Source organism: Paramormyrops kingsleyae, chromosome 6 (genome assembly GCF_048594095.1).
Source record: "Paramormyrops kingsleyae isolate MSU_618 chromosome 6, PKINGS_0.4, whole genome shotgun sequence".
NCBI lineage: Eukaryota > Metazoa > Chordata > Actinopteri > Osteoglossiformes > Mormyridae > Paramormyrops > Paramormyrops kingsleyae.
This window is the reverse complement of record NC_132802.1, coordinates 30918735-30981026: the sequence shown is the minus strand read 5'-3', so window position 1 is coordinate 30981026 and position 62292 is coordinate 30918735. Positions and strand designations below refer to the sequence as shown.

Sequence of the window (62292 nt, the reverse complement as noted above, 5' to 3'; positions counted from 1 at the left end):
TGATGATGCGAAAAACATTAAGATATACAAAACAGAACAGTGGTATTTTCAAGTTGCACAAGCCACTGCAGAAAAGGAATGAAAAGAATGTAAGCTACGCTGGGTGGACTGCAGTGAAAAAGTAGAAGGTCGGTGCAGGGCTTCCAGTTTCCAGTGTATCATACAGTACATGCTGAATCATTTTCTTATATATTTTGCCAGTAACTCTGATCATATTAGAATAAGAACAACAACAACAAGAATAATAATAATAATAACAATAATAATAATAACTTATCCAACAGCACAGTAACACTCATATACAGATACTATACTGTAGTTATACTACAGTATCTGCAAATGCTTGGACATGGTCTTCGTGGCATTTGCTGGGTGCCACAGGCCATCTCAGCTGCATGGCACGCCTGAGTCCAGCCTCTCCTCTGCACATGCAGTTTCCTCATATGTTTGCCTGGCTTATCTTGAGGTCCTGCTCAGATGCTCATACTGCTGGGGATTCAGCTCCATGAGTGTGTGGAGGTGAGCCGCCGCCAGCAGTCTCATATTAAGCTCCACGCTCCATTGAGCCTGGATCTGAATAACTGATCCGAAGTAGTGAAGCAGTTTTTGAGAATGGATGAATGATTTATCGGATTGTTTACATATCTTATCTGATGTATATGAAACACTGACTGCGGATGAAAATGAAGGTTTGGCTGAAATGTTACACACTGATATCAAACACAGGGCATAGAGACAAAACGAGACTTAGTTTTATTACAGTGAAGAAAAAAGGAAGCCTGATGGGCAACTTTAAATCAGGGTAGATTATTGCTCCACTAGTATTTTGTTCTTTATTTTTAATGCAGCAGGAAACGGCATATATGCTCATTTTGATTCTATAACATCACAGTTTTTCCCTTATTTTTTATACTCAAGCACACACAATTCTTTGCATCTTCAATTTGCAAACATAAAAACTACATATAAAACATGTAACATATAAAACTACATATAGGAGGATTTTTACTTTGAATATGAATACATAGCACATATTTAAACGTTTAAACAAACTGAACATGTTTATTGAAAGTTTGTGCATTTTATTTATTGAAATCAGGGGGAAAAAACACTAAAGATATTTTATGGGAGTAACCCAACCCTTCCAGTATTAAGTGGAAAGCTTCTCTTTTTAGGAATAAACATGACAATTCTCTATTCGCTGTGTTTATCACCCATTTAGGTGTAATTCAATTAAAACAAAACTGTCTTAAATTGTCATCCCTATCTTCTTTGGTTATTCTTGTTCATCGTTGCATTTGTTGTTATATAAAGCGCAGGATGTTCACTGTGCATAGTATGTCAGTAGAAGGCAATGAGATCGCAATTTCAGATTATAACATTATGTGTGATCATTTACATTTATTTATTTACCAGAAACTTTATCCTAATGGGCGTACCGTAGAGAAAGGATGGTCCACATATATGGATTCATAGATAAATATCATATATACGGTCTGAAAAGTGGCCGTTGGGGTGAAGCGTGACTGGAAAAACGTAAGACGTTGCCAACATTTCTTTAGAGGCTGTTTTACTTTTGTTATAGAATGTTTGCACTGTCTGACAACACACACTTTAAGTCATTATTAAACATAATGAACACGTTAATATAATTTATGGGAAATTAAGTTATGAATTTTGCTTTTTTAAAATTTAATTACAATAAGGCATTCGTTTCTGACAGGTGCAACAAACATTAAATATAGCGTAACTCATTTGTATCAAATAATTTTCATTTCACACTTGCAGACTGGGAATTCGTTCATTTGAAAACGATGACAGAGACCGAGAAGAGCATTTTTCAAATGTATTTAATAAGGAGGATATGACGGTCCTGCTCGTTTTCGATAAGTGAGTGGGCCGGTAAGAAAGAGGGGGAGTTTGGGGACTGGACGACTCATCACTCGCTGTGATCGGGCAGGATATAAACATTCAACTGCGGCAGCAGCGCCGCGCATCGCCCGCCCCCCCTTCCTGTCATGCAGTAGACTTGTGGGAGCGACATTTTGGCACTTAATCGGATGCCTTTCTTTAAAGAGTGGTAACAGTAAATGGTTTAAGTCTACGCCACAACGGTGCCCGCCGTCTACTTAATGTCAAAGAATTGGGGCAGACATCTCTTCTTGGCAATTGCACGACAGGGAGAGCCTGCACCACACGACAAAGCTTCTGAATATACATTATCAGGTTGGGGGATATACCGGATTATTGATACTCCGGGAAGAAGCTTATAAACAGAAAGCAGGAAAAAACTATTAAAAAATGAAGAAGAATGATAACATTGTTGATTTAAGGTACAGCGCACTGAAGCCTTTGTAAGAAGTCGAATAACTCTTTAAAATGGGCGTCTTGCGGATGGTAGAGATCTGAATGCAGAACTTAGCAAATTCATTCGCTCATTTCATTACTGCTGCTGGTGACCTTGCTTTGAATGTCTCCTAGTACGAATTTCACGAAAGAAAATTACATGCAAATCATTATATGCGTCTGTCCTTAAGGAACTATCCTATTTGACGCTCCTGTTGCATTTCCATGAGAACAAGCGGGGCCTCGAAGTTATTATTGCAGTGCTGCTTAAATGCCATTACGCGATTCGTGAGATAAACTCCATTGATATGCCTTTTGCTATAGGTAGTCCAGTTTGCATGAATAGCGAGAAGACTATGGTTGGGTGCAGATCCCTGTGGCTGCAGGATGTTAAGTGTTAAACGGCACTGGAGTTGCGTTGCTTCGTATTCTCTGCTCGGAGCGCAGCCTGCGCTGGGAAATTAGCGGCGTGCTGAGTCCTGCAGGTGCGCCCGTCAGTGCTCATGGCTGAGATTTTAAATGTGATCAGATTACACGCGTTTTCTTTCGAGATCTGACTATTTAGATGCGCCTAGTGGTATGTTATTAAACCGATCGTGCATTTAAAATGTTATTTTATCGTGCTTTTTAATACAAAGATTCAGTATTTCAAATAGATTATACATTTTAGCAGTTTAAATATAGATGCTGACGATGTGTATACAGTTTCAGGAGCAATGTTTATGTGTTTTCGATTGTTTACTCGATCGTATGACAGGGTTAATGATGAAAATATAGAAATATTTTTTTCCATTTGAAAATATGGCAATTCAAGGAATGTTGCATTCCGTTTGAAGTTAAAGTCTGTTATTCTACCGAAAAGTAAAAGAACAGGAAATTTTACCAGTATGAGACCAGCCCTCGGAAGATCTTTAAACTTTGTGCTTTTGTCGCCACCATTCCGTTAAGGGCGATACAATGAGACTTATTCGTTTTATTCTCTTTGTGTGTCTCTGAGGTGAAGGCAGGCTGATGGTGTGAAATGAGTGGAAGCGAAGTATTGCAGGAGCGTCGGAGGAGATCTATCCTTGGAAGCAAGCGCCGAGGACTAAACGCAGATCTCGGGGAGCGGAAGGCTTCCCCCGCGCGCCTGACAGTCTTGGAGCCCGCAGTGATTTCATCCAGCCACCGCAGCACTTTTACCTGTGGTCAGGATCTCCATCCAGCAACTCCAGGAATCTCTTTATTTCCAGACTCCTTCAAAACTGGAATGTAACTTTTACTTTTGAAGACGAAAAACAAAACAAACCTGCATAAAAATATTACATATTTTTTTCCAAGAAAAAATTATATATACAAAAACTGATGGCTGTTTTTTAAGTGATAAAGGGTTAACGCTTCTGCTATAAGAGTCAGCGCTTATATTCGCACAAATATTCACGAATAACGAATCCATTGGCATTTTTCACGAGAGAAGGGAAGATCGGAAACAGTAACTACTCTTCATTATTTTCCTATATCATCATCAGCGTCAGCTTTTCTCTTGAATCAGTTTTTATATATATACATATTTTTTAATGTAATGGAACCGAACATATGACCAAAAGACTCTACGGATTGATTTTGATTGATCGTATCACAGCCTCCGTATCTATTGATGTACCGTTTATTCTGTGTATAAGCCGATTTTTTTTTTAACCCGGAAGGGGCTCTTACCCCTTTCAGTAAACACTAAGGGAACTGGTGGATCGTCTTTTGGGACTGAAGAGAATGCAGGCTGGGGTGAGAACGTTTTGTGCCGGCAGTGGTGCGTCACTCTGCTGCCTGCTTTTACTGTGGGTGATTTATTCTCACCTCCTTAGAGAAGGCAAGTAGTTACGTCCTTATTCTATTTAAACTGCATGGGGTGGGGGGCGTTGCTGGGAAGACGGGATGTTAATATTGAGTCGAATCTCAAATGCTTGCTTTTGACATGGTATGGACGTAAAAAGTGTAGCCTACCTCCCTTAAGAATAACATCGTGCATTGAGAAAAAATGCATTACATTGTCGAAGGCTGGAACTACATCTGAGCAGATCTAAAAACTCACTGAGTCTAGCCAGGGAATTATCTGATGCCTCTTACACAAACAACGGGGTTCATGTAATGCCATATGGACTGAAAATCAATATCTTACACGCGAATTTACACGTATAACGCCATGTCTGCTGTCTAATGTTTGTGTGTAGTGTAAAACTATGTAGCTGTTCCTTGTAGGCTATATGAAGCGTACGTCACATAAAGTTTTTAAGTAACTTTACTGATTTGGTATCTTGACTCAGAAAAATTGTTTACATGCTTTTCTTAAATACAATCCCAGAGTAAATAAGTTCCTCGGATTTCCAGAAAAGCTAAATTGTTCACGACATGTGCAGTCATTTAATGGTTTGTTAATGCACTTTTGACGGATGAGCCGTTTCTCGGAAGGGAAGCACTGCGGCTTCGGGGTAATTAGTGCTGATTTTGCCGGGGAGAGACGCTTTGCTGCAACGGAGGATTTCGCCTGGCGGCGCTGCCAGCCAGCCGAGTCATCCCCCACGCCTCGCGCCCCTCTGCCTCCCCCACGCCTCGCGCCCCTCCGCCCCCCTTTTCCTTCTCTGGATTACCTCTGACGTTTCCTCCAGCCAGCGTCACATGGTCCCTCAGCTCCAAGTTCAAAGCCGTGCAAAGTGTCTTTCAGCAATTGCGTATGTGCATCCGCTGGCCCTTCTCTTAGGAAGCAGTGGTTGCCTGGTATATTTGCAGGCCCAAGGGGCACCTGCAACAAAATCTGTTTTTGTTTATATGCAAGTACAGCTACTTCGCATTAACCAGTCGCACATTGAAATTGTTCGCACATAAAGACTGTTTTGCCTTGCAGTGTGCTGGTATTTCTTGTCACATAAGTACTCTAAATCAGGAGAAATGGTCTGTCCTTCTCCATACACAAATGACTTCCACCTCTCTAATGACACTTTCATCCACTGCAAAAAAAGAAAAGAAAAAAAAAAAAACAATTCCGATGTGCAGTCCCTGGTGCCTGCTGGATTCACCAGAATATTGAACAATTATCAGTACTGAATGGCTGGTGAAGGCTTACAGAGGGACGGTCACTGTTGGCTTATGCTGTGAATGATATGCAATGCTTTTACGAAAGCAAACCAGAACAGCCCCCCCTGCCAATAATGTATGATTAATAAAATAGCTGCAGTCCAATGATTGTATTTTGTCACATGTAAACCGGCTGTTAATATTGACATTTAATCAATTTGCAAAATATCCTTGCTGACCCCCTACAACTGCTCTGCTGACCCCGAGTGTGTTGTGGCCCTACATTCAAACCCCCCGATTTACAGAAGACCTCACATTAATGCACATTGATCAATTTTTCTTTTAATATTTGTGTTTATATATAGTTATGATTAAATGCTCTTATAAATATTTAATTTACATTTACTGTAATAAAATACCCATCCTTGCATTGCTGTCTTCGCTGCACTGTATATCCAGTGCTGGATCACGGTGAATAGGGGTGTCATGAGGTGGGGGTGCGTGTTTATCCTGATTTACACACATACTCCCAGTATTGAGGAGAATTTAACAACATTATTCCATCAGAGCCTGAGCCACAACAGAGGCCCCCGTTTGATTGGATATAACCGCCAGATATCCTCAGGCCCTGGCCTCTGCAGCCATTGTGGGCTCAGCACTGATAAGGACTTGCCAGAGACGATTTTAATTCATGATATGTAATATACATGCAGGTTACGACTGAACGAGGACAGGATTACAGCCGAAAGGTCGTACAAATTGCTCCGGTGGAAATCTCCCCTTCGAGCTGTGAATGCGGATCACAGCAGATTAGTTGCTGTGATGTTTTTAAAGAGACATTTGGCCAAATTAAAAACATTTAGTTTGTCTTCTGAGTAATCAAATACCTTTTTCATGCTTCGGTAACGTGCAAACAAGTTTAGAAGCTGTTTCTTTTTCCTGTTATCGATCTGTAGGTAATAGTGCGAAGAAGGATCACAGATTTATGGACTAGACTATTTTCTTGTAGAAGAAATTGTTGCAACGCATACATGCCTATTTATAGGTGACATACAGCAGCTGATTTATGTTTTAAGAGTTTTTTTTTCTTCTAAACAAATGTTATTAGTGTTTATCTGGGCAGATCTGTCATACTTAAGCAAGTGTTCATGTAATAGCTCAAAGTGCTCAAACTAGTGATCGTAGTTCACCGAGGCTGACTTTTGGCATTCCCTGTTGTTTTTACATTCTGTTTGCCTGTCTGACTGTGACATTATTGGTTATATCTGAACTTTGTGTTTCCGGGCATGTTTGTTTGTTTGTTTGTTTGTTTGTTTGTGTTTGTTTGCGTCTGTGTCTGCCTGCCTCTCCGGCAGCTTAGTAACATGGGAATGCTCTTAACCCAATGGCTGTGAATTGCACGGTGACAGCTCTCCCACAAAGCCGCGCCATCCGTCACGGCGGCGACAGCAAATCAAAGTGCAGTTGCCTGTTCTCGCATGCCATTGGGCCCCAGCGGAGGTAGACGAATGGCCTGTCAGCACTCTTGACGCCGCCTGTTTATTTAACAATAAATTTGAAAATGCCAGGGTTTCCACTGTATCTGTTACAGTTCTTTGCCCCACCCCCACTCACATAGTCCTTGTCATAGTCAGAGGTCAGTGATTAAAGTATTTATTAATGCTTTCCAAGGAGAAAAGCTATCGTTACCTGAACTATAATACTGTGATAGCTATATTGATTTGATATTAGTGTCACCACATGAAAATATACACACTACATATCATATCACAATATACCTTAAGCATGTATATATTTTGAATTAATCTGTATTAATATTTCTTTTCCATAAATAGATGTTTTTCCTTCCATTATGTTGAGGTATGTGCTGTTTTTTTATGCATTACATAGTGTATACAGTATATATACAGTATATATTTCTCATGTTTGAAATGCGTGTCAGTATTTAGCATTCTAGTAAGCTGTGTTAGCATATTTTTAGTGCTATCTAAATAAATACTGAAAACTGAATTATGTCGGCGGCAGGAAGGACATGTTGGAGGTTAATTCATGCAGTTTAAATTAAAAAGACGTCAGCTGCTGTTTACAGTAGAGCTCACTCTTCTCAGCATTTAGCATATTGGGTTACGAGTCTCGAACGGCGAAGACTCTGAAGAGCTTTGGTAGTGATATCGACTGTAGAAACTGTAAAACAAGATATGAAACTATTTTTTGGTCACAGAGGTGAGGGACACATTTGATAGAAATTGAAAACTGCATTTTCTTCTTTAATAGGGAGCAACATGAGGGAATTTGGGGCCTTGTTTGTGATGGTGATCTTTGCCATAAATTTGGTCTAAAGCGCTACTCCTGTCACAAAATGTAATGAAGCTATAAAGCAGAGGGACTATTTATGGGGAAATTGAAAGAAATCTATTTGGCTGCTTGAAAGCTCATATTTCACATCTTTCTGATGATGAGTTTTATTTCCAGTCTGCTATTTGTTTCAGGACTGTGGCTTCGTATTGCAAGCTAAAGTTCTGTGTTTTTGCGGTTACCACAGCGATACTGAAGCCTTTAATAAGCTGAATCACTGTAAGATCTGTTTTTTCAGATGTTTAAACTTTGCATTATAAGGTAATTTTAGATATGATTATTTCTTTTAAAAGAATTTGTGGATTTTTTCTACCTTTCAAGTGATTTTGCTTGCTCCATGAGAATTTTTTCTGGTGCTCCTGTTATTTTGCTGTGCCGCTTTGCCATGGTAACTCAATCCACCCGCTCAGCAGAAAACTAGGCACCTGCTTGAACGTTGATCCCTGCCGCTTCCTGCCCTGTGCCGCAATAGAATTCACCGGCTACCCGTTATCAGGAGAATCAAGCCGACTCACGGTTTGCTGCTAATCAGTGTTACCTCCACGCCGCTTGGATGCGGGGCCAGTGGAGCAGATGGGCGTTTATGAGTTTCACGGACTCCCAGAGATGCTGAATTTCTGGAGTTTCTTCCACTGGTGTGGAAGCAAACAGGCAGAGCTTTGAACTTTATGGCTCTGGGGCTCACTTAGCCTATGCGGCTCACTCCGGTTGCAGCCTTAACTGCCTTATTTATGAAGAAAGGGGACATGCAGCCTTTTCTGAAAGTCATAAAACTGATTAATTGAAAGTATACCTTTAATGCCTGTTGGCTGTTAATATCGTTGGTATGGCGCAGCCAGGAAACAGTTCCAGAACAGTCAGAAACTCCCAATTGCTGGAGTTGAGGGCTTCAGGGGGAGAATATTGAGTGGTCGCCATCATGAGGGGCTTTTGCGAAACTCAGAGCAGGATGCTAGATGGCGGTCAGAGCATTGGCCAGTATGTCGTTTGATTTTATACTGGAGCGTAGAAACCAAAAGACACTGAGGAAGGCCAGCAGTACTGCAGAAAGGTTGTGTTAATTGCACCCTGCATTCAGCACACGGCTTAGTCTGAGTGGGATTGTCGATGGAAATGGGACAACGGACCTCGTGAGTCTTGTCATATATAGTTACGCCACTGGCATGCCAGTGTTTTTACTGGGACACACGAAATTCACTTGCATAGGGAAAAAAACACACTAATAATAAGCTCAGTGGAAAAAAACGTTGTAAAATAGGTTGTTAATCTCTCTGTTAAGACTCATTAATGCAGTGAGGATTCCCAGACTCTGTCATGGGCCAATTTTCTTTGGTCATTAATTAAATATGTAACCTCAGCAGGATCTGAAATTTGGATTTGGATCCATTTCTATAGCACAGATTTTATTTTGTTGCTATTTTCAATGCTGTTATTAATGTGATATTTTCCGTCTCGCATGCCAAGCATCTTACATTTGTCTTCTACCTCGGTCGGCGCTTTAGAAACTACAAAGCTTTTTTTTCCCCCAAGACAAGCTGCAGTATTATTTAAGTCTGGGTGGGATTTGAAAAAGTAAGTCTTGATTTCATCAACTCATAATTATTACTCTCTAACTCCAGTGTGACACAGCAGCCACTGGAGTCTGACAGCACAAAGGTAACGCATGAATAGGAACCTGAATGATCTTGTTTTGCCATATTTTTCAGATTTTGTCTGGCATGTCATTCATCTGTCTACCAGCTGCTTATCCTGGTCAGGGTCAGAGGGGGCCTGGAGCTTAGGCAGCACAGGGCACAGGGCTGGGGTACACCCTGGACGGGATGCCAGTCCTTCACAGGGCACAGGGCTGGGGTACACCCTGGACGGGATGCCAGTCCTTCGCAGTGCACAGGGCTGGGGTACACCCTGGACGGGATGCCAGTCCTTCGCAGGGCACAGGGCTGGGGTACATCCTGGACGGGATGCCAGTCCTTCGCAGGGCACAGGGCTGGGGTACACCCTGGACGGGATGCCAGTCCTTCGCAGGGCACAGGGCTGGGGTACACCCTGGACGGGATGCCAGTCCTTCGCAGGGCACAGGGCTGGGGTACACCCTGGACGGGATGCCAGTCCTTCGCAGGGCACAGGGCTGGGGTACACCCTGGACGGGATGCCAGTCCTTCGCAGGGCACAGGGCTGGGGTACACCCTGGACGGGATGCCAGTCCTTCGCAGGGCACAGGGCTGGGGTACACCTTGGACGGGATGCCAGTCCTTCGCAGGGCACAGGGCTGGGGTACACCTTGGACGGGATGCCAGTCCTTCGCAGGGCACAGGGCTGGGGTACACCCTGGACGGGATGCCAGTCCTTCGCAGTGCACAGGGCGAAGGACGAAGGACCAGTCAAAAGTTTGGACACATCCATCCGATGCATTTTAGATATATATTTATATGCAACATATATGGAATTATGGACTGACTAAAAAAAGGATTAAATTAAAATTGTTTGTTGGGGGGCAGCTCTGGGGTTGGTACTCAGGAGGTTGCCAGTTCAAATCCCTGTATGCAGCTTGGCATGTCCAAACTTTTGACTGGTAGCATACATTGACACACAAACCGTCATACACTACGTGCAATTCCGAGACCCCAGTTGGCCTAACTGCATGTCTTTGGACTGTAGGAGGGAGCCCACGCAACAGACGGAGAACATGCAAACTCCACCCACATCGAGCTGAGCTGAGATTCTAGCCCCCATCTCTGGAGGTGTGAGGCAATGACACTACCCACTGAGCTGAGGCGAATCATTTTTCAATAAAGATAATCAAAAGCCACTTCAGATTCATTATACATATAGTATAACTGGAATTGAAATAATGTGCATTTAGAGGCTAATCAACTGCTGTGGTGGCTATCTGTACCTGTGACCTGGAGGCTTACAGTATGTTACGTCTCTTAATTAAAATCACATTTTGGATAGTTGGTCGCACGCTTCCTGGAAAGTGGCCTAATTATTTGTACATGCAATCTGTGGACTTTTCTTGAGTACAGGGGGGAAATAAAATGCATTTTATTTACCTACACATTTCAATATACCAGTGTTTCCCAATCCAGTTCCCGGGGACTCACGGACAGCCCACATTTTTGCTCCCTCCCAGCTCCCTGCCAGACAGTCATCGTTTTTGCTCCCTGCCAGACAGTCATCATTTTTACTCCCTTCCAGACAGTCATCATTTTTGCTCCCTGCCAGACAGTCGTCATTTTTGCTCCCTGCCAGACAGTCCACATTTTTGCTCCCTACCTGGGCTCTTGGAGGGAGCAAAAATGTGGACTGTCCCTGGGGACCAGAATGGGAAGCACTGCTACAGTATATACACACATTTTCATTTTATGGGATGTGTAGGTGGGGGTGTTGCCTCAGCTTGGCTACACGCATGCCTGCACTGGAAAAGGTGTGAGTTACAGTTCTGCTTTTCATGCTGATTGGACAAAACGACAGGGATGATACCAGGATAAACACTGTAACTCTGACCTTTGGGAAACCTTTGAAGTGCCGCTTATGGCCGTGCAGTGGTGGCAGCTCCCGGCTGGCGACGACTCAGCCTGACGAGCTCTGTTTTATCTGTTTTGGCCCGTTCTCAGGCCCAGTGCTGTTCGGGCTGCGGGGGTGGGGGGGGGGGGAGGCTGGAGTGTCAGCAGATGTGGAGACAGGCCTGAGCGAGTGTAACCGCGGCGACGAATGTGATGACAGCTGTCAGAGGTCGGAGGCTGGCTTGAGGTTGCAAGGAGGGACCATCACTATGAGCGTGTGTGTTTGTGTGTATGTGGGAATCTCATGCTCATGCATGTACTTACACACACTGCTGCAGAGCTGTATGGACAGGCGTACACACACTGCTGCAGAGCTGTATGGACAGGCGTACACACACTGCTGCAGAGCTGTATGGACAGGCGTACACACACTGCTGCAGAGCTGTATGGACAGGCGTACACACACTGCTGCAGAGCTGTATGGACAGGCGTACACACACTCGGCACATTGCAGAGTCTCCCACAGCCTTCCTGGTAGACAGCCAAGAAAGGGCGTCAGGATCAGAGCTCTGCAGTGCCTGATGAAAGGCAGTAACTTACTGTGTACTTACTGACGCTCGCATTAATATTTTTTTAGGAGTATATAAGCATATTGTAGCCCTGGTGGGAAAGTGACAGTCACTCATTATGCAAACAGGAACATCCCACACGCACAGCGGAACATCATGGGGTCTTTGGAATTCCACCCACAAATGTCACCAACGCAGATGTACCTGGAGAGCCGAAATAACAACATTATTCTGCGCACTCACACAGGTGTGTGTGTGTGTGTGTGTATGTGTGTGCGCACGTGTGCATACCCTTTTTTAGTGGAGGCTAATATCTCTACAGTTGCTGCTCTCTGCATAGTTCCGTGTTAATGTCCCCTGTCCCTGTGGCTGTCGACCCTAAGGTACAATATCTGTCCTCATGCTCACATGCTCCTCGTTCCAAAGGGAGACAAACCCAAGTGCTATCGTTCGGAAAAGCAGTTGAAAACTTGTGTCAGATCGATTAAGCATGTGCCACGTGATGTAATGGTTGTCATAGCTTGGAGCACATTAAAAAAAAGACTTATTCTTCCTACAGCCCGCTGTAAACCAGCAGGATCATTTTTTCGGGGCTTATCGCATAAAAGCCGTTCATCTGTGAGCTGTTAAGACACAGAGAGGCCACTGAAATCTAATGGCATGGCCACCCACAGCCACCCAGGCAGCGGGCAGGTCTTTGCTGCTAGAGGAAGTGGGTGCAATGAAAGAACCCTGAACGGCATCCCCACTGGGGTTAATTCCCTTGTCGAACAACGTGGGTGTAAGTCCTTTTTCAAAGTGTTCACAGAGAGAGGTGACGTTAGCATGCTCTTGTCTCTCCCAAGTAGCTAAATTGGTCTGTTCAGTTTGGGCCAGATCCAGGCCAGCTTGGTGTAAAAGAGCTCCCCCATTCTCTCTCTCTCCTCCTCCCTCTCTCCTCTCTCTCTCTCTCACTACTTCTCTCTCTCTATTTCTCTCCTTCCCTCTCTCTCTCATTCTATCTCTCTCCTTTTTTTCTCCCTCTTTCATCCTTCCCCTCTCTCTCTTTCTTTATCTCACGCCCCCTCCCACTGTTTCTATCTCTCTCCCCCTCTCATTTTCTCTCTCCTTCTCCCCTTCCCTCTCTCTTCTTCTCTCTCCCTACCTCTCTCTTGTCTTTCCCCCTTCCCCTCTCTCTCCTTCACTATCTCTCGCTCTCTCTCACTCTCTTCTTCTCTCTCACTACCTCTCTCACATGCCCGTCCCTGTGGCATCTGGGGTGGCCTTGGTACATCACAGATGGCCAGATAAAGAGGAGGAGGAGGCAAAACAGGAACTGTGTGCTGCTCCACGTCCAGTACAGAGATGTGAGGATGTGTACCCAGTACAGAGATGTGAGGATGTGTACCCAGCAAAGAGATGTGAGGATGTGTGTCCGGCAAAGAGATGTGAGGATGTGTGTCCGGCAAAGAGATGTGAGGATGTGTCCAGAAGTGCTAAAGATGGAATCCCTATTCAGACACATTTAATTAATTAGTGAAGAGCCGTATTTGGACTGGAGCTCCAATTATCAAGTACATCTCCTGCCCCAAATTCCCGTTGGCTGTAAATTTAATGACGCTTTTCTCCCTGCAGTTACTGCAACATCAGAAAATAGTAATTACCGCTAGAGTCAGAATCGACAAGCACTTTTACATACTAGGAATTTACTTTGTGGTGCTGCAAAACAATCAAGGACAATCATGACAATATAATAAATAAATTATGAGCATAAAAATAAAATAGTACTGTATGCCTAGTGCAGGTAATACAACTTTATTTTTATTATTCTATTAATATTCTAGTTCCATGTCTTGCGCCTTCCGGGACAGGCTCTGGACCCGCCATGAAGCTGTATAGGACAAGTGGGTATAGAAAATGGATGGATGGATGTATGGATTAATACCCTATTTATTAGACTTCCTCCCATGAAGACCTTTTTTGCGGAGTGAAGCAGCAGTGGGACAGGGAGGCAGTGTCCAGGAAGGTCGGCATGAGCCTTCGCCAAGTCCCCCGCCTGGATTTTGTCACAGTGGACAAGTGGGGGGGTGAGTGAGTGGTGGTGGGGATGTTGTAGTGAATGCTGGATGAGTGGGTCCACGGCATGGAGCACACTTAGGGGGAAGAAGGGAGGCTGGTCAGCCTGGAATTCTGACCCTATGTCCACTCTTCTGTAACACTAAGCAGTAGCGTCCTGGGATCCAGTAAAAAGGTGTCCTTCTTTTTTTCCAGAAAGTCCACACGGGACTCAGTGAGACGGTCTGGTCCTCCTACAGCTCCTGCTTACCCCCCTGCTGACCGGCTATGCTCCTCCCCCCGCAGGTCAGCTGGCCGTGGGCACCTGTGAGATCGTGATGCTGAATCGCGACAGCAGTCAGCCACGGCGCACCATCGCTCGCCAGACGGCGCGCTGCGCCTGCCGGCGGGGCCAGATAGCGGGGACCACCCGCGCCCGGCCGGCATGCGTCGACGGTGAGAGCGCCTTTCAATTTCCGCCGGACCCATTCTATAAAGGGGTGTGAATTTCACAGGTAAATCTCAACGCTACCTGTCAAGTACCTGCAAACCCCGGAGTCACTTTCAATACCGCCGTAATCAAGTTTGCATGAGAACGGCATGTGACCAGAGAGGATCAGCCCTGCCTTGAATTGCATCAGAGGATATAATGAATTCTGCCCAGACTTAGTGGTGGCTGTCAAATAGGGTCGTGACCCTGGCGTGGTGGAGATCTACTATGTGTTTTAACCCCGTTGGGCAGGCACTGCTATGGAGCACTCAGACGATGCTAATTAACAGGACAGACCTATAATTACAGCAGCGGGAAATGGATTATTATTGGCTTTCCCCTGCTGCTTTCATGGTCCATTAATAGGGGGAGTTCATTAAAGCTGAACCTGTCGCTCAGAGGCACAGGGATGGGGGGGGGGGGGGGGGCAGGCATGGGACAGGGGCCACACTGTTCAAAGATGGAGCGTCATGAGGTGCGTCTACACCTGACATCGGCAGTGACGATTCGCGGGGGGGGGGGGTTGGATCCGTGGCCATGATTACCATGGCTCCCCCGAGGGGGGGCAGGAGGTTAGCAGATGGTCCTCGTACTTAGAAAAGAACGGTGACGGCGACCCTGCCCTGAGGGGGAAGTGGCTGAGCGTCTGTGTGACGCGGGCCCGAGCCGGGCACAGATGCTGGGGGCAGTGCTCTCTGCCTGGGGGGTCTGCACCGCACCTGAGGACCTGGCTGGGGGCCCCCGTGCTGGAAAGACCTCCCACTTTATACTGCCTGGCTGGCCCCCCTTCACTAAAAACAGGATCCTTATTGCCTCCAAAATTAAATATACATTAGCAAAATGCTGTTGATGCATGTGTTGCGTCTCCCAGGCAAAAATGGGCCATGAAATTGTTTAAGTAGGATGAGGGATGCTGCAGTCTTAAAGAGGGTTAACTGTACACACGCTTATTACTGGCTGTAGCACAAGGCCGGTAAACCTCCGGGGACCGGCGGGCCAGATACTACGCTTTAACACCCTTAAAGGGGAGGAACGCCAGCCCCCCCCCCCCAGCAGCTGCATAGGCAGGAATGCCCTGCAGAGAATAGGAGAAGCCCTAATGCTGTAATGACAATAGCCACGGCATAGATAGGAAATGGCTGTGAGAATAACAATTGTGGTGATGAAATAATTAATGATAATTATGTGGTGTCGTGACAGTGATATCATTCGAGAGCAGTGACAATCGTGCTAATTATAAGTACAGTGATTAGGGCCATTGTCTGCGAGATTGTTCTAGGCCAGAAACGGTGGGAGAAAATGACGTCGATTGTTAAACTTGAGATGGGGACGGCCGATACAGCGGCAGCTTAAGAAGCATATTCAGGTCTGACATAACGGGAGACACGCCGTCCCCTGGGGGTACTAGACCAGGTGTTAGGGGGCAGTCTTGGGAGGGGGGGGGGGGGGGGGCGGGGGAATGTCGTCAAAATGGTGACAGCTTTTAGGGAGAGATGTAAGACAAGCGAGGGAGGCTCTCCTTTCCTGAGGAAGTGTCCATCAGCGGACCTGTGGGGATAGAGTTGGAGTGGGGGATGGTGAAGATGGAGAGACACTGGGGTCTGCATCACCCAGCCGAGGTTCCTCTATGTTGTCTGGCCAGCTCCAGTGTTGAGGGGACGTGTCTGAGTGAGGGTGAGACAGGGAGCTGTGGCAGGCACTCGTGGGTGGGTAGGCAGGCGGGCGGGGGGGGGGCGGTCGTCACATCACCCACCTGCAGCAGAAGGTGGGCGGGGCTCTGTGCCACAGCAGGGCAGAGAGTCACACTTCAGGGCTGGAATGCATATTTTTCACCTCCCCATCTTTTATTCCAATATAATATATGTTCACTAACTAGTGCAGCTTTAGGATGATGCAAGACTATTGCGATAAGGGGAAAAAAAACCAAGTATTTTTGACTGAGCCTGCAATTTATACAGTCCAGTCTCTCCTAATAGACCTTTTCCTGACATAGACTGTCTGGGTGACCCAGATGAATGAGAGCATCAAGACTCTCGTCCTCATTATTTTTAATGAGGGTTTTGTGTGCTGGCGCGAATGTATGTCTGTGTGTAAGTTCTGTACATAGCGATTCACGGAGATTTGAGGGTGTAGCTGGAAGGGAGGAACCGTCAGCGTAAGTGCTGAATCAGGGGGACGGGAAGGTGATTTGTCTCAAGCAGCCGGTCTGCTATGATCAGCTTTAACGTATCAGTGCTTTTGCTCACAAGAGAGGCAATGTCACACATGTGATGAGAGGGAGATATTTTGGCGCAACCCCCCCCCCCCCCTACACACTCACACACACACCTCTCATTCTCCTCAATTCCCTGCTGGTCTGCGACATCATCCTTCAGTCCCTCAGCCTCCCCAGGACCCCAGGGAAGTGGGAACAGAGGTTTGCGAATTGCTGGCGAAAGGGGTGGTGCCCTTAGGAGCCCCCGCCGGCTGTGTTTCCCGGCCCCCTGGCTGCGTGCGGCACTGAAGGCAGCTGGCACTCGCCGGCCCGTATAAAACGGACCCTATGCTATCCCACAAGGCTGCTGGAGCGGCAACCAGACACGTCGAATGGTTCTCGCTCAGAACTTTTTGTCAAGATTGCGCAGGGAGAGCCGTTTCTGTACAGGTCTAAGTACTCACTACCCAGTTACATAAGTTGGCTGGAATACATGATTTTCATTGATAGTTTTTAATAATTTTTAACTTCCACAGGGGTCAGGCTATGTCATTGGTAAACATCCTGGTCAGGTAGTATGCTTGATGGCGACTGCTGTATGTCTGAGTGCATGCATACTTTTCTCATACATACATGCAGTATGTACTGCATTAACGGTCCCTCCACTGTTGGTCCCCAAGCCGGCTGCCCTCTGCCCGTCCCTGAATGTCCTCTCTCTCTGTCCGCAGCCCGCATCGTGAAGAGCCGGCAGTGGTGCGATATGGCTCCCTGCTCCGAGGGTGAGGTTTGCGGGCTCCTCTTCAACCGCTCCGGCTGGACCTGCACCAAGGGCGGGGGGCGTATAAAGACCGTCACGGTGAGGGGGCGGGGCTCTTCGCTCAGGTCCGCTTCCACCTTTGCCACTACTCATAACTGACATAGTGGTGTAATATCACAGTGCACATACTCTGGTCTCTGACTTCATGTGTAAATAAGCCATGAATGGAGAAGCCCAGCACGCACCCACTATCCAATGAAAACCATTGATGTCCTTTTGAACAATTGTCATCTTTTTCTGTATATGAAATATGCCCATTTTCATCTGTCTGTTGATAGCATTTGACATGTAATTGGCCAATGAAAAGATGTTTTATGAAGTCCTATATTTAACTAGTATTTATGTTTGTACGAGATAACATTTGTATTCAATGACATTGATTTAGGTTCATTTTGCAAAGTTCTTTCTGAGAAATTGTGTTTATGTTTTTTACATTCCAGAAATAATAGATTTTTGGAGATACATGTTTCTCATTGGACAGTGACGATATGGCTAATAGAATAGGGTCCTTGGAACATTTCAGGACAGGATGGCAAACCACAGGGCAGATATCGTTACTGTGAACGGCAGATTTATGAGGATAACATTTTTTCTTTTAAGTCGTAGTTGGGATCAGGTAAGGACACGACAATCACATGATCGTTTCAGCCAGGATAAAGGGGAAAGAAAGACTTATTGAGAGATTCAGTAAAATATTTTTACTGATTAACAGCCTGATGAACAACTAAGTCATTTCAATACTGAGGGCAGTGCTTAGTATTGTGGACGTGATAATGTGATGTAGGTCATATGGAAATTTATACCGGTTTGTTTGAGGGGCAGAAAGCAGCGCCGTCGAACCGGGCCGATATTTTTAGCGTCATTGTTGGCACGGATGTCGCTTTGTATTATTTATAAAGATCCTGCTGCTTTTAGCTTTGAATACATGCAGCATCTAGATAGGTACAACGACATCGCAGTCTAGCATAGTTCGGGAACACCTTGTGTGTCAGAAGCCAGCTTGTACAGCGGTTCCTCCCAAAGCCGGGTTTGAGAAAACCGGCTTAATGTGGTACTGGGGAAAGAGGCAGCTTCCCTTTTTTTCGGGAATCCTGGTGATGTCTTTTTTGATGTCAACGAAACGCGCGCTGCGCACGCGTGTGATGTCTGACTAATGAGATCTTCAAAAATGGTGCAACTGAACAAGCATCATGTCTTTGAGCTGTTCTATTTTAGTATTGCATTCTATTGCAACATTTGCATACATATTAAAATATCAATTTTGCCTTTGAGGATAGCAGGGAAAGATAGTTATCCACTGGATAGTACATCCAAAAAGTTTGATTTGTCACTATAACGATGAAATTATCAAAATGATTTTGGTTAAAGTACATAAGAGGTGAGGATCATGCACTGATTACAGTGTGTTGCCACACCCACCACACGACAGACCACCTCAGAGATGAGAACCTGAGCACAGCCATGCAGTGGGTGATACCTCAGCACCACACTAGCCCAAATGGGACAGTGTGAGTTTTTTCCAGTGGCTGGAGTGCCAATCCTGCCACCAACCCCCAAATTTCCCAGTTAGTTGGAGGACCTGCTTATAGGACTGGATGTAGATTAACATCATACTCAGGATGAAGCAATTGCAGGTTAAGGGCCTTGCTCAAGGGTCTAATGGAATAGAATCACTTCGGGCATTCACAGGATTCGAACCAGCAACCTTGCTGGTACAGATCCCTAGCCTCAGAGCCACCACTCCCCCTAAAGTACATACACTGCTTTCCATTTTTTAGCAATTGTCTTTCTAAGCCATATAAGATGTCTCTTGTTTGGATACTATCTGGGGCCTGGAGGGGTGGGACTCTTCAATTTCCCAGATCGTAAGATGTTCACATGAATCACTAAAATCCTAATATCAGAAAAGCTGCAGGTATAGTGGCCCAGTGTGTCTCCCCTTAAGGCACAAGTGAGCCGCAGCACAGCCGACGCAGAGCAATGCCATTTACAGGCTACTTTTTTGTAAACACTACTATGAATCAGTGGCACTCAGAATCTTCCACAAACACGGAGCAGGCAGAGCAACGGCTGAAACACAGCAATGCAGGCCGTCCCGTCAAACCTCACTGACTTTACGGTCAGTTTTCAGTCTCCTCCCGTCTCCTCCATTTGTCCCACAGCTGGCACCACTGTCCCTCATCGCCTAGTTAGTGGTGCCCAGCTACGCTCCGTTTGCACGAGCCCCGATAGCTGGCAGCGGCAGCGAGCAGCAGCGCCAGCGTTTCCGAGCCTCACGCAGGCCTCAGAATGGACTTCACCCTGTGCTCCGCTGCATCACATCTCCGCTTAATTGAGTGCTGTGGTGCAACAATCACATCCATTTCTGTCTTGGAAAGATTGGATGCGATCAAACATCTCTTGCTGCTTTCGCTTTTACTCCCACCTGCCACCTGTTTCTGCCCATTTATTTGTCATTTTCCCCTTTTTAACTCAGTTGCCTACGGCACTTACGTGCCAGGAAGTATCGGCAGAGCGTTCTGTACACATTTTCAACACACGCCCAGCAAATTTTACCATCCGTGAAATTTTTGTACAACGTAAACTGATCCTTGAACATCAAAAGGATGCGAACCTGTACTCTACAGGGTCACTGGGAATGAATTGTGGACCGTGCCGCTCCAGAACCCCCCTAAAAATTTGGCATTTTCTTTTAGTGATGTCTTCTGCTCATATAACATCTAACTTCAATGAAACATCCATTATCCTCTTTAATACCCTTAATAACTCCTTAAAAAAAACCTCTTTGGGTGATTTGATGATGTAGTGTAACTAAAAAGGTTTTGCTTTTTAATGTGAAATTGCAAAGAGTTTGAAAATATCAAGATTGCTTTTCCCCGGGAGTGAGTGGTAGGCATTTGACTGAAGTAGCCACAATGAAGCTGCTTTGTTCTACTCATTATCGACTCGTAATTAAAGGTTTAGAGCGTCTATCAGTACAATAAAAACACATTCAGTGAATTTGAGGAGCCTGAATTACAATGAGTTGTGCCTGTGGATTGATATTGTGGCTTGTTGGTTAGCACTATGGGATTGGTGGTTTGAGTGGGGGCCCTGCAGTGGACAGGCATCAGTCACGTACCCTGTGTCTCCTGTGGTAGGTCCCAGGCTCACAGTGACCCAGTGTTGGTAAGTCATTATGAACGGTAGGTGGATGTATACACTATATTGCCAAAAGTATTGGGACACCTGGCTTTACACACACATGAAATTTAATGACATCCCATTCTTAATACATAGGCTTTAATATAGAGTTGGCCCACCCATCACAGCTATAACAGCTTCAGTTCTTCTGGGAAGGCTGTCCACAAGGTTTAGGAGTGCGTTTGAATTTTTGACCATTCTTCCAGGAGAGCATCTGTGAGGTCAGACACTGATGTTGGACGAGAAGGCTTGGCTCGCAGTCTCCACTCTAATTCATCCCAAAGGTGTTTTATCAGGTTGATATCAGGGCTCTGTGCAGGCCAGTCAAGTTCCTCCACACCAGACTTGCTCATCATTGACTTTTGTGCACTGGTGCTGTCATGGTGGAACAGGAAGGGGCCATCCCCAAACTGTTACTACAAAACTGGGAGCATGAAATTGACCAAAAATACTTTGAATGCTGTAGCACAGTTTCACTTTCACTGGAACTAAGGGGCCAAGCCCAACCCCTGAAAACAACCCCACACCATAATCCCCCCTCCACCAAACTTTACACTTGGCACAATGCAGTCAGACAAGTAACGTTCTCCTGGTAACCGGCAAACCCAGACTCGTCCATTGGATTGCCAGATAGAGAAGCGTGGTTCGTCACTCCAGAGAACACGTCTCCACTGCTCGAGTCCAGTGGCAGTGTGCTTTACACCACTGCATCTGACACTTTGCATTGCACTTGGTGATGTAAGGCTTGAATGCAGCTGCTCAGCCATGGAAACCCATTCCATGAAGTTCTCTATGCACTTTTCTTGAGCTAATCTGAAGGCCACATGAAGTTTGGAGGTCTGTAGCTATTGACTCTGCAGACAGTTGGTGACTTCTGCACACTGTGCCCCTCAGCATGCGTTGTCCCCGCTCTGTGATTTTATGTGGCCTATCACTTTATGGCTGAGTTGCAGTTGTTCCCGATTGATTCCACTTTGTTAAAATACCACTAACGGTTGACCATGGAATATTTAGTAGCGAGGAAATTTCATGAATGGACTTATTGCACAGGTGGCATCCTATCACGGTACCACGCTTGAATACACTGAGCTCCTGAGAGTGACCCATTCTGTGTTTGTAGAATCAGTCTGCATGCCTAGGTGCTTGCTTTTATACACATGTGGCTATGGAAGTGATTGGAACATTTGAATTCAATGATGTGGAGGGGTGTCCCAATACATTTGGCAATGTAGTGTCGTTCTGAGCGTTTTTGTTTTATGGAACACCAGGTCTTTCAATAAATATAAAACCTGTCATAGATCACAGTTAAAAGCAAGATTTGAGGGGTTTTTTTTCCCCCTCAAAGGTTCTTCAGTTTTTTTGATAAGGAGCAGATTCTGATTCAGGTTCTACTGATGTTCTCTAGTCCTAAAGTTGTGTTGTTTGTTTTGGGTATTTGTGCACTGGTGCTGTCATGGTGGAACAGGAAGGGGCCATCCCCAAACTGTTACTACAAAACTGGGAGCATGAAATTGACCAAAAATACTTTGAATGCTGTAGCACAGTTTCACTTTCACTGGAACTAAGGGGCCAAGCCCAACCCCTGAAAACAACCCCACACCATAATCCCCCCTCCACCAAACTTTACACTTGGCACAATGCAGTCAGACAAGTAACGTTCTCCTGGTAACCGGCAAACCCAGACTCGTCCATTGGATTGCCAGATAGAGAAGCGTGGTTCGTCACTCCAGAGAACACGTCTCCACTGCTCGAGTCCAGTGGCAGTGTGCTTTACACCACTGCATCTGACACTTTGCATTGCACTTGGTGATGTAAGGCTTGAATGCAGCTGCTCAGCCATGGAAACCCATTCCATGAAGTTCTCTATGCACTTTTCTTGAGCTAATCTGAAGGCCACATGAAGTTTGGAGGTCTGTAGCTATTGACTCTGCAGACAGTTGGTGACTTCTGCACACTGTGCCCCTCAGCATGCGTTGTCCCCGCTCTGTGATTTTATGTGGCCTATCACTTTATGGCTGAGTTGCAGTTGTTCCCGATTGATTCCACTTTGTTAAAATACCACTAACGGTTGACCATGGAATATTTAGTAGCGAGGAAATTTCATGAATGGACTTATTGCACAGGTGGCATCCTATCACGGTACCACGCTTGAATACACTGAGCTCCTGAGAGTGACCCATTCTGTGTTTGTAGAATCAGTCTGCATGCCTAGGTGCTTGCTTTTATACACATGTGGCTATGGAAGTGATTGGAACATTTGAATTCAATGATGTGGAGGGGTGTCCCAATACATTTGGCAATGTAGTGTCGTTCTGAGCGTTTTTGTTTTATGGAACACCAGGTCTTTCAATAAATATAAAACCTGTCATAGATCACAGTTAAAAGCAAGATTTGAGGGGTTTTTTTTCCCCCTCAAAGGTTCTTCAGTTTTTTTGATAAGGAGCAGATTCTGATTCAGGTTCTACTGATGTTCTCTAGTCCTAAAGTTGTGTTGTTTGTTTTGGGTATTGTTCTGGCTCTGAGCTCAGGGTATTCTGTATGTTATTTAGAGTTTTTATAATATTTAGAGAAGCAGTATACAGTGTGGAGTTAGAAGCATGAGTGAGCATAACATTCTGTCTGTGTGCTGCTCACGGGGTCCTTGTAGCCCCGGGTCGGTGGGCATATATGAGTCAACAGAGGTGTAAAACATTTGTCCTGAAGTGCTGCTCATTTCTACTGGGAAATCTTCTAGCTCACAGTCTTGTTTGGCCAGAAGTCACAGTGATAGGGACCTTTTAGACAGTCTAACCTCACCAGTGCCTTAGGGGACTGATTTTGCTCCTGGGCTGAGAGGCTGCATTGCTGGTTACTGATGTCCCAAGTCCTGTTTTCTAATGCACTTTTCTAGGTCATCAGCAGCTATTGACATGGTCTCTGTGGTGAAGGCACTCAGCACAATTCTGTGGGCTTTTCACTAATAAAGCACACTTACCGCCTACACTTTTAACTTCCATTTTTTCTATTTAGCACCACGATGAACATTATTTCCCTAGAGTGCTTAACATTAGATGGATTGACAATATTATGAATTGTCCAGAAACAATTAACATTAGTAATTGTAATCTTTTCAGATATCCTCTTAGACCAGGGTGATCAAGACAGTTTTCTCTTATGTAGACAATTTTTGTGGCCTTTGTGATAGCAGCAAGTGCCAAATAAATAGCAATTATAGTCCACTCGGTGTCACTGAAGAATTAATTAGACCCCATAGCTCTGTAATGCTAAGGGAAGAAGCCCCCAGATTTCTTGGAGATGGGGCGGGGGGTTTCCTTGGAAGCCGTCAACAGTTTATGCAGTTTGTAAAGCTGTCTCACTGCATTATGACTTCTGTGTTGTTGTACAGAACTGTATGTATCTTTGCAAGTAAACCTGACTGGTGTGTGTGTGTGTGTGTTAATATGCAAATTTCTCTCCAACATTTGTGTCTGGTCATTAAAGTTTAAATGACCTAAGATGAGTCTAAATGTTGATGCTTGCTGTGTAGTGTCTTTTAAGTATGTGTGTGTTGTTGTGAGTGATGGTACTCCGTTCGCCCTTACATGCACCTGTGGTTGCAGGTGTGTGTGATTTGTTTGTGTGGAGATGCATTTTTCTTAAATGCCTGTGGTCCTACACATCCCAGTGCCAACTACCCTGCATCCAACTTAGCTGTCTTTGAGATTCTGGATATGCAGGAGTTCACTGCCTATTTTATAACTGTGAGATGGTCTTCAATATGAGCATAGAGAAGGCAACATGTGTGTTACGGTGAGTCCGTATGAATTGTTGTGGAAAAACTATGTGGATCTTTCATATAGAGTTTGTGGAGAGTCTGGGGGGGGATTTAATCATAGTGGGTGGCCATCTGGCTGGGATTCCTGTGGTTTTCTTCTGACATCCAACCCTAGTCCTAGGGCTGAGCGATATGGCAAAATATTTTATTACAATAATTTCTTTTCATATCAGTTGATATGGAAAATTATCATGATATGATGAAAGTCATTATTTCTTTACTGCAAGGTTCTGTTTTTCATAAAAATTTCATTCAGGTTCCCCTTAAACACATTCAGAATATGGTTTGCCGATGTGTTTTCTCTCTGTTGGCCTTGCAGCTCCAGTTTCCCTATGCTGGCAGAGTTGCCATCTGTCCCGTAGTGAGAAATAAAATGCTGCATCTCATTTTGAACCAATGCAGGACCGCATTTCTTCAGATTGAAAGTGAAAACCCTAAAAGTGGAAACTGTAATTGATGGTGTCTGTGACTGTAAGCGCTTGCATTCTATATGGTCTGCTGGATGGTAGTGCCTTGAGTGGTGAAATAGGTTTGTAGTATTTCCAGTTTTAGTTGGCAAGAGTTTTCAGCAGAGTTTACAATATACAGCGCCACTCTGTTATGTGTTGCCACACCGCCACACCTCTGACGTGTTTTTGCCTTGCTTATCTCCTTTTTAAAGAGATGTTGTGGCTGCTGACTTGACGTTTCCTCTGAGGGAGCACTCGTCTCTCCATGATATTACCTAAACATTACCAGGCGGGGTGCTCCACTAACTCAGTCAACCTTGCTGGGCGTTTGCTGGCCATAGGTTGTCCATTCTTAAAACACTACCATGTGATTGGCTGGAATTGCATTCATTTCTGTGATATGATAGGTTGATATGTGATGTCAAGCAATATGTGTGATTTAGAAGTTACTTGTTTTCTTATTGTTTAAATTTTAATCGACAGTAAGTCAGCATGTCGTTTATATTGCTCAGCCCTACCTAGAGCCTAGAGGTGAGGCGAACGCTGCCAGAGCTAACCTGCTAATGGAGTTTACCCATGCAACATATTGAACACCAGCCAGCTATTAATACAGATCACTCAGCAAGGCCCCCAAACAAACTGGCAATTTGTCTTCACTAGAAAGCTGCTGAGAGGTTCAGAGATTGTATTCTCTGGAGCTGGACTTCTGCCAACTCTTATGAGGTAGATGTAAGTAAAGACAAGTGCAAAGGTAATGAGATATAACAATGCTAAGTAATGAAGGAGCATGGTGTTTTCACCCCCACAGCAATGCAGGGCGCAGGGAGACAGACAGCACTCCTATCAATTATTTCTTTTCACATTATACCTTGAACCGCTAATGAGATGATAAGTGGAAGGGAAGCGTCAAGTGAGAGAAAAGCAGGAGGCTGATGTTCTGTGTATGAGTGATGGAAATTAGGGGCATATGGAGGGGACCTTGTAAGACTAGCCTTCTCGGAGAATAAATCCCATTAAGGAGACGAACCCTGCCTGGCGACAGTGGAGGGTGGCTGTGGAGGCAGCAGATGACTGGGTTTATCACTGCACACGTTCGGGAGGATCCTCTGTTTCCCCTCCCTGGAGAGCTGAAGTGTGACTGTGACCCCTGCCCTGATATATCAGTGGTGCATCACCTTCTGTCACAAACACCTCATTAAATAATAATTTAAAAAATCAGAAAATTATCTACCTGTGAAGGCTCAGTGGGTATCAGTTAAGCTCTCCGTCCCATCCCCAGGGTTGCGGCATTTATCCCCATGGCAGCCTCTGTGTGTGTGAGGTTTACACATCTCCTCCTGGTTCCTTCTGTGTGCAAGAGGTTTACACATCTCCTCCTGGTTCCTTCTGAGTGTGTGAGGTTTACACATCTCCTCCTGGTTCCCTCTCTGTGTGTGAGGTTTACACATCTCCTCCTGGTTCCCTCTGTGTGTGAGGTTTACACATCTCCTCTTGGTTCCTTCTGTGTGCAAGAGGTTTACACATCTCCTCTTGGTTCCTTCTGAGTGTGTGAAGTTTACACATCTCCTCCTGGTTCCCTCTCTGTGTGTGAGGTTTACACATCTCCTCCTGGTTCCCTCTGTGTGTGAGAGGTTTACACATCTCCTCCTGGTTCCCTCTTTGTGTGTGAGGTTTACACATCTCCTCCTGGTTTCCTCTGTGTGTGAGAGGTTTGCACATCTCCTCCTGGTTCCTTCTGGGTGTGTGAGGTTTACACATCTCCTCCTGGTTCCCTCTGTGTGTGTGAGGTTTACACATCTCCTCCTGGTTCCTTCTGGGTGCTCCGGTTACCACACAATGACATGTGATGATGTGGGCTGGTATCTCTAAAGCGCCCTAAAATCATAATGATAAACGATAAATCCTTTATTTGCCTATTGTGCAAGTATGGATACAGGTACATTACAATTCTTCTCCTCGCCTCTCCATAGCTTGGGGGTTACAGTACAGGGTCAGCCGACATGCAGAGCCCGTGCAGCTGGGGGTTAAGGGCCTTGCTTAACTATGTAACTATTCTACCAAGGCTGGCACTCAAACCTGCGATCGTCCCATCACAGACATAGAGACAAGGCTGATTTGCACTTCTGTGTCGATCCTATGCCATAACATACGCAGTCAAGAGCATTTATATTTGTGTACTGGTGTGTCTGTGTCACTTAGCAATTACACCGCCAAAACACTAGGTGATGCATAGTTTGGGATACAGCGTTTAATGTCTTCCCACCCTGCGATATATTCAATTGTTGAATTGCACAATTGAAAGAGAAAAAAGCAAACATTTAACAAAGTGTGCTGCATTGGTGTGGCTTGTGCTGCATTGGTGTGGCTTGTGCTACATTGGTGTGGCTTGTGCTGCATTGGTGTGGCTTGTGCTGCATTGGTGTGGCTTGTGCTGCATTGGTGTGGCTTGTGCTGCATTGGTGTGGCCTGTGCTCATGTTTAATCAGGGAAGGTGAAGAAGGATGAGCCATGAGACACAGGACAAAGAAGGTCTATTTGTTTTCACAGGTAGACAGGGTTAGCCACCAAGCAAAAGTAAGAACTGGCTGCAGTTTGGCTAAAGGGGGGGTAATTTAGTAAAAAAAATAGATTCAGCCTTAGGTGCAGTTTTAGCGTGTGGAGAGAGGAACCAAAAGAGACATGACAATTACAGATGATGATACCAACATCACAATTTTTGTTCATATCTGTAGGAAATCACAGAGAATTATACCGACACAGAGAATGGGGCAGGTGGAATGCAGCCCCCCCCCCCCACACACACACACACACATTTTTCAAATGAAAATTAGGGGTGTGCAAAGCAGCCGGTATTTGTATCTGTATTTGTATTTGTTGAGGGGGGAAAAGTATTTGTATTTGTATTCGTATTCGAGTAAAATTCAAAATAGGCGTAAAAATCCAGTTTTTTTGCGTTGCACTTCTAATTTACGCTATAGTGTAAGTATTCTTTAATTATATCCATTATAATAATTATGGATATGCAGTAGACAGAGTAACTTAAACGTACCATATAACTCCTACAAGTGCATACAATTTGACACAACTACACAAGCATTGTTTTAACCTTTTTAACCAAACGTTAACGTTACTCTGTCAACAGCCTATTGTCTAAATTACCGAGCTAACAGAGCTACGTAAACAGAGCGAACATGAGAGCACCTGACTGCAGACGTCAATAATGCAGCGTAATGGAATAATCTCCCGATCAAACTCTGCTTCCCGAAAGTTATAAACTGCCTCCGGAACCCAGTTAAGGTACAAAAATCTATTCAACAAAAATAGTGATACAGTTAAGTCTTTTTTCGCTCAGCCGAGCCTTCTCTGTTGCTGTGTGGAGCAGCCTGTGTCAGTCACCTCTTTTACTCCCCCCCCCGACTCCTGAACTCACTCACTCACTCACTCATCCGGGTATGCACTGCGGTCTCAAGAGGAAACGCAGCTTTTTGATATAAAGTTTTTCTTGTTCACGAATACAAGTATTTGTTCGAAATAAGTATTCGTAAAAAACACATTATTTGTGCCTTTCCGAATACCGTATTCGGGTTCGGCTCCACCCCTAATGAAAATATTTGCAAAACTGAACCAGTATTGATTAACAAGTAACAAGTATTTTTTTTTATTTATTGCTGATTGTGTTTAGAGTACAGTCAGCCAGTACTGCAGCTCTCTTTATTGTGACTCTGTTATCATTTTACTTTATATATGTTTCAAGTTAATGCAGCATTTTCTATTGCAAGTCTTTATCGCTTGACCACTTCACTGACCTGTGGTCCCATCTGGCCTTTAGGAAACAGCATGAACCTTTATCATAATATCGGAAAATCTTAAATCGAAGCCCAAGGGTGGTTTACCCTGGACTTTACCCCTCTCTGCTTTACATTTTATCCCTAATTGGCTCATTGAGTCCATAGCTCTGGCTAATTGCTCTAAATTACCCATGTGTTTGAATTGCACTGTGATGGATGATTCGGAGCCTCGTTCTAAAGCCGCAGGACGCAGGCTGTCCGGGAAGAGGACTGTGCGGTGGCGTGTGGCTGGCGGCCAGCCTGGAGCGAGGCCCTGATCTCATCTGGCGTCTTCTCCTGACTGCACATTGTCAGGGCGGAGGGTCGTCCTGCCAGGTGCTCACCTTAATGAACCCCCTCCCCCCAGATCACCTGGCCCCTGGAGGACGTTCTCTATCAGGTGTTTCCTTCATACCAGAACCTGAGCCAGCATGTGGAGGGAGGGGCCCAGTTTGTTATTTCTTCGCCATTCCTTGCTGCTCTGTCCTTTGTTTGATGCCCACAAACGTCCTGCAGCAGAGCAGGTGGACGGCTTTGGATTGTTGAGAGTGCGGCACCCTTTTCTCATTGTCCTTCATGGCGTGATTTGATCCCCTCCCTGCCGCGACTGCTGCGCTCCGTGTGTGTTGGTGTGGGGAGGCGAGAGGGCAGCCGTCGTTTTAATGTACAAAGCACAGCTCTGCTGCCAACTCCATCATATCCCTTTGTGCAGGAAACGCTGATGCTCAGAAAGGGGAAAACAAGGTTTCTGAGCTGAGAAAAAATCAGCAGTCAAACTGAATAGCCTGCAGTGCACGTACTGCTCACAGCATTGGAAATATTTGACCTCCTGTCTTCTCTTCTGCCCTGTCCAGACCATCTCACCACTCTTGTTTTGAAATGCAGGAAGCCGAATCGAATCGGCTGTGCATGACCGTAGGGGCACATCCCAGCCCCGATTTTATTTGCGTGTTTCAGTCAAGGTTTCAGTGCTTTTCACATGGAAATCAGGTAAACACAGATCCACAATTTTAACCATAGATCTTGAGAAGTATTTTAAAAGTAACAGAATATGCAGAATTGTTTTGAATTCTTTTAACCTGAGCAGTTTGCAGCTAAACCCCTAAACAGATGTCATCCATCCATCCATCTATCATCCATCCACCTACCTATCCATCATCTAGCCACTTCCATATCCTGTCGTGGGTACATACCCTTTTGCTCACACACACACACAATGCATTATGGGCAATGTAGAGGCGCCAGTTAGCCTAAGGGATGACAACGCTGAGCGATATAGGAAGAAGCTGCAAACTCCACACACGTTTAAAAACAGCCATGCCTTACGCTCTTTGGGGCATTTCCTAAATGTGCTAAAATGAAGACTTTTTGGTAATTTTCATTGTAATTTAATGAAATTACAACAATGAACTAAATTTGACTTTTTATTCGGATATTCCAATAATCTAACCCTTTCCCTACAGTGTTTTTATTAAATCTGGAGTCTAGTTTAAAATGAAAGGTATGATAATTGGTAATTGAAGCTTTTGTTTTATTGTTTTCCAGTGTCTGTAAATAGCTTTAGACTCACACAATAATATTTAACCTGCTAGCTTTTACCCTGTGCCTCTATGGCTTTATACCATGGTTACTCTATCTGGAGGGTGCAGTTAGACCCCACCATTAGAATCCTAATGTTATAAGCACTTTTCATTGTACTCCAAGGGAAATATTGTCAAATGTGATGGAAATAAGTGAACATCCATCTGGTAATGATGGATTACTTCAGTTTTACAGCCAGTCATATGATGTGATTGTGTAAAATGGACAGCTATCATCACACCTGTCTTTTTAATTGAATAGGCTTTTGTTTTTATCTCGAAATGGAAGAACCTTCTGAGCAGCTGCCTGTATTAATGTACAGGGTGCATGTGTGACAGCACTGTGGTCAGGCTCAGTCACACACCCGTCGCCCCGTTATTATGCCCAGGTCTCCAAATGAACGCCCATGCCTTCCAGCAAAGCTCCAATCTGCATTATGTGATTCATTAGCTTCATTAGAAGGGATTTATTTCCCTCCCTCTGATTACCCGGCCTCCTTGGGGAGAAAATACTTCATTTTTAGTCTCGAGTTGGAGTTGACAACCATCTTTTTTGTATCCTGATAAAACATGTGGCAGAAAATGAATAGATAAGAATTCTGAATAAAGCTTGCAGCTCTCTGTGACGGTATTTGCACCCGTGATTCATGGGGTGTCATGTCTGTCGCTTCTATGTGTACATTTTAAGAAGTATGGCTCATAATGGTGAAATGCATGTGTGATCCCATACACGCATCAAGACATGCCAGACATGCATGTGAGATCCCATACACGCATTAAGACATGCCAGACACGCATGTGTGATCCCATACATGCATTAAGACATGCCAGACTTGCATGTGTGATCCCATACACGCATTAAGACATGCCAGACTTGCATGTGTGATCCCATACACGCATTAAGACATGCCAGACACGCATGTGTGATCCCATTCACGCATTAAGACATGCCAGACACGCATGTGATCCCATACACGCATTAAGACATGCCAGACTTGCATGTGAGATCCCATACACGCATTAAGACATGCCAGGCATGCATGTGTGATCCGATACACGCATTAAGACATGGCAGACATGCATGTGTGATCCCATACATGCATAAAGACCTGCCAGACATGCATGTGAGATCCCAGACATGCATTAAGACATGCCAGACATGCATGTGAGATCCCGTACATGCATTAAGCCTTGCCAGCCATACATGTGTGATCCCATACATGCATTTAGACATGTGTAATGCCATAAACACATTTAGACAAGCCAGGCATGCATGTGTGATCCAATACACGCATTAAGACATGCCAGACATGCACGTGTGATCCCATACACGCATTCAGACATGCACGTGTGATCCCATACACGCATTCAGACATGCATGTGAGATCCCATACACACATTTTGTTGTGGAAGCAAGAAGACGGACACTGACGCGGCAAGCTGTAAGTCCTGATCGTTTATTATTTTCTTCTGGTAGGAAGATCAGAAGTTCCCAGAACCAAGCCCGAGAGCGTGGCTGAAACTCAGGCGGGGAGGCAGGTCGATCGGCTTCGGTACAGACGGGGAAGAGGCGAAAAACACGGTCGGAAATCCAGGCAGGGATCGGGCGATCGGCGTCGGTCCAGAAAGGGGCAAAGACGAGAAACACAGTCAAGGGTCCAGGCAGTGGTCGGGCGATCGGCGTCAGTCCAGAAAGGGGGCAGGCAGAAACTCGGAGTCTAGAAAACGTAGCAGAGGTCAGAACACAGGGAAACACACACCGGAAAAAACGCTCGAACTCAGGGCAAACCATGAAGATCTCGCACTGATCAGAGAGCCGAGTTGCCTGATATAGTAACACCGAAACTGGGGAAAACGAGACACAGCTGGGAGAAGAGTGTCAGAAACGGGAGCAACCGGTACGGCCAGAACAACTGGTTGACAGGACGCAAACACCTCGGGGAAGCCCTATCGACCGGGATCCCCGGAGGGGCGTGGCTGAGACGACGAAGAGGGTTCCCTAGTGCTATCCATGACAGTACCCCCCCCCCGACAACCGCCTCCAGGCGGACGAGACGGGAGGTCAGGACGACGACAATGAAGGTCCGCTATCAACGAAGGATCAAGAACAAAACGGGCCGGCACCCAGGAGCGTTCCTCTGGGCCATAACCCTCCCAGTCCACCAGGTACTGGAGACCCCGTCCCCTGCGGCGCGCATCCAACAGACGGCGGACTGTGAACACCTCGCCTCCATCCACCAACCGGGGCGGGGGCGGAGGCAGACTCGGGGAAGCCAGAGGACTGGTCGCATGAGGTCGAAGCAGAGACACATGAAAAGCCGGATGGATGCGCCGCATGGAGCATGGAAGCTGCAACCGCAACACTGAGGGACTAACCACCTTAGAGACTGGAAATGGACCAACAAAACGAGGGGCCAGCTTACGGGACTGGACGTGTAGAGGTAGGTAACGGGTGCTCAACCAAACCTTCTGCCCAACCCGGTAGACAGGTGCGCGTGACCGGCGTTTATTCGCATAACGTTCCATCCGTGCTCTGGATCGAAGCAACGAAGAACGGGCCAGGCGCCACGTGCGACGACAGCGTTGCAGGAACCGATGCACCGCAGGTACCGTGACCTCTTCTTCTAGGGCCGGAAACAGAGGAGGCTGGTATCCCAGGCAGCACTGGAAAGGAGACAACCCTGTAGCAGACACAGGTAGGGAATTGTGTGCATATTCAATCCAAGAGAGGTATCTACTCCATGAACTGGGAGAGTCAGAAGCCAGACAGCGCAACATGCGCTCCAAATCCTGGTTGGCACGTTCCGTCTGACCATTAGTCTGAGGGTGAAAACCTGAAGACAAGCTTGCGGTGGCACCGAGTAACTTGCAGAACTCCTGCCAAAAACGAGACACGAACTGAGGACCCCTGTCGGAAACAATGTTAGTAGGCAAGCCATGAAGCTTGAATACATTGTCGACCAGTAGTAGAGCAGTCTCACTTGCAGAAGGGAGTTTAGGGATGGGGATAAAGTGAACAGCCTTGGAGAATCGGTCAACCACCGTAAGAACGCCTGTGTTCCCCGCTGATATAGGAAGGCCAGTCACGAAATCCACAGCAATGTGTGACCAGGGTCGCCGAGGAACAGGTAGGGGTTGCAATAGACCAGCTGGGGACCGGGACGGAGTCTTGTTTCGCGCACAAACCTGGCAAGCAGCGATGTAGCTCCGAACGTCCCGAAGCATTGTGGGCCACCAAAAACGTTGCTTAAGGAGGGCGACAGTTCCCCGAACTCCTGGGTGGCAAGCTAAGAGAGACGCATGTCCCCACTGGAGTGTTCGAGAACGTAGAAACTTGGGTACGTAGAGCCTGTTTGGAGGCCCCCCTGCAGGAGGACGGAAGAATCGCTGGACTGCCTGGACGGCCTCCTCAATACCCCAGGCTACGGCTCCGATGAAACGGCTGGGAGGCAGGATGGGACCGGGGTCGTCATTACGAGTCTCCCCCTCGAACTGACGAGAAAGTGCGTCCGGCTTGCCGTTCTTCGCTCCTGGTCTAAATGAAAACAGAAAGTGAAAACGAGCAAAAAACAGAGACCACCTAGCCTGGCGGGCATTCAGGCGTTTAGCGGTGCGTAAGTACGCGAGGTTCTTATGGTCGGTCAAGACCAGGAACGGATCCGTTGTCCCCTCCAACCAGTGCCTCCATTCCTCCAGAGCCAGCTTCACCGCCAGCAGTTCACGGTTACCGATGTCGTAATTTCTTTCGGCCGCCGACAGTTTACGGGAAAAAAAGGCACAGGGGTGCACCTTGTTATCCTCAACGGAGCGCTGGGATAAAATGGCCCCAACTCCTGAACCCGAGGCATCTACCTCGACGATGAACTGGCGAGACGGATCAGGTAACTGCAAAATGGGAGCAGATGTAAACGTATTCCGTAGGTTAGTGAAGGAGTCTTGGGCAGCAGGAGTCCACTGGAAAGGAACCTTGGACGACGTGAGAGCCGTGAGAGGAGCAGCTACCATACTATAACCCTGGATAAAACGTCGGTAAAAATTAGCGAACCCTAAAAAACGCTGCAGATCCTTCCGTGTGCGAGGCTGCGGCCATTGACTGACCGCCCTCACCTTGGCGGAATCCATTCTGACCGTGCCCTCTGCAAGAATGAAACCCAAAAAGGAGATGGTGTGTTGATGGAACTCACACTTCTCAGCTTTCACGAATAAACCATTCACAAGGAGCCTCTGCAGGACCTCGCGTACATGCTGCACATGATCCCTCTCATTCCGGGAAAAAATCAGTATGTCATCCAGGTACACGAACACGAAGCGGTTAAGCATATCCCGAAGGACCTCGTTGACCAGGTTCTGGAACACAGCAGGAGCATTAGTAAGCCCAAAAGGCATCACCAGATACTCATAGTGACCAGTGGGCGTGTTAAATGCTGTCTTCCACTCGTCACCCTCCCTGATCCTGATAAGATGGTAGGCGTTCCTCAAGTCCAATTTCGTGAAGAACCGTGCCCCCTGTAACTGATCCAGAACAGAAGATAACAACGGCAGGGGGTAACGGTTCTTAACAGTAATCTCATTCAAGCCCCTGTAATCAATACAAGGGCGGAGCGAACCGTCCTTCTTGCCAACGAAAAAGAAACCCGCCCCCGCGGGTGATGAGGATGGTCGAATTATGCCAGCTGCTAAGGACTGTCCTATGTATTCCTCCATGGCTGTCCTCTCAGGAGCAGAAAGGGAATATAGACGTCCCCTAGGGGGACTAGTACCCGGAAGCAACTCGATGGGACAATCGAAAGGACGATGAGGCGGAAGGGCCGCTGCCCGGGACTTACTAAACACCTCCTGAAGGTCCTGGTATTCTGCGGGTATCTTAGACAGGTCCGGGGTCTCCCCCGGAGCTGTAGACGCCACAGGTGACCGGGCAGAACGTAGACACTGGGAATAGCACGTCGGACCCCAGGCGGTGATATAACCCCTTCTCCAATCAATCTGAGGGTTATGCCTGAGGAGCCAAGGGTGACCTAATACTAACGGAACCTGTGGTGTATCAATAATAAACAGAGAAATCTTCTCAATATGGTTGCCAGATAGACGGAGACTCACCGGAACAGTAGCGTGGGTCACCGTTGCCATTCTTCGTCCCGTGAGGGATTGAGCCACCAGGGGTACTTGAATAGGTGTTGTAGGTATCCTCCACTGCTGAACCAGGGTGGCGTCAATAAAACTGTCCTCTGCCCCGGAGTCAATAAGAGCAGCTAACGACTGCTGCTGACTCCCCCATGACAGCACAGCAGACACTATGGGGCGCTGGGGAGAAGAGGGCAAACCCGAAGCCACGCCCACCAGTACCCTCCTCCTTACTGGTGGGCGCGTCCTTTTACTGGACACGACGCGACGAAATGTCCCATCTTCCCGCAATACAGGCATGCCCGGGAGGAAAAACGCCGCTGCCGTTCGGCAGGTGACAACCGAGCCCTGTCAACCTGCATAGGCTCGGGCATGGCCTCTAGGGGGCTAACAGTGGATTCCGCAGGTCGAGAAACACGTGCCCCGTCCCGCCGTTCTCTCTCGCGTTGGGACAGCCGGTTATCTACACGGAGAGCCAAGTCGATGAGATCCTCTAACTGGTCAGGAAGATCGCGAGTGGCCACCTCATCCTTAATGCCTTCGGACAATCCCTGGTAAAACGCATCAAACTGAGCGGTCCGTCCCCATCCGCAAGACATAGCCAGGGTGCGAAAACGGATGGAATACTCAGAGACGGAGCGACGTCCTTGGCGAAGCTGCATTAACTCACGCGCTGCTTCTCTGCCGGACTTGGAGCGATCGAAAACGCGCCTCATCTCTTCCGCGAAGCAGGAGAAGCCGGAGCAGAACGGAGCTCCGGTATCCCAGGCTGCAGTCCCCCACTCCCTCGCCGGTCCGGTGAGCAGCGTAATTACATAAGCAACCCTGGAGCGCTCGGTCGGAAATGTGGAGGGCTGCAGTTCAAACACAATTGAGCATTGAGACAAAAAGGACCGGCATGAACCCGGATCCCCATCGTACTGACTGGGAGGTGATAGGCGAGGCTCGTTCGTCGGTCGAGTTATTGAAGCGGCGAAAGCACCGGAATGAAGCTGCTGGACCTGGGAGGCTAATCCCGTCAAGCCCGCGTGGAACGACTCCAGGGATTCCCCGATCGACGTCAATTCGGCCTGATGCTGTCCCAGGAGAATCCCCTGCTTTCCCAGAGCGTCCGTGACGCGCTGGACACCATCGTGATCCGCTGGGTCCATCTTACTGGCGAGATCTTCTGTTGTGGAAGCAAGAAGACGGACACTGACGCGGCAAGCTGTAAGTCCTGATCGTTTATTATTTTCTTCTGGTAGGAAGATCAGAAGTTCCCAGAACCAAGCCCGAGAGCGTGGCTGAAACTCAGGCGGGGAGGCAGGTCGATCGGCTTCGGTACAGACGGGGAAGAGGCGAAAAACACGGTCGGAAATCCAGGCAGGGATCGGGCGATCGGCGTCGGTCCAGAAAGGGGCAAAGACGAGAAACACAGTCAAGGGTCCAGGCAGTGGTCGGGCGATCGGCGTCGGTCCAGAAAGGGGGCAGGCAGAAACTCGGAGTCTAGAAAACGTAGCAGAGGTCAGAACACAGGGAAACACACACCGGAAAAAACGCTCGAACTCAGGGCAAACCATGAAGATCTCGCACTGATCAGAGAGCCGAGTTGCCTGATATAGTAACACCGAAACTGGGGAAAACGAGACACAGCTGGGAGAAGAGTGTCAGAAACGGGAGCAACCGGTACGGCCAGAACAACTGGTTGACAGGACGCAAACACCTCGGGGAAGCCCTATCGACCGGGATCCCCGGAGGGGCGTGGCTGAGACGACGAAGAGGGTTCCCTAGTGCTATCCATGACACATTTAGATATGCCAGACATGCATGTGTGATCCCATACACGCATTAAGACATGCACGTGTGATCCCATACACGCATTCAGACATGCATGTGTGATCCCATACACGCATTAAGACATGCCAATGGGGCAGCCGGCTGCAGTGTGCTGCAGTGTAGCTGCGTTCTTGACGTGATTCCTTGCCCGGCAGAGTATGCGCCAAACCCCCACCTCTTCCAGAAGTTCTAGGAGTCTCCCGGAAGTTGAAATTTTGCCAGCAAGAGGTACCCCACCCCCATGAACAAAATTCATTGCCCGCGCCTTGTCCCTTCCAGTTCACAGATCTTCACCTTCCTGAAATCAGCATGCATAAGGTGGGATGTACATGTATGGATCATCCCCCTGTTCTTCCTGGTTAGTGTTTTGTAGGTCCTCTGCTGTTCTCCCATAGTCTGTTGGTGTCTGTATCCTTTTTTCCACACTGGATACACAGCTATGGAGAAACAGATGGCTGGAATAAGACAATACAACTAATGTGATTTAACACCCCAGCCTCTGTGCTCTTCTCTTTGGCTTGTGTCTGCACAGTCGAAATGGGAGTCTGCTGTGTGCTGAGATGTCAGTTTGCGCATTCGGGGTTTCTGCTTGTTTGTAGGCCACAAGATAGCAGTTGACTCTGCAGTAATTCGGCTCCTCAGTTTATCCCCTGTCTTCTTTAGTCCTTTCTTATGTTTTTTACAGATGTCAGTGGTATTCTTTGTGCCTGGGCTTTTGTTCCTCCCTGTCTTATGTCACGCTGTGTCATATACAGGAACCACTTTTATTCCAGTATGGAAGCCGACCCTTTTCTCCCCTTTGGAGCATAAACAGCCCCCCCCCCCAACCCCCCCAGTTCAGTGCTCTGTCTCTCGGACAAAATTTAGTCTGCTAGACACTTGCTGCCTCCCTTTGAACTGCCATTGTTATTTTATTCATATTGGTTTGCTCCCAGAGGACTGTTATGAAGTTTGCCTGTTGTGAAATGACCGGAGCCCGAACTTGACGTGATTCCATTACTCCGCAGCTGGTGGTTGAGACACGAGGGAAATGGGAGTGTGGTGCCTACAGAGACCCTCCCCCCCCCATCTCAGCAGCCCCCTATAGGATCTGCGGGCTGAGTCATTCCCTGGTTGTACTCGCATCCTGTGAAACAGCCAGAAAACGGAGGACAAAAGCAATGGAAAGAGCGAGTGTGAGAGAAGAACAGGAGCTAGTTCATTACCAAACAGCAAAAGCCTTTCAGAAGAAGCTGCATTTGTGCTTTTGTTTTTTTTTCCTTTCATTGCTTTTATGGAGCTTTGTTGTAGTTTTTCTGGCAACCTGTCAGGGTGTCCCCTGCTGGGAGGGACTGCAGGCTCCCTGCACTGCCAGGAAAAAGGGTCCAGCCCTGCTACCTTTTTTGCTCCCTAAGGTACAAACAACATTAATATACCCCCAATGGTACAAAGATGTTCCTCAGTCCATTTTTGTACCTGAAAAGGTACATTTACCTGCGGCTAGGGTACAATTGGCAGTCCCTTGAGAGTACAGCTCCAGTGACGAGTAATTGTACCTGCAATGGTCCAGATTGGTATGCTTTTTCTGACAATGTGCAACCCTGGGTGATTGGCTGGAGGATGGATGGATGGATGGATGACTGAATAGATGGATGGACGGACAAATGTTATCTTTTTGAAAAACAAAATGAGCATCAGTGTCATCTAACGGTGGAGGCTCCATATGACCACACAGTCTACTTACAGCTTATGCTGTGCATTAACAATAAGTAGTATTTTAATAACACCAGAAAGGTCTGTTTAGGGCTATATTCTCGATAAATCAGCACCACTGAAGCTCTGAGGTAATTTGTTCTAATTAAACAAAACGAACACTCCGCACTCTGGCAGATCCGTGTCTCCCCAGGATAGTGGATACCCTGCCCCCCTCCCCCGCGGAGTGCAGCTCTTTGGGGTAATGATCATGTGTCTTCAGCGCCCTTGTTCCTCTGGGGGCAGTCGTCCAGGCGCCGCAGTGGGTCTGTCAGCCTTGCCTCGACAGAGCCACGCTCACCTCGTTAGCCTTTTAATTAGCACTGGGTGCTGAATTACCCCCCCACACGCAACCACATACACCTGCCGCGTCAGCACTTTCTCACCAAGTTTGTACCTTCTGATCAATTTTTTGTGCCTTGCGATCACTTTGCAGCATCGTCAAAGGAAGGTTAGTGCTTTACATTTCTATTTTTCTTATTGAAACCAGGCCATAGAGCTGTAGAGATGGACGGGGCGGATGAGCAGACAGAGCTGTAGATGGCGCCGCGGGGCCCTGCGAGGGAATAACAATATGCGGCTCAGACACCCACGTCTCACCGCCTCATTGAGTGACTGAACAACCCATTCATTTACTAATTACCCCATTCATTATCTCCTTAAGTGTGGTTGATTCCAACAATTGAGAGATTTGTAAGTTGTTTTTTCCCCCCATTTAATTCAGTTAGAAAACCATTTTAGTAGCAGTGGTTGTAGAATAACAATACAGCAGTTTCGGTGATACTGGACTATCATGAATGTGTTTCTCTGATGGCCCAGTAAAAGTAATAATATTAGTTTTGTGTTGCCTACTACAGATAATCAGTCAACACAGACAGGCGGCTCTACTCAGGAACGTTCAATGCGTATATTAATCCGTCCATGACCACTTTTCATATACAGTGAGTCCCAGCACTCCCTGGACCCGCAGCACACCATGGACAAGGTGGTGGTCTGTCACGTGACACGCTCAGAGCGCAATTTAGTAACCTCAGCTATCCACATGCTTTTAGACTGCATGAGAATTAACAGGGGAGAAGATGCAAACTCCACACGCGCACCGAGTCCAGGAGTGGGATCCAAACTCGGGACCCTGCAGATGTTAGGCTATAGAGCTACCCACTCTGACACAATGTGCCCTGAAATAGCTTCATTAACCATGTAGTAGGCATCAGCCAGAAGCAGCCTTAATGCCATTCCCTGATTGCGCTGATAGCCCAGCATGCCTCTCTGCAGCTGTACATTCTCTTGATGGGTATATTGGAAGGGATGCATATAGTAACCATGCTGTCTTTTGAGACATGGACTCTATTCCAGCATTCAGCAGAGAACCAGATGTTTTCTGCCTTTGATGGCGCCCACTGTCATTATTTTTATTACCTCCACATCTGAAAAGTCTGTCATTTTTTGTGATGAAAGTGTAAACATGAATATGCTGGTACTTCACCACTGTATAAAAATCAGACCATCAAACAAAACAGGCAGCAAGATCGATGCTGCTCACAAGCTTCAGACGTGTTAATTGATCATTTTGTGCTCCCTAGATAGAGAGGAGATAGAATGGTAATGTGCCGTCCTCCGTTTGAAGAGCCTCAGTTCTCAGAAAGTCCTCAGACACACGGCACGTTGAAGGGGACTCAGTGGTTTGGAAACAATGCCGCCATACAAATCAACAAGATGATGCTGGCAAGGGCATCGTTGTACAAGTGCGCTTCCAAGCAGCTGTACCAAGGGGGAAAATGGAGGTGCCACATCCCTGACCATCCATAACTTTGCATTCATCAGACATCATCAGCTTCAGCAAAACTGACTCTTGCAGTCCTTTGAAAATATTGAAGTAGAAGAGTACAAATCTCAAAAAATAATGTTCGGTTTTCATCTTTTTCCGTGACCGTTCTCATTCTTACCATCGAGGGTATGGTACGTGTTTGATGTCTTCTCTAGTCTAGACTTTTAGGTGATAAGAATGAATAATGATGGGAATTGTTTGTGAACTCAACAGGAAGCCAGCAGCTGACCTGCCTTACTGCTTATCTTTGTTCTTCTGTCTGACTCTTTTGTCTCTTACCTGTAGCCTTTGCCCAAGGAGCCCTCTTAAAGCACGAAGAGCCAGGGGAGGTGAGTGTACAGCCTTTTCTTCTGTGCATGTTGGTTCCTCTTTGGCTGTTTCTCAGTGTTCATCACATTGGGTATTTCTCATCAAACATGAGTACACAGTAAGGACCTAACTCACCGAGCTTGGTATGACTGCATGGTGGGGGATTAGTGGTGTTCTCGGAATAACACTGAAGGGATAGCAGCAAGTTTTCTGTTGTCTCAGAAGTATTCCTGCTCCATTCTAAGATAATGGGCATGAAATCATATAAAACTCTTCTATCAGGCCAATTGTCTTTAGGTCTTCCTTGATTAGGATTGGTCTGGAGCCGTTTACCTCCTCAGCAATGGGCTGAAACAGGATTAGCGGCTAATCAGGACACCTGAAGCTGGAGACGGCTGCCTGGAACCTGCCGTCGATATGCTGGAGCCCTGCTCCCAGAAGTCCTACCGCGCCCTGTAACTGTGCCAAGCGAGACGGGGGGCGGGGGCTGCGGGGGCTGCGCGCCGGCCAACGCTGCATCTAACTAGATAAATATACAGCCCAGCTGCTGTTTGTCATCATCACTTACACTTTGCAGCTCGCCCTGGGTGGGCCGTTCACTGAGGGAACATCCAGCGCAAGGGCGTAACTTCGGCTGGAACATTGGGGGGGTCGAGGTCTCCACCCATTACAGGGGAAACATGATTATTGGGGGGGTTCTATTGGCTGGATCTGATTATTGGGGGGGTCATGACCCCCCTAACCCCCCTGGAAGTTACACCCATGATCCAGCGCATGTAGAGAAAGGTGCAGGCAGAGCCGCAAAGCACGGATCCCGCTCTCTCTGCTGTGATGTTCCCTCTGACTTGTCCTGAGGGTGTCACGCTCCCCTTTAGAGGTTCTCTGCTGACTTGGGCAAAGACAGCTCTGATCATGAGGCCAGGCTGCTCTCATGGTACTGTCACGATACTTGCCCATCTTTTTTTTAGATTCCAAGACCATATTTCTCCCCCTTCCATGACTGACCTGAAGACTAAAACAGTACAGTGCCTCTACTTGGATTATATTTCAGCCATGGGGGGTGGCACGGTGCCACAACCGTTAGCACTGTCACCTCACACCTCTGGGACCCGGGTTGCAGTCTCCCTCATGGCTCCGTATGTGTGGAGTTTGCATGTTCTCCCCGTGTCATCGTTGGGTGTCTCCTCCTGGTACTCCAGCTTCCTCCCACAGTCCAAAAACATGCTGAGGTTAATTGGAGATACCAAATTGCCTGTCGGTGTGCATGTGTGAGTGAGCCCTTCCCTGGGTTGTTACTTGCCTTGCATCCTTAGCATCCAGGATAGGCTTCGAACTCCCTGTGACCATGAATGGGACAAGTGGATTCAGAAAATTGATGGATGGATTGATTTTGACCATGATGGCTTTTCCTGTTTTTAAAGGAATGGCTTTATTAAGTAGGGAAAGTGCTCAAAGCAAAATGTATAATTTGTTCTCCTTTATAATTCATTGCTTAATCAGATGCCATTATGTGATTCCAGCGGTGGTCTTCGGTCTGCTGTCATGACCTTACTGTGGTCATAGTGATCGCTTCACGTAATAATAATAAAAAATAATAACAGTAATGATGGTGTTTTGTGAATGCAGTACTGTAGGTCAGTTCTTTGACTGGGGGATTTTTTTGTTCAGCCCTTTGTGATACTGAACACTGAAAAATGATGAAAAACACTTTTTGAGGAGGTTGGGAAATGAAGAAGCAGTATTTTAAGAGCACTTATCAAACGGGCGTGTCCACAAGTGGCAGGGAATATTCAGTGATGGATCTCTCGGCAGGCGTCCCCAGAGAGATCCCAATGAATCATCGCCAATTACCAGCAAAGGGAAGACAGTGGGTAATAGTCACCTTATAAATATGTACCTATGGGGGCTTTAGATTCATGGAATTCTGTTCGGATGTGCAGAATTGCATTTAAATCTTTTAAAGATTCATATTGATGGTTTAGAACGTCAGACTTGCAGATCTCCTCTGTGAATCATTTATGCAGAGACGCCGGAGGGAGCCGCGAGTGCCGGGACTTGCAGGCGTGAGTGCGTGCAGCGTTCGTCCTTCATTACTCTCAGACTTAATATGTATCGGCACCATCGGCCTATGACATCAACACAGTGCCGTATGATTGCATCCAATATTTTCATAGGGACCACAGAAACAAATGGTCCTGTTTTGTTTTACAGAATGCCAGGAATTGTTGTATAAATACAGTGAGATGCCTCCCTTAAACAGGCAGTGGGGGACTGAACAGTCATACTGACTGTTTCTTTAAGACGCTTTAGTTTCTCCCAGAATGACTCCCTCACCTTTTTAGCTTTGCTCTTCAGAGATCCTTAGCATTTGCTCTAAGAACGATGGGATTCCCTTGAGGATGGACACGGTCATGTGTAACACAATAGTTTGTGAGAGAGTGTGCAGCTTGAGCACTGTTATCCAGCACATGATACGCTACTACTGCTCTTTGGTATAGAAGTGATGGCTTTTTTTGGTGATTCTGTGAACCAGAAAGTAAAATCAGTATTTTCTTGACTTAAGTGCAGCATGAATTCCATAAAAGCTTAAGCAGATCAATGTCGGGGTCTTTTATGTAATGTTGACTGGCGATTCTCGTTTTGTCCATATTTGCCTTCACAAGGTTTTTACATGCTTGTTAAACAGGCCTGATGTCTCAGAGGACAGGGACGACATACACTTACAATCTGATTCAATTTGTGATTCTGTGGAATTAAAATGCAACATTTTAAAGGCACGTTTCCATTGGCTGATCCCAAATATACTATTTCTTTTTCGACTGTAAATGCTCCTATGGCAAACTAGTCATGTTGTAAGTAATCTGCAAATACCTCAAGTATTATTGCTTATTAAACATAGCATTATATAGAACTTGGGACTGATATCTCTGTCCTTATTGTTTTATGTAGTTTATCGTCACATTACTTGTCTGATACTTTTAGGTAAGGAAAGTTTATTTATGTGGCATTTCATACACAGAGGCAGTTCAAGCTTTAAGCATGTTTAGGCGGCAGAAGCATTCAACTGGTTTGGGACCCAACCACCATTATAATCAGAGATAAGTGGAATGTGTTTTTCTGGAATGTTCCAGGAGCTCCTTAACTGATAATGGAATAGCTCCTGTTGTACCTGTATGACATCACAGGTGTAGGGGAGGGGAGCAGATGGGGGTCGCCATAAAAGACACCGAACCCCAAGCTCCCGTTTTGTCATGTAATATATCCCGGCCCGGAAGTTCAGAGGGTCGCACTGTCGGCTCAGCGCCTCACCCCTCCCGGGACGGGGGCTCGATTTCCGGCCTGCTCTGCGCATGTGCAGTCTGCAGGTTCTCACAGCCCGCAGACATGCAGTTAGGCTAATTGGTATTTCTAAATTACCCATAGACTATAATTGTGTGTGTCTGTGTACCCTGTAATAGGCTGACATTCCACCGCCCCCCCCCCCCCAAGCCACGACCCTGACCAGGATAAATGGTTGTAAGATAGATGGATGGATATAATTGCTAGGATTAAAGCAGTGCTGGAGTTAAAGCAATCTATCCATATATCATTTCATGTCATCCGCGTGTCGTCTTTAACCACGTATACAATCAGGACGCAGTGACTGAGATCCAGTGCCGGAAAGCCGAGAGTGTGAAGGAGGATGTGCTCCAGCGAGAGGCACCAGACAGGAAATTTAAAGTCAGAAGTTCACCTGGATCACACAGTCTTTAGGCTCTGGGAGGAAGCTGTCACGAGGCGTGGGAGGGGGACACGCACGCATACAGCTGGGGGGGGGGCTGCGGTGCCAACCCTACCTACTAAGCCACTGCGCTGACCTGTAATTAAAGCTAATCTCCTGACAATTGATGCCGCATCCAGTTTGGCAGCTTCTTCTGTTAGCATTCAGTCCCACTCAGATCTTAATTATCAGTTGGCGGGTCGGGTCAAATCATCAGCTAGTTCAGGTTCCATTCCAGGTCCAAACAAGTGCTAATCGCGGACTGAATTGCAGCAATTGGGATTCCTAACCTCCGCTGTAGCGTGTCAATCAAACCAGCATTGGCCATCTAGCTAGCTGAATGATGATTAAAGAGGCGGGAGGGGGGGGGGGCAGAGAGCTTGCATGAGAATGAAGGCGGAGCAGGAAGACATAGGAGGGAGAGGCTGGGTGGAAGACGAGGGAGAGAGAAAGTGTGGCGAGGGGGGAGCGAGGTGCCGTACTGCATTGCCCTCTCTTAGTATGCAAGTCCACACTCCCATCCCTTCAGGCTGCTTCATGCACGACAGCACAGACAGCCAGTGAGATGCAGCTTCTGCTGTCCGGAGCCCCTCCATGTCAGTGGAACCATCTCCACTGGCCTCACATGGGGCTCCCGAGCACACATGCAAACCACGGCAGCAGGCCCGGCCGTCCCAGGCCCACGCAGAAGCTACGTGTTTTAACCTGAGGCTCTTTAATTAATATATAACGGCAGTTTAAGCTCTTCAAAGAATGTTTATGTATTACAGACACACGTACGACATGTAATGATTTTGCGACAAGTGAGCTGATGGAAATGGCAGATGCATAAGAAAGGACAGTAATGTCACATGTGGGTCTGCAGCAGTTGATTAATGCAGCAGCTAGTGTTACACAGCTAAGGCGTGGTAACAATGCACATAAATGTATTGAGTGTTGAGCGACTGGATAGAAATAATTACAAAATCAATACAAAACTGTGTGTTTGTGTGTGTTTATTTGTTGGGGTTTCCGCAGCCATCAGTAATGAACATGTGAGGAAATCTCCAGGGACTTCCATCCTGAAAGTGCAGTGGCCTGGACCTTCTGACACCTTTCTGATGGTGATACTGCATAATGAAGGCCTTCCCAGTCTTGGATGGAGTTTGACTGCCTTCTTTCTCTTACTTCCCCCCCCCCGCCCACTTCTCCACAGGTCTTAGGACCATCGTCGACAGAGAGAGATCACTCACCGGGAACATGTCTTGTCTCCATTCATCTGTCCCAGCACTCTTCACCTCTGCCAGCTCCAGAAGAGCTCACATCCATTGCGGACTACTGTTCTGCCCTCCCCCCTCCCCCACCCCAGTCCGACCTACGGGCGTGCCTGCCCAAAAAGGAAGGGGATTCACTGTATGGTGATGTGTTCTTGCTTCTTCACTAATGACCCCTTCTACCTGCCCAGTCCATGCGTGGAATGTGGACAGACTGAAAGTGTCTCCCCTCTCCCACCATGTAAATATAGAAGGAAGGAAGGACATTAGAGGAACTCCCTCTTTCCCCTTTTTCAAAGTGTTGCCCCAGTCCCCCCGCCCTGCTCTGACTGCCCTCCATTCTGGGATACTTTTTTACATGATTCAGTTTCTGACGGTTGGATGCGCCTCGCAACACGTCCCCTCACACAGGAGAACAGAGCCTCCCGGCTGGCGCGGTGGCCGGTGAGGACCGGCGAGGACCGGTGAGGACCGGGCGGACGCTTCCCCCGACCAGTAGGCAGCCAGAAGAATGCTGAGCTGTGTGGCCTGCCGGCATCCGGATTCTCCTGCGGTGGAGACGGGCCGCTGAGACAGACGCAGACAGACAGCAGCCGGCAGGATCCCAGCAGATGGACTCCCTCCCCCCCCCTCCCAGCTCTGTCTGTCCTGCTTTTCTGGGGCCACTTCAGCTTCATCTTCCCCCTCCCAGTTTCACCCAGTTTCTGATTCTCATCTCTGTTTCATTTGTGTTTTTTTGCCTTCTGGCATTGGAAACTTCAACAACTCATAGAGAAAAGAGAAGAAAAAAAACAGTGTGTGCGTGTGTGTGTGTGTGTGTGTGTGTGTGTGTATGCATGTAGTTGGGTCTCCCCTCAGCCACTGTGAGTTGCTCTGTGTTCTTGTAGTGATATGTTTTTATGAACAGAGAGCTCAGACCCCCTCTGTTCCTGGTACCGCTCCTGTCCCTCGTCTGTCATTGCGTCATGTGGCTGCCTGTCTAGCTCTGATTATCTACGTAGTGGGGTCATCTTCTTGTTCACCTTCTTTATATGGATATATTTATTTTGAGAACATGTGACTTAGAAATGTGAAATACTAAATATTTCCATAGGTTTGTCATAATATTTATATTCAAAAGGGTTTTTGTTTTAGATAGATGTATTTTGATATGACAGGTACGAGCAGTCTTTGAACTTTATGACATTTTCTTCCATGTATTTTTTTTTACATTTAATCAGTAAGTGCAGTATTTCATATTAAGTGGAGGTCTGAAGCTATTTAGTTCAGTTCTACTGGCTACACCAGTCATTCTGATATTCGTTATTTTCACGGCCAGACACTTTTAATTAACATCTCGGAGAGCCTGCTGCATCACTGGGTTACTTACTGCCCTGGACTCTGGAGAGACAGTTGCATTGTGAATTTACTTCCACAGTTAAGCTGATTGTGTCCAGTCCTCCTCATCTCAAAATCTGGAGCAACGGAGTGAAATTGTGAGTCCTTCTATTCATGTGGGGAATTATTCACCCAAAATACATAAATACATATCGAGCATGTGTATTCTCCAAATGCATGAATAAGGCCGGTGAAATATCCAGGTCTCGGGGGGGCTAATGTAATTCACTGCTCTCTCAGCCTCTGTTAAAGGGGAACTGACTTCAAGAAAGATGAAAGTGTTAAAACTCTACCCACAGTGTTCTATCTCCGAAAGTGTATAACTTCATCTTGAGTGAGAACGTTTGTGTGTGTGTGTGTGCGTGCGTACGTGCGTGTGTGTATGTTTGGGCCCGCATGTATGCGTGGCGGCTGGGGTCTTAGAGTGAATTGGGCTCCATGCCTGCCTCTCTCTTTTATTTCGGTATGGCGGGAATCCGAAAAGCCCCACAGGTTTAACCGTTTTATCTGTCTAGTTCTCCTTCTTTTGTTATCTTTCTAAAATTAAGTTCCCTCATACTTTGTCTAAAGATACTGGTAATCATTAGTTGCCCATTGTAAATACATGCAGTGTTATGAGTTAATAGGCAACGTGCAGCCAGTCAGTGGCCTCACATGATCCAGCCAAAGGCTGGGATCTCTGAGGCCGAATAATGCTCATGGTCATACACATTATGCATTTTGTCATCAGGGTGCTCATCTTGTTCATATAAATGCTTTCATTTCTGCCAGGGCTTACTTTTATAACACCTGAGTAAAGGCTTATGACAGATACTTTATTGACATCATGTACTGTTGATTAAAAAATCACTATTAATACGCTATAGCTAAATGAACTGAACGGCGTACATGAAGATGGCTGTTATTTACAGAGAGGTTTCTTTGCGTATCTACAGCATTATCTCAGCTGTGGCAGAAGGCTAATCCCGCCACCCAGGTCAAAAATTCCCAAACCCCATCACCCCCAAAAACTTGATCTGACCACCACAACTGTGTTCTCGCTTTCTTCTTACTATGGAGGACGATGTACTCACATTTTTCAACCACGTGTCATTTTGTGTGTCGCTTTATGCGTTATTCTGTATTTCAGCAAAACTCCCACATGGTAGCAAGGACACGTGTGGGAAAAATCCTGGTTTCTGTACAAAAAGACATGTGAAATGATGTAACCTGACCAAGAGCTTAACCTTGTAAACGAGGAGGAGCGAGGAGATGTATGCTTTTGTATGTTGTTTGCCTGGCAGCCATGGGGGTCTCCCTCCAGTCCTGTCGGCAGGGAAAGACCTCCGTGGTTTTTGAAGGCAAACTCAAGCTAGTGGAGTAACAAAGGTATAACTTTATTAAAAGATACATTTACTACAAAGTCGGCCCCTGATGAGACTCTTATTGTGGCTCGGGCAGAGATGCGAGGGGATGCTCATGGCTAGCTTCAGCGGAGCGAAAAACAACATATCACGCAAAAGACACGAACACACCGATGCAGGTCCCGATGGTCACGGCTGCTTTCACGTTGGTTTTCACACGCTGTAGCTAGGAGCTACAGCAGACTGAACCCAGTATTATCTGTACACTGGGATTCATGTTTTCGCTAATGTTTGTCCTTAAAATACCATTTATTGAGTCATTGAACATGGCGCCTCGCTAATGAGATGCAAGTGTTGCCTCTGTGGAGGAAAGCCATCTATACTGGCGGTAAGGAGTTGGAAAGATCGGCGGGTTGTTGCCCCGAGGATTCCGTCGAGGACGCAGCCCGACCCGGTGCCCAGCGCAGTTTCCTTTGGCTTTTCACGCTGCCTGGTGGCTTTTTGCATGAGGAGGCACATGAGGGGAAGTGACACTGTCTTAGGCTATAAATAATGCACCCTTGGTCTTAGGAAGAAAAGAAGTGACCAAAACGCAAAGGCATTTAACCAAATTGGGTGGTTAGTCGCACGGTTGCCATTCCATGTGAATCGGAGGGTGGAGCCATTACAAAGAGGAACCGTTTAAACTAATGAACTGAAGAAAAATGGTCAATTGACTGCAGGTTATTAAGCATGCAGGACTAAAACTAAATAAATAAGAAGAGAAGATAAAAAGAGAAAAAAGCGGTCACATTTCGAAGAGCAATGGTAATTTATCATTCTCACAGGCCCGGGCTCTCTGGGTAGTGAATTTTAATGTTGGTTTTTGCGTTTTTTAATAAAGTCAGTTTTGCTTTTGGCATATATGGAAGAAGAAATGAAGCATCCCCCCCCCTTATCTTACCATGTAGCGAGTTCCATCAGAAGCCAGTGAAAGTGACGCAGGTACCAGTGGAATGCGGCCCGTCAGCGTGACCACTGAGTCATCCTGCAGCAGAGACAGCGTCACACGCGGTCGACCGCACTGGGAATGGCGCAGACCCGCTCAGCGGGTTCATCGCGAGTATTGTTCTGCATCGGCAGAGGAGACGAGATCTGAGATGAATCTTTAGTTAAGGCACTAAGTTGACGAAGCGTGATGAGTGCATGGAACTGGCGGGTCACTTAGGAGGTAAAGGACTGGAACGGCTCAGGACGCCAGGCTAATGCTGGCTGAAAGCAAGACACTGGCCCTTCTACAGCTTTCACGCAAATCTAATATAGTGTATATTAGTATAAGTGCAGTATGACCAAAACACAATTAGTGTAGGGTGCCATTATGATATTAGCTTAAAAACACTCCTGCCAATAAACACTGCACACAAAAAATACATCCATATGCCTTCTAACCACTCATCCTGGTGGGGGGCTGTGACATATCCTAGGCAGCACAGTCCACGGGGCTGGGGTACACCCTGGATGAGATGTCAGTCTATAGCCAGACACATACACATCAGCACACGCTGTGGCCACCTGTAACCTGTCTGCATGTCCGTGGATGGAGGGAGGCACCCAGAGTACGGGGAGAAAATGCACACTCCTCTGGGCTACCTTGTCGCTCTATAATAAATACAGTTGTATATAAATAAAAGAAAAAGCACAGGTAGTTCTATCATTGTGCATGCAAAGCGGCTCATATACGATTAGTTAATAGGGAACAGAAAGCCATATGACATTAATCGCTTTTTGGCTTATAGGTGTTTACATTCCCTGAATGTGCTGGTCCGTGGAGGAACGCTCTTGATACTCAGGTCATTTAGCCCATACGCTTTCGGAAATGCAAATTTCATGGGGTGGTAAGAAGAACTGCCATGAATCAGAAGGTGTCTATGAGATGCATCAAATTTAATTCCCCAATGTGAAATCAGCCAAAACTTGAAAAAGTCAATGAAACTCTAAAATACCAGTCACGTCACTACGACTGCATTTTACACTTGAGGTCTTAAAATCAGCTTCAGGTTGCTAGCCTTTGATGTTTCCTGAAGTAGTAAAATATAGCATCCTAGATTATAGTTTACTTCAAAAGTAAGACACCACTAATTTTCACAACTTTACTTCTTTGTCCTAAACATAGTGAACAAGGTTTCATGAAAGTGTTCAAGTTTCAGATGTTTAGGTAACCAAAAAAAGCTTTAAAACTCAAAGAAAAGCTTGATATAACAAAGCGTTTCGAACATAATTTTAATGGCTGCATTTTAAGTGGTTCGACCCCAGTCCTGTTTTACCATAAGCTCTGCTATTTTTGTATTGCATGATTTTAGATTGCACAAGGTTTTACGGAAATGCATCTGTCGCATTATGGCAGAAATGCCTGCATATATGAACAGTTCTCACCTCTCACTGGGCATCCTGACACAATGCATGAGGAGAAGATATTTGGGCTAACCATACTCATCAGAGTCCTATAAACAGGTTTTACAAAGAAGGACAGAAATGCATTTTATGAACTGCAAAAGAAGTCAAGGCCGGGAAATAAAGACTGGAAAGCAATGCTTTATTTGCTCTCCATCCTTTTTTCATGGAACTGACACTGATATGGGAGAGCTGTAGCACTCCAGGGATAGAGCTCATCTGAGTTCATCCATACCAGAAAACACGGCAATTGCAAAGGGTCTGAAATATCTAGTACTTTTGAAAGAAATGGTTCAGAGCCGGATCACGCAGAGTAAGACGTGCATGCACACATCCCAGCATAAAGTCCTTCTGACAGCTGGAAATTGGTTGTCCCTGCAAGAATATACCCAGTGCTTTGCATGTCACTGACACGGAAAGAGGTGTGAAAAATTATATCTAACACTTTATAATGAAATTATTGCCGTCACTAGATGTACCTACTGCTGGTACTTTGTTTTGCACATTTTTTTGTATCTTATGTAGAAGTTCTTTGATATATTGTTACAGTAAAATCCGGTTATAACAGACTTCAAGGGACCTGGCAAAACAGTCCGTTATATCCAAGGTTCGTTATATCCAGAGTTGCTATATGCCCAGAACACAGCTACAGGACACCATTGACTCATGCCACACCTTAGCAGACACACTTGTGGTACAGATTATTATATTGTACATGTAGTAATCCAACTTTACCTGAGCAGATGCGTGACTATTAATAATCCCGACTAAGTATCTGCGCTGGATATCACCGGCACGCCACACGCCTTGTAGGCGGAGCCTGCATGTCCGTTATAGGCGAACAAAAGTACAGATAAAAGCGGCCCTGGGGACCAAACTATTTGTCCGTTATAAGCGAAATTCCGTTATATGCGAGTCCGCTATATCTGATACCTTTTCTGCATGTTCTTAAAGGCGCACGGCCGGTACCAGCGGACCACGTCCGTTATAGATATATATTCCGTTATAAGAGAGTCCACTATAACAGGGTTTTGCTGTATTAGTTATTGTAGTAGAATGAGTAGATGTTGGCATCCATCTCCATAAACTGCTGCAATGCACAATGAGATTTAAACAGCAAGGTTTATGCTAGGCATCTTAGCCTTATAAAGTGCTGTCTGCACACTCGTTGATTTATTTATTATTAACTCAGCATCAGGACTGAAGATCACCCGGCACACTTCCATGGTAAATGATGACACACAGGCCCGTAACTCAGCGTGTGTGATGCTCATGCATATTTCAGAGAGACGTGGCCCCTGGGGTCCGCAGCCCCTCCGCGGTTGCTCCACTCCCCCACTTGTCTAAGTCAGCGCTCCCCTCATCACTCGCCTAAGCTGTCCAGCAGCCCAGCTCTAGCTCCGGGCGTCTTGCTTATTGTGATCCAGAAGACAGCACTCAAGCCTTAATCACATTTCAACAAGCGGGGAACAAACTCCCATAGTAGAGGCTTTGGACAGATTATGGGGACCGAAAGGTATGAAACTGAGTAGGTAGTATCAAGAAATGAAATACTTTTCCTGGGCAACTTGAATACATCTGAAATGGCACCAGTATGAAGTGAAGAGTCGCCGTATGTCTCTTAGTGTGAGAACAGAGACATTTGGGTGAGCAGATGGATACGAAAGCCCTCCAAAGCACAGGTATGGCGTTAGGGACCACCAGAGGTCCATGTGCGGCTGGAGATGCTGCTTGACATCTCTGCCTATCTCTCAGCATTGATATACTGCAGTCCAGGGCTGAGGCTGCCCTTTGTCCATCTTCCATGGGAATCTGTAGCCATCTGTGGCTGAATGCTGCAGGCATGTGCTGCGAGTCCCTCAGGGGCCCAGTGCCGTCTGAGCTGCTCAAATGCCCAAATGCAAAATATTCACTCAGTCACTTAATTTACTTAAACAGTCAGAAAATGTTATTTTATGAAGCCTGTGTTACAAATATATCGCTGCACTGTTTCAAGAATGTTTGACTGAATTTCAGTTTTGAAAATAGGGTTGGAGTCCAGGTTTCTTTGTCATGGTGACTAACCACTTAGCCTGGAGGGCTTCTGGAAAACTGATCTCTTGTTGCTTGGCTCTTCATCTGCTCTGAGTCCTTTTTTTGATGGAACTGACAAAACAAAGCTGGGTAGCACAGTGCTGCAGGGGTAGAGCTCATCGGAGCGAACGAGGAAGTGTGGGGATTGCAGGGGGGCAGAAAGATCGAGTACTCTTGATAAAATGGTCCCCTCAAAATGATGCACAGTAAGACTTTCACTCATACTGTATATACCTCCTATTAAGTCTTTATTTGTATGTAGGAATAAAGTTTTTTCCCCCCCTAACAGCTCATATTATGGTATTAGTGAAATTTGGTTACCTAAACAAGATGGAAATTTTCCAGAGCACTTCCAAAATGTTAAACATGCAAAATGTTAAAATTCAGTGATATTTTTATGATAGGGTACTCATTCTTCTTTGATGTGTGCATCAAACCAGATGAGTGTGAGGTGCTCATTTGGGGATCTGACATTAAGGGGGGTCTTGCTGTTGTGATGTGCCACACATGTTAAATACCTGACTTTAATGACAAATACCCAGCCTTAATAAATACCCAGACTTAATACTAAATACCCAGCCTTAATAAATACCCAGACTTAATATTAAATACCCAGGCTTAATAAATACCTAGGCTTAATACTAAATATCCAGCCTTAATAAATACCCAGACTTAATGCTAAATACCCCGCATTAATAAATGTCCAGGCTTAATATTAAATATCCAGCCTTAATAAATACCTAGGCTTATTACTAAATATCCAGCCTTAATAAATGTCCAGGCTTAATATTAAATATCCAGGATAAATAAATACCTAGGCTTATTACTAAATATCCAGCCTTAATAAATACACAGGCTTAGTACTAAATACCCAGCCTTAATAGAAATACCTAGCCTTAATAATGAATACCAAACCTTAATAAATACCCAGCCTTAATAATAAATACCCAGGTTAATACTAAATATCCAGCCTCAATAAATCCCAGGACTTAATAATAAATACCCAGCCTTAATAAATACCTAGGCTTAATACAACATACCCAGCCTTAATAAATGTCCAGGCTTATTACTAAATATCCAGCCTTAATAAATACCCAGCCTTAATACTAAATATCCAGCCTTAATAATAAATATCCAGCCTTAATAAATACCTAGGCTTAATACTAAATATCCAGCCTTAATAATAAATATCCACCCTTAATAAATACCTAGGCTTAATACTAAATATCCAGCCTTAATAAATACTCAGCTTTAATAAATACCCAGCCTTAATAAACACCCAACCATAATAATAAATACCCAGCCTTAATAATAAATACCCAGCCTTAATAAACACCCAACCATAATAATAAATACCCAGCCTTAATAAATATCTAGGCTTGATGTCATCAGCCAGTGTACTGTGAATCCTGAAGCTGCTCTCCAGTTTGTCAAGAGTTACATTATCTGTCAAGGACACTTAAGGAACCTCTTTGGCTTGTATTTTTCTCCTCAAAATTGTGCTGAAATCATTTGGGTTTGTTGTGAGCACTGTTGCTTTACTGAAATATGTATCCAAGGCAACCATGCACTAGCTACTTTATATTAAATGCAGGTTAATATTCCACTAGCATAACTTTTACAAACACCGTTTCGACTTCTGCTGCAGACATTCAAAATGTGTTTAGATTTCTTATATATTTTCAGATACATTAACAAACTTAGATTAAAAATAAGCGAAGAGCATTGCTAATATTGCAGTATATGTAATGGAGAATTCCCTGTACTACAACAACGGCTCGAAAATGCATGGAGGGGGATATTTGGTCATCTCTCAGTGGCCCGCAGCTGCACCCTCCAAAGTGCCAGCAACCTGGATTATTGTCAAGAGCGACTGGCAAAGGATCCAATCAAAGTGTGACAGTTTAAATAAGATCTGATTTAAAGATGCATTCAGAGGTCCAAACAGTACATACAATGCAAAATACTGTCACTGTTTGCTGCAGGGTGATGAATGCTTATGAATGCAAAGGCTTATTTCATTTATATGTATTTTTCATATGTTCTATTTTCATCCACTTATCTGCCCTCATTTCTTATTTACACTCTTTTTTCTTACCATCAAGGTCAAAGCAGTTCTATTGGGTGCAGCAAGACATCACCAATATATTGTTTATACCCTTTGAGTGTTTGGAAGGAGGAAGAAGATTTGGAAAATGTAGCAGAGCAGCAGCTTAGCTAGTAGGTAGTGAGGCTTCCTGTGCGATGGTGGTGGGTCTGGATCTCTGTGGCAGCACAGGGAGACAGCAGGGGCAAGTCCCACAGCACGTGTCAAGCAAATGAAAGAGTTTAAGAATAATAAAGCATCGACACCTACCAATTTCATACGGAGCTGTGCACATACAGTAGTGGAGTAAAAACAGGAAATACTGCAAGTGCAAAAACAATTGAACCCCTGAACATTGTGCAGGTACAGTGGCCATATTGAAAGAATATAAATGGAAGCACTATGGTGTCTTTGCCCAGAAGGAGATGACCTTCTTCAGATAATAACAAGTCAAACAGAAACCCAAGAATAAGCATCTTTTGCTGAGATATGCTGAGGTCACTGTACATCCATCAAGAACACTGAATAGGTCTAGCATTAACGTGAGGGTAGCCAGTAAGTCACTGTTGTCATAAAATAACCAACATTTCCACCTTAACTTGAACATTTATGTAAGTCCCTTTTCTGGGTTCAAAATTCAGCTTTTTGTTCATTGTCAAAAATGCTGTATTTAACGAAAATCCCTAAAGCTGCCCCTTACCAAGATAACTTAATCACTGGGGTCAGGCCCGGGGTAGGGAGTGTGATTATCTGAGCACCTGGAAGATGGTCCATCAGTGCATGAGCCAAAGTAAGTGTCTCAACAAAACGATACTCCAAAGCATTCAAGCAAAACTTCCAAAGAGAGTTTCAGGAGAAAGAACCTTCACTCGCCTATTGGACTGAAGAAGCCGAGGCCCGACATAAAACTAATCAAGATTCAGTGGCAGTCGGGGGGATTTGGGGAGAATCCTTTTAAAAAGATCCTCCAGACTGATCACTAGCTGTGAGAAACTTTTATTAAGCTATCACTGTTCCAGGTGTCACAAAATATTGATGGGTTTTGAAAGAGACGGACCTTACCATCACATGTTTTATTTCAGTTGAAGTATGCTAGATGTTTAATTATGGAGTTTTTTGAAAAACTGAAGCACTGGAGCACAATAAATTTTATGCTTCCTTAAATTTTTACAACAGCAACCAAGTTGTTAAAGGTAGTGTCCTTGGAACAAATAGGGCTTTGGTCAAACCTCCAGGAAATTCTGTAGCTTCTGGGAAATATTCTCGGTATTAATGGCTGTGGGCATCGCCACGTCCTTCAGTGTCGCTACAGGAAGCATCTTATGTTGTCGCTACTTACTAGGGCTTTCAGATATAGAGGTTTGGCCTAACGTTTTGTTCTGTACCAGATATCTCTGAATTGATTTCTTTTTTCTGACCGGTCTGTTTAATGACATTTATATGGCGGTCACATCACTAATGGTGAAGAAGATTAAGCAGGGCACGTGCTTCTTGGACCCTAATGAGTGCCAGCAAGGTGCATGAACACATTCTCCTTCGACTTCAGAAATCCGATTAGAGTGAAGAATACAGCCAACAATATCGCCATCTCTGTCTTTATGCTGCTTAGTTAAAATCCCTCATAAAATCAGAGAAACACACGCCGAAACAGACACATTCTGATTACGTTGGGAAACGACCTCTTGGCCTCCCGCTTACACCTCTGCCCAACCCTGTGTGCCTCTATACATATTTATCTACTAACTCATTCTCTTCCTCCCTATTCTGGGCCTCACGGGGATATATCACAGCGCAGACAGGATCAAAGGCAGCAGAGCAAATATTCATTCCGAGTGATTATAAAACATGCTGTGTGATTAAAATCAAAGTGCGGCACCCAAAGCTGACGGGACGCAGAGGGGTTGAGGGTGAGGCTGGTCCCAGCATGGAGCTCCAGCGACCGACCGCTGCTCCTTTTGCCTCGCAGAGGCCGACGCTGCAGGTAGAGAGTTGCACAGAACAGGAGGAACTAAGCGCAATATTGAACCTCCTCCTGCAGGCAGACATTAATCGCTCAACAAGCTGCAATCGCACACCGAACATCTTTACGAGGTTTGTCAAAATTTTACGCAAAAGCTAATGTATTTTGTATCAGATCTGAACATATTAGCAAGTGATTCAGCCAATTAAATAACAGATACATTTAAAAATGCACACACACACACCAAAAACGGACGAGAGTTCGAAACCAAATAGCAAATCAACCAAAGCGAAAGTTCAGACAAGGGCAAAGCGAAAATCAAAAATCCAATAAAACAAACATATCATGCACAGTAATATCCATCAAAGAAAACCAAACCAACAACAGCAATAAACGAGCAGGACTCTCGAGACGTGTTGCTTGCAGCTTTTCACTTCTGGGAGACATACTAATAATATGTATACATTACATTCACCCACTGACCATCTCAGTTAGAGAAATGTCACATTCGTTCAGATTGTTCAGTTGCCCAAACCTCATCAGTGAGGCTACAGATGAATGTTGGAATTATGCTTTCATAGCTGTTTGCCTACAGAGTATGTAAGAGGCACAAGCACAGGCACAACTCCACTGTGCTGCTCCGTTCACATACACAAGGCTCCTATGGACACTGCATGGTCAACAGTATTAATACCAAGTTGGTCAGAGTATTGTTGCTATAATAGAATCTGCTTTTTTGGAAAGGTTTTCCATTAGATGTTGGATCATTGCGGTGGGAGCTCTTGCCATTTTAGGCTGGATATTGATGTTGGGTGACAAATCCCTTTCTTTATAAGCCTTGTACTTGGCAAATGAACTAGCTCCCAGACATTTTTACCTTCGCTGTCACTTCACTTGCGTTTGACGAGGACCACCCTAGCAGGGCAAAAATGTGGTGAAGTGACTTATTGGACAGTCACTAACCTCTGTACACCCCGTCCCCCATTCTGCTGCTTATGCTTCTTGTAGAAGACTACGTGACTGTGTGCTTAATTATACACCAGTACCGGTAATGGGCGTGGCTTAATTATACACCAGTGTCAGCAATGGGCGTGGCTTAATAAGGCAGTTCATCTAATTAATAGGGATGCCCACATTCTTTTAGCCATATAGTGTATATATACAGGAGAAATATTCACCATCTGTTCCCTTGACCCAGTTACTTGTACATTAAGTCCACAGCAGTAAAAACTGGCCTCTTGTTTTTTGCCACACCTGACTCAAGCTTTTTATTTCAACCAATCACATCAGTTGCACTGACAAAATAAGAACTAAACTAGACTGAGCTTCCTAATCACCTGAAAACAAAGCACCTGGTACATAAACAATATGGGATCTTTTATTGCTGAGATTTTAGGAATAAATTTGATTGATAAATTATAACATTTATTTCTCGCTTGCTATAGGATAATCTTTTTATTTTTAAATAAAAAATTATACAGCTTTATAAACACCAATCAGTACCTTTTGGGTGAATAGAAGAATGAATAATTAGCTTAATCTTAACTTTTGATGTTTTAAAATGCTGTCAGATACCATATATACATGGGGTTATACAATATGCAGCATATAATAGTAATAAACTGTACATTAAATTGTAATTCTGCTGAAGTGCTGTGAAAATGCTGGAAGCTGGATAAATGCTGTATTAGATAATATCAACATTAATGGAAGATAAAAAAAGAAAGCAGCAAAACACAGAACAGGAGCCCAAAGGTGCTTAATATTCACTGAGATGAATGACTTGCAGCCTCAAAAATGTATCCTTCCTATAGGCAGTAATGCAGTAAATTGTTTCTGCTCAGCTTCCTCACTTGTCTTCCCAACAGACTAAATGGTTAGTATCTCAAGATGATGAAAGAAGGGCGTAGCCATTTTAGCCAAACCAGGAAGAAATTAAGTCCGGGCTAGGTTTCTAATTTGTTGCAGTTACTGTATATGATAATATTGCCATAGTTAATTTAATAATATGAATTACTTAACTAGTAATCTAATTCCTAATCGAGTCTGTAAACAAATACCAACATTATTATCCATCCATCCATCCATCCATTGTCCAACTGCTTATGCTGATCAGAGTCACATGGTGGCCCTCAGACTCAGGCAGAACATGACTGGGGCACAGCCTGGATGAAATACCACTACAGTGCAGGACACATATTCTAACATGCACTACGGGCCACTTAGAGCCTAACTGCATAACTGCCTTTGAAAAATGGGAGGGAACCGCAGCCCCCAGAGGAAACCTGCGCAACACTGCAAGGACAGGCGACTTCATGGAGACAGAGCCAAGGCAGGATTATTCCCTCCTACCCTAGAGGCGCGACGCTGCTCCTTACTGCATCATGGTGCCCTCTGAGCCACGGTCCATGCAATTCAAAACATGTTCATTCAGCAGCCTCCCCAACATAAGATAAGATAGGATAGGACAAAGATAAGATAAGATAAGATAAAGATAGACTTTTCTGGTTCCAGGGCAGAATTTTGACAACATAGTTACGAAAAGCACATAATGCATATTTAACAAAAATATGAAGGTCACTGGGAAAGCAAACTGGAGAATCTGTGTATGAATCACATGCTTTTATTCTCTAACATTACTTAAAAAATGTTTTTATCTTTCATATAATGAAACATGTATTACATACCTGCACAATGCTGCGCCATAAATATTGCATGGAGGTACTGTAGAACTTCTGCATTAAGATTAGTTATGGCATCACGAGCAAATTCCAGTTAACTGCATAAATTCACACGATGGCAATTACCTCTACTACGTGTTGTATTTTGCTATGGATATTAACTTTTCAGCTGCGACACCAAAACAGATTTGTTTGCGGTTTAATCTTGAACTCTGTAGCACTGAATTATCGAGACACAGTGCAAATTAAAAAATGAAGTATGAATAAGTAATGGAAGTGGAAAGAAAATGAACGTTAAACAACATTTTTATTAGATACATTCAGATCAAATGTATATTATGATTATTATGCGATAATAAAATTACCCATATGGATCGAAATATGAATGATCCTGCCAGTTGTGGCTTTGCATAAATAACAAAGTCTCTGATACATAAATGCTAATAAATTATGGGCTTGCCTAAGTAGAAAATGAAGTAGAAATTGCACTAGAAGAAGCAGACCAGGGCTTATCCAGAATGTGGAGCATGACTGGGGCCAGGGTGAACCAGGATTTGTTTAGACCTGAAAATGTGTTGCCTGATTTAGCATTCATCATGCGTTTTTAGTTAGCTATTGATTTGAAGCTCTTGCCTCCATAGTGCCTAATGATATTTGCTATTAAAGGGATAAAACGAAATTTAAAAACTGGACAGTGGCTATGTGTATACACTACACATGCCCTGTTGGAGTAGTGTGGGGGATCAGGCAGGAAGGGCTGCTGGGGAATTATCAGGAGACGTGGGATTTTTTATGACCCGATTCTCCAGTGACAGCGTCTGCCAGAGAGCAAACTTTAAATTTGCCCCCCATGAAAGTTCCCAGCTATACTTGATCGAGGACTGATAGGACTCCCTGGTCTGCTTTTACATCCTGCCGTGCCCCTTTCCTCCCCACGTCTTCCCCCACTCGCACCAGCCAACACATCGCAGCACTGTCACTCAGAGACGTCCTTACGGCTCGTGTGTCTGTCTGCCGAAGAACATACGGCATGTCAGGGGTTTGAAACATCTTTGTTGAATTAGGATATACAAATGGCCACAATCTTCTTGTAATACTGTAAGTCAAGAGCAGTGATCAGATACATTGCTGCTCCCTCACCTTGCAAAAGAATGAGGCCATCGATCTACATAATTCTACTCACTTTACATGTGTATATTTAAGCTGCATACCTTGACCTCTTTATATATCGAATTAAATTCTCAAAAACAATGTGTGGGAAGTGGAAAAGGTTGAATGCCACCAGTTTAAAAATTGTGAATAAGAAGATCATACATATGAACACCTATGCTACTAATAATATAATAATTATCCTTATACAGTACACAACACAGATTTCTTTTCAAGTTTATTGCACAGTTTGGAGTAGCAGCAATTTCCTTTCATTGCTGGTGTACCAATACATTCATGCAAGTTAACCTCGTGAATACGTTGTAATGACTAGCAAACCAAGGCATTGTGTGCGACGATGTCAAACTACGCAGTCCTTAACAACACAGTCCTTAACATAACTACAAATACCCAATGAGTTCCTTAATAAATACGACGGTGGAAATGCCAGGTGGTTAGATGCCGCACTGTAAGGTACACACACGGTGGGAGATTTATATAAGCTAAGGACACGCGAGGATCGGACAGGGTACACAGGGTACACGCCACAATTGGGAAACAAGTCTCAATTATAACTACTACAACAACAACAATACGAGGGCTATTCGCACTGCCATACACAGGACTGAGAGGCATGCTGGGATGTGCAGATCTCACCGGCAATACAATATCATCAGTATATCGCAATATTACTATAGGGACACCTTACATTGGTCAACATGGTGACTGGTATTTTTGCTGTCTTACCTAGACACATCGCAATAAAATATAGTCCTATGAAGATTTCAGTTAGAGATCTGTGGTCACAACTGAAAACTAATCAGGGGCTTGGAATTGAATTTCTAACAGTCTAGTAGAAACACAGTTTATAGTTAATTTAAGTTAGCATAACTCAGAGCAAAAATTATATTTATTAAATCTAAATGAACAGGATTTTAAATCTTCTGTGTCATGATAAACTCATTATTGATGACCCTGTCTCTTCATAGCAGAATATTATACTAAAACAATGCAGTATTCATGCAGTTATAATGATGCACACACAGGAAATTGAGCTAAACAAGTCAGTACTGTTGCCAGTATAGCAATATGGATGATTTGCCTTAAATGAGGTGTTTCAAAAACTAAAGAAATACTAATTTTAAAAAAAGACACACAATAAAA

General features: G+C 45.4%; 1 protein-coding gene across 10 annotated transcripts; it reads left to right on the top strand.

Annotated features, from left to right (window-relative positions):
* Nucleotides 1-1864: 1864 nt before the first annotated feature.
* tafa5l (TAFA chemokine like family member 5, like) lies at nucleotides 1865-48808 on the top strand. 10 transcript variants are annotated; one of them, XM_072713031.1, is made up of 7 exons: nucleotides 1915-2333; nucleotides 2671-2831; nucleotides 3350-4192; nucleotides 14165-14314; nucleotides 17271-17398; nucleotides 40993-41036; nucleotides 45972-48808. In XM_072713031.1, exons 3-6 carry the CDS (start codon nucleotides 4096-4098, stop codon nucleotides 41014-41016), a joined length of 399 nt encoding a protein of 132 aa, XP_072569132.1. In that variant the 5' UTR covers nucleotides 1915-2333; nucleotides 2671-2831; nucleotides 3350-4095; the 3' UTR covers nucleotides 41017-41036; nucleotides 45972-48808. The 10 variants fall into 10 exon arrangements, with proteins under 10 accessions (XP_072569133.1, XP_023682494.1, XP_072569132.1 ...); XM_023826722.2 differs by having other exon boundaries at nucleotides 3344-4192; XM_023826721.2 differs by having other exon boundaries at nucleotides 2671-2923.
* The last annotated feature ends 13484 nt before the right edge of the window (nucleotides 48809-62292 follow it).

What these genes read in the sequence shown, in the direction of transcription:
- tafa5l (XM_072713032.1), top strand. Translation starts at nt 4,096, where the DNA reads ATGCAGGCTGGGGTGAGAACGTTTTGTGCCGGCAGTGGTGCGTCACTC. An exon ending in CCGGCCGGCATGCGTCGACG is followed by an intron (nt 14,315 to 17,270) that starts GTGAGAGCGCCT and finishes CTCTGTCCGCAG; the next exon opens with CCCGCATCGTGAAGAGCCGG. An exon ending in GGCGTATAAAGACCGTCACG is followed by an intron (nt 17,399 to 40,992) that starts GTGAGGGGGCGG and finishes TCTTACCTGTAG; the next exon opens with CCTTTGCCCAAGGAGCCCTC.